The sequence below is a fragment of the Pongo pygmaeus genome, chromosome 11 (assembly GCF_028885625.2).
Source record: "Pongo pygmaeus isolate AG05252 chromosome 11, NHGRI_mPonPyg2-v2.0_pri, whole genome shotgun sequence".
NCBI lineage: Eukaryota > Metazoa > Chordata > Mammalia > Primates > Hominidae > Pongo > Pongo pygmaeus.
In genome coordinates, this window is record NC_072384.2 from 135,272,956 (window position 1) to 135,345,044 (window position 72,089).

General features: G+C 43.2%; 1 long non-coding RNA gene across 1 annotated transcript; it reads left to right on the top strand.

The window, feature by feature from the left end:
• The first annotated feature begins 9,618 nt into the window (after window positions 1-9,618).
• LOC129031300 (uncharacterized) lies at window positions 9,619-44,748 on the top strand. The gene is made up of 3 exons (XR_008501004.1): window positions 9,619-9,719; window positions 22,597-22,696; window positions 44,619-44,748. It is a non-coding gene; the product is annotated as an uncharacterized LOC129031300 (long non-coding RNA).
• The last annotated feature ends 27,341 nt before the right edge of the window (window positions 44,749-72,089 follow it).

Below are 72,089 nucleotides of genomic sequence, written 5' to 3' on the forward strand. Positions count from 1 at the left end.
AGAGAGCCCAACGGTGGTCCCCAGGTCTGGAACCAGCTCATAAGGAAACATCCATCCTCGTGTCTCAGGATTCATGCTGTTTAGATGCATTCTATTAAGTAATAAAATGGAAATGTTGTGACTTGGCGTTGAACTTTGTGGACTTGGAGCCAGTGCTGTGATTTTCTCGTGTATTATGGATCTTTGGATCTTCAGGGAAGTGAGGTGTGGGAAAGATTTGGTATTGAAATAACTTAGCTTTTGAGGCTCTCAAGGAAATATGCTAGTTCCAGTGATGTCATAAGAAACATGGAGGTTACAGAGTGAAATGCATTTACATGTATTTGATGACTTTTTACGGGGGATAATGGGGTAGGTTTTATAGAATAGTAGCAAGTCTGCATCCTTTTTACTGAGAAGAATTGCACCACATAACTTGTGCTATCATGTGCTGGGGGTTACCCTGTGTGACTCTCCCTGGAAGGTCTGTGAGATACTGTGAGGATACTGGAACAGAGGGGACTCTTTTCCTCCTCCTGCATAGATGTTAATCAGGCAGTCATACTGGCAGGCATGGCCAACTTGAAAGCTTTCTTCAGAACCGTCAAGAGGCATTCACTGATCCCTTATGGATGTGAGGTGTGTTGGTAAGGACTGGAGAGGCTGCCCCATGAAGGAGTGGATAGATCTCTCCTGAAACATTATTTAGCTCCGCATGCAAGCAGTGCAGGGAAAGCAACAGTCCTGCTTGATCCAACCCCCAGGTATGAAGTCCACTGGCCTCTCAGAGAGAAAGAACCAGGAGGAAGAGATGGTTGGCTCGAACCTCTCTCCCCTCTTCTCTCTGTCAGCACCCTACCCCCACCACACAGTTGGCACATGCAGAGGTAGGTGAAATGAACAAACCCATCTCCCAGATCATAGCCCCAAGGTCAGCAAGTTAAAGGTCAAGCAGACAGTATGGAGTCTCTCTCCTTAAAAGGCTTTCCTTTGAGTAGATTGGCTGGATTCCCAGACTCTCTCTCTACTGGGCTGTTCTAAGCTCCCTTTGTCTTCTCCTCATGTGGCTAAGGTTAGAGGTTCATATAAGAACTTTCCTGGCCTTTGGGTGTCCTGAGACAGACACCCAGGACCAACTTTGTGTTGGCCTCAGGGTGAAATGGACTCTATGACTTCATCTTTAGGATCAAAGTTGGTTCATCATGTGCTCCAACCCTTCTGAGCTGCAGAGACTATACTGGAACTTAGTGCATGAGGCTGGAGCTTCAACAGTGATATGATGTTCCCCTGAAATTGTTCTCTGGACATGTACCTCTCTCGGAGACCTTAAGGAGAGGAAAGAGAAAGTAAGGTTGAAATTTGGGTCTTTCTGGGTCCACTGGCCCAATATTATCTCATAATCTCATCTCCGTCCCCACAAGCACCAACCTAGATCCTTATCTCGGATCCCTTATCTCGGAGGACAATGCTCTGTCCAAGCCCAGAGTGGAAAAATGCTGAGCCCATCTCACTGTCAACTTTCTAAGCAGGAGGAGGGGAGAGCTGTCCTGGGAAAACTGCTCTAAAGCTGTGCCAGGCACCGCCTTTTGGAAGCTCTAAGATTTTGTCATAAAAAGCAGTATGGAAGAGAGGATTTCATTAAGACAAAGCAAAATATATTCCAAGCTCACTTTCAAAAAACAAAAACAAAAACCGTAAGACTCCTTTTGAGAAGCTTTATAGGAACTTTTCATGTCATTGAGTTCATCTAATCTAGATACTAAATTGCTTTCTGTTCACTCATCATTCTTAGCATTCCTCATGAGGACAAACATAAAATAAAACAAAACAAAGCAAAACCAACAGCTAAACACGGCTAGGAAGTCAGTCAAATATGTCACACCACACGAGGCAGCATTCATGCCCCGCATATATCAGGGAGGATGCACTGAGAATCATTGCTCAGTTGTTCCCTGGGAGATACAGATACCAGTGGGCTGGGGGAGATCCCTGAACATGGGTGAGACCTTGACCCCAGCCAGTACCCAGGCTTTTGACATCCTAACGAGAAGGAATTCAAGGATAAGTCAGAAAATAGTGCAAGTATGGAGATTTATCACAAAGGGAAAAGTACACACTTTAAAAAGGGAGGTGTGGGTGTACTTCAGAGTTAAGTAAACGGAGTTTTGGGCTGCTACCTTTATGGATTTCTTTAATCAAGGGGTGGAATATTCATGAAAGTTCTTGGAAAAAGGTGAAGAGTTCTTGGAAAAAGGTGAAGATTTCTTGGAACTGTGGTGCCACCCATTTTTACACCAAATATGGGTGTTCTCGGAACCATCATGGTGCTGGTGGGTGTGTGGTCAGTATGTTAATGAGCACATAATGAGATCCTAGGATAAACCTAGGTCAAATCCAGTGCCATGTTGGTTCCAGTCATTCTTATCCAGCTTGGTCCACACCCTGGTTTTTCAGGGTCTTATCAGCCCATGGGCTCTAGTCATGTGAAACTCCTGCCTGAAATGTTTTATTCTCTTGTGACCAACCTATATTATTCCTATCTCAAAACAATGACCTCAGAATAACACCTGAGTTATTAGGCTAGAATATGACCCACACTGAGGTCTCAGGGTGATCTGCTATGAACACCAGAGTCCTCCTGGATGAGTTAGTGGATGTCGGGACAATTTTAGAGAAGAAAGCAGCACAATCCTTTCTTTGCACAGCCTCCCAGCACTGACCACTTATTGTTTCATCACAGGGCCAGGTTGCAGGTGAACCCTCTCATTATTTATATTTCCTCTACAATAAAGAGTGCCAGCAACCCGAGATTCCGTTCATTAATCTAAGCAGGTAAAAGCCAGCAGGAGTGCAGCTGGAAATGGTTTCAGAAAAATGAGGCAGAGATTGCCTTCCTTCAATATCTTATGGTAGGATGATCACCGAGCCTCTATCAGTCCTCAAAACAGGGACAAATGACACCTATTACTTCCCTGATAAAGTTTTGATGCGTGTACTCATGGGTAAAAAGCTAGGGAAATGACTAGGAAGACCATCTTCCAGTCCCCAAATAAAATAAGACTAAATAACAGAGAGGTTCAATCTCCTTCAGGGAGATTGGCAAAAAGGATGGAGCTGTCAAAACGAAGAAGGGCCACTGCTTTTTCTATTGCCATCATTTTAGTGCCTCTGCACCTTCTAAACTTGTATTTGCTCACCACCGAGGTTGAAGTTGGGATAAAAGTCGGGGGGAAGGGAAGGCAAACATTTGCTTGAGTAAGAGATCATTGTTTCCATAGCTGTTTGCTATGTTTTCTTCCTGAGCCAAACACCACACACCTGTCTCCTAAAGAAAAGACAGAGCCTGTTTAACCAGCAGCATAAGCAGGTGTTCTCTCGCTGTTCTAAATGGACTGCTTATTCTTGCAAGCAGAAACATGCTGCCCTAAACAAATGCCATCCAGTGCTTCTAAATCTGTATATCTGAAACACCTAGGGGGGCTTGCTATAAATACAAATTCCCAGATTGTACCTCCCAAGATTCTAATCCAGTTGGTCTGGGCAGGGGCCCAGGAATCTGAATGTCGAGTAGGCACTTCTGCTCCTCCCTGGGAGTGCTGGGAGCTAGGCATAGCAGTTATTCTGCATTCCCGTACCTCACATTAGCATTTTAGAGTAGAAAAAAGGAACTTGGAGATCATCTAACTCAGCCTCTTTGTTTTACACAGAAATAACGTTGAATCTGAAAGAAAGAACCTGATTCGACCAGTCAGGGCTGAGACTGGTGGAAAATCTCTGGTCCAGGCTGCCTGCCTCTTGCTGAATTGAGAACTTTGGGATATGTTTCTGTAAAGGGCTAGAAGCAAATAACCTTGGGGGCAGGGGAGGCTTATTAGGAGTCATCTATAGAAAGAAGTCTTTGTTCGGAAAAGATGGCTTTGAAAAAGCAAATGTTAGTGTAAGATGCTGTATTAGAGGAAGGGCCCGGGAAAATCCGGCCTGGGGCACAGGGGCACAAGAACCGGTCTTTGTTCAGCCATCTGCAGTCTGCGTCTGAGTGCCCAGGGAAGAGGCAGGAACTCAAATGGCTAACAGCTTTTGAACTCCAAATAAAAGACAAACAAAGCCATTCTTAAACCAAAGGACTGTGGTCTTGAAACAATTCTTAAAGAGAAAGGCCCTGTTGATGTGTATTCCTCCCAAATGGAACTTAATTAGGCCACACATGCTCATGCACTTTGGAGACACCAGAAAACCCAATCCTTTCTGTATTCCTAGATCCAGGAGGAGCATGGGTAGCTTACAGCTGCCTCAGTAGCACTATATGGATTGTCAGAGATATTATGTAAATAATTATGGAGTTACCTCTGATAACATGTATGCCCATAATGGAACCACTTCTGGGTACCCTGCGCACACCCTTCACCCCAATTCTTATTGAACCACAGGACCCACAGCAGAACAGATGTTGCTGAGAACCCTGGCCATGGGCCTATCAGGCAGGGATGTGCATATTGTGGGTGTGCTTAGTGTGGATAATGGAGATTCCTGGCAAATTTTAGACCTGGGTAACAGCGAATATAATTATTTCTAAAATTCTGGGTGTTTTGATTTTCATTCTCTTAAAACTTGCATCATGAAATGGGGGCCCTCTGAAGAATTCTCAACAAAAGGAAAATAGGAAGAAGCAGGGCCTCCCTGGGCACTTGCTCCGCAGTTTGAGTGATTTGTAGACCAACTGTGATGCGTTGAGCTCATCATTTTATTCATTTAGAAATGTCTGCAGTGCACGTATCCATGGGTTTCTAACCACACAGCCCATTAAGCAGAGCTGACAAAATTGAGGCCCTGTGATATTCTCACAGGTACTGATAGAGCTGGGGCAAGGACCCAGGAGACCTCCCACACAGCAACCTTTCTACACCAAGACACAGCCTTGATGACTCATCCTCTGTTGATATGAATTTCCAAATTATTAGCTCTTTCCTGAGTGACCAGTGACATCTCATCTTTCCTGGGTTTGCATGGAGTCTTCTGGAAGATTTGGGGTCAGTCTCTACAGCGGCTGCATCTTAATGTGATCCCCCCATGAGTCAAGCCTTGTGTGACCCTTCCCCTTGAGTGGAACCTGAGACTTGATTCTAGCCAATGGTGTATGTCAGAGGTGATGGGATGCCCCTCACTAAAGGTAATGTTACATGCAAGGTGGTAGAAAGTGACCCTCCTGATTGTGTTATGCTGTAGGACAGGGGTCCCCAACCATGGGGCCATGGACCAGTACCCGTTAGGAACCAGGTTGCACAGCAGCAGGTGAGCGGCTGGTGAGCGAGTGAAGCTTCATCTGTATTTACAGCCGCTCCTCATTGCTCACTTACCACCTGAGCTCCACCTCCTGTCAGATTAGCAGCAGCATTAGATTCTCACAGGAGCACAAAACCCACTGGGAACTGCACATGTGAGGGATCTAGGTTGTGTGCTCCTTATGAGAATCTAATGCCTGATGATCTGTCACTGTCTCCCATCACCCCCAGATGGGACTATCTAGTTGTAGGAAAACAAGCTTAAGGCTCCCACTGATTCTGCATTATGGTGAGTTGCAGAATTATTTCATTATATATTACAATGTAATAATAATAGAACATGCACAATAAATGTAATGTGCTTGAATCATCCTGAGACTGCCCCCCACTCCACCCCTGGTCCATGGAAAAATTGTCTTCCATGAAATCAGTCCCTTGTTGCTGCTGTAGAAGATGCTCTCACAGCTGACTGGAGTGAGATTACTTGAAGACATAAGCTGCTATCCTGCAAGAACACTACGTGGCAAGGAACTGCAGACAGCCTTTAGGTGCTGAGAACAGCTGCAGCTACAGCCAGCTAGAAAACAGGACTCAGTGTAGAGCCACAAGGGACTGAATTCTGCCAACAACCACACGAGCTTGGAAGAGGCATGCAGCTTGTCTGATATCTGACCACAACCTTGTAAGAACCTGAGGTCCCAACTAAGCCATGCCCAGTCTGCTGACCCACAGAAGTCACAAGAGGATAAATGCATGGTCGATTCTCATTATACACCGTAGTTATGTTCTGTGAAGTCACCGTGAACACTGAATTAGCAAATACCATTGCTGCGATGGGGAATGCAGGGTTAGGTTCCTATGAGTCTCTGGTCACAACATTTTTTGGTCACCCAATCAATGCGTAACCTTGTTTTATGTGTGTTTCTATTGACAGGCACCTGATTTAATATATATTGTTGATTCATAACATTGAACAACTCATGGCCAACAACGCCACAACTCATGCCTGTGTGAAGCTTCTCTAACACACGGATTTCCTCCAGGAAGCACATCACAGCCTTCTCATGCTTGGGAACACCAGACGGCTCTTCCATGCTGTGCTTGGGACCATCTTAAACAGTGAAATCACCATCAAAAACACAAATCGGTGACAAACCATGGCACTAAATAGACTGTGAAAAGGACAGTTGTTTACAGCGTGCAAGCTGGAGCAAGAAGGCAGAGCGTTGCTTTGTTCAACTGTGGGAGGTGCGCCTTGGGTGACTCAAATGTTTCAAAGCTCTGTGCACATCCACCAATGAGCACAAAAGCACCTCAGGTATAGATTTTGAGGTTACTAATCAATTTCAGCAGGGGGAGAATTCACAAATACGGAATCTGTAAATGATGAGGATGGGCTGTTTTGTTGTTTTCAGCTGCTGAGTTTGTGATCACTTGTTAGGCAGCCATCGTCAACTAACTCAGTCTCTCACTGCCGTCACTCTGCCTGCCGGCGAACCCCAGCCAAGCTCCCTCTCAGAAATAAAATTCTATTTCCGATGAACATGCTGTTTCACACTCTGACTTTCTTTGCCTTCAGTCTTCCTTTGAATGTGACTCCTGTTCTGCACGTATGAGGACGTTAAACAAATACCGTTCTTCTGACACAACCTTTCTGTTACTTGAGTGTTTTATAGTACATTCCTAGAACTCCTATGTATTAGAAAAGCACAAGGAGGTGGAAGGCTTTGCTGCACTTCATAAAGATATGGTCTCTGTAGCAGACACAACTCATTCCCTCAGCCTGGCTTAAACATGAGGTCAAATCTCCTTTATTCCTTGTTTTAAATCATCACATGGTTTAAGCTTTTTTCTTATCCCGCAAGATCATTTTTCTTGCTTTTACAAGAATCCCACTTCCTTTCCCTGATGGATCAAAGAATTCCAGAGCTCACTCACCATGACTCACCCATGCCCCAGCCAAGTTCACAGGGTCGAGAGAAAACCAGGAAAGTCACTCTGTCCTCTGGCCAGCCCAGGCCTTGGCTGCATTGCTGTGGTCATTGCCCTGCTGCACAATTTCTCAACCCCAGGGTCACCGGCCTCCAGCTCCTTTCCTTTGCTCTCTTCTATACCATTACAGAAAATTGGTTGAATATCTCCATGTGACTGAAGCAGGGACTGTCCCCTCTCGCATCTGTCCCTCAGTGCAGGCACCCTCGCCCTTTGGACACAATCCTGAATATCAGACCAGCCAGATGTGTCCCACATTCATTGGCAGAATTGAAGCTGAGAGACCCCAGATCCTGCTCTGTACAGCCTGGGCTTAGTGCTGTCTCCAGTAACTGAGCTGAGTAGGTTGACACCTGTGCATAAAGCCATTGATTCTCCCAAGGCTTGCACAGAAGATTTAGTGGGCAGGTTGCTAGCACCTTCTACTCTCCACTCAACGTTGTCTCAGAGACCATCATCTAACCCTCCACATTAGTGCACCCCTCACCTTCCACGTGTGGAATCTGCCCCTCCCTCAATCAGTCCTCAAAACCAGCCTGCCCTCAAGACAGGGTAAAAAACCCTCCCAGTTGCATATACAGATCCTCCTCCTTTTACAACGGGGTTATGTCTTAATAAACCCATTGTAAGTTGAGAATATCATAAGTTGAAAATGCACTCAATACACCTCACCTACCCAAAATTATAGCTTAGCCTAGCCTACTTTAAACATGCCTTAGCCAACAGTTGGGCAAAATCATCTCACACAAAGCCTATCTTATAATAAAGTGTTGAATATCTCATGTAATTTATTGACTTCTGTTCTAAAAGTCAAAAACAGAATGGTTGTATGGGTAGCATTGCAAAGTTGAAAAATCACAAGTCAAACCATGGTAAGTTGGGACCCTCTGTGTTAAAAAATACTATCACAAAGGAGCTCAGAGTAGGACACAAACATCCTTATGTTGAAATGCACCACTGCAGCACAGGACTTAGATAAATGAAGAGAAAGAACAACATTACATTTATGACATAGGGAGAAAAATCTGATTGTCCACACACAATTAGCGATGTTTCCCCATCCCAGGGGCTCAGAGTGATTTGCCTATTTCCCCATGTTGCTAGGTTAATAATCATCATCTGCTTCAATGCAGCAAAATAGGAGGAGAATTAACGAACCGTTTCACAGCAAGCACTCACTGCGTCTCAGCATAGGCTTACAGAGTAGCCTCAAAAATAAATTACACAGACCTGCTTTATGCTTGCAGAATGGAGAAAAGAGCTAACAAAGCCATAATTTTCCCTTCTTTTAAGCCTCTGCACAAAATATATAGTTTTCCACTTTGGTTGATTCCCCTAGGATTTTGTATTGGTGGTGATTGATTTTCTTCTTTTATCATTATCAATTGATGCTGTGTTTTCAGATCAGTGAACATTAGAGATGTTACAATCTCATTTATAGAAAGCTATAAAAAGTTAAATTTGGAGAATGAGGGACAATACATAAAAAGCATTCTGAAGCATACTAGCACTTTGGCCTATAAAATGAAGATAATTGTAATAATTTATCACATAATTCTGCTTAAGATTTAATTATGTTGTGACTTTGAGATTTCTTCTTTCAGAATTTATAACTGCAATGAATCTTAAAACAATAAAGGAGTTGGAGAAGAATAAAGCGGAAGAAAATCCTTGATGTAAAAAAGATACAAGCACAGGATTCTTCAAAGAAAAAAGAAGAATGAGACAAATCTATGTGCCAATGATTACTCTCAACTCAGCCATTAGCTTATTTGCATTATTTTAATATATATCACCTGATCATAATATTCTATTTGGCTTCAAAATTCTTCCTCCCTCCATGGCAGAAGTGATTGGACATTATTCTCATGTGACTTCTTTATCCTAGATTTCTCCTTAACAGCTACATTCCAAACTAATATTAAGAACCGTCACATGATACCATTTACAAATAATAGGAAACATGCATGGAATTAAAAAGGGATAAAGTAGCATTCTCCAAAATATTTTCTGGGCATTCTTATTTGTGCTTCACCTATTCTGAAAAGTGTTTGAGGCTTCTCACTACTATATATGTATTAAAGTAGAATTTTTAAAAGCAAGAGAAGAAAATTGTGGGAACAATGGAAAACGAGGATAGGAAAAGTAAGATGAGGTCAGTGCACTTGTATTATTCAACTAGTACTGCAAAAGTGCTGCATAATGGACAAAGACAAAATCTCCGTGGCTGACAACTGCAGCACTCCCTTTGCACTCATAAGCCTACGAGTCAGCTGGGGGCCTCTCTCACTGCAGACCCTGCTGGCTCTGCTCCACGAGTCTCTTACCCTCCTGGGACCAGAGAGGCCAGTTGGGGCATGTTCTTTTCATAGTGAAGGCAGACCACAGGCTGGCAAATGGAAATGCATGATGCTTCCTAAAGCCTAGGCTCAGACCTGGCAACTATCAATTCCACTTTCCTCATCTTATGTAAGTAGAAACTCTAAAGCAAATCTGCACAAGGAATGGGATTCTGGGAAATGTAGTTCCCAGCCTTAGATGCCTATAGTGATGGTGGTAAAGGTGAGGGTGATGGTGGTGGGTAGTAGCGGTGATGATGGTGGTAACAGTGGTGGTAATGATGGTGATGATGGTGACAGTGGTAGTGACAGTGGTGGTTATAGTGGTGATGCTGTTGGTGGTGATGGTGGTGGTGGTGGTGGGTGATAATGGTTATGGTGGTGGCGGTGGTGGGTGGTGATGGTGGTGACGGTGGTAGTGACAGTGGTGGTTTTGGTGGTGACGGTGGTAGTGGTGATTCTGTTGGTGGTGAAGGTGAATGGTGGTGGTAATGGTAGTGATGTGATGGTGATGGTGGTGGTGGTGATTATGTTGGTGGTGAAGGTGAATGGTGGTGGTAATGGTAGTGATGTGATGGTGATGGTGGTGGTGGTGGTGGTGGTTGTGGTGGTGGTGGTTATGGTGTTGATGGTGGTGGTAATGGTGGTGATGGTACTGGTAGCAGTGATGTGATGGTGGTGGAGGTGCAGCGGTGGTGGTAACAAGCTGAAAATAGATAATTAAGCGCAGTATGAAAATGTTCAGTCCCTGAGCACCTTTCTAGACATAAGCTTGAAACAACTTCTATACTTTCTAGAATTCAATTCAAAGGGAAACATGATCACAGAGGCTGTAAGATTCACTTAGGGATGGGTCATTTATAATTCATTGTGGAGCAGGTTCTTTTTGCGTGAAGTTTTATCTTCATCAATTTCAATCATTTCTGTTTTTTATCTGATGATTCCACTGTTTTCTCTGTTTTCTTTTTCTGTCACCCTTATGTCCCATCATATCTCTCATTTTTTTCATCTTTTTATGTTTGGGAAAAATTTTCCTGACTCTCTTTATTTTTTAATCTCAAATAGTTGTTCTTTTCCATTTCTTTCTTTTTCAGAATATTTTGTTCTTGGTTTATGTACTAAAAATTTTACATCTCTCTATTAATTGGAATATTATTCTTAGATATTTTCTGTATCCCAAATTACCATATTTTTTCTGTTTATATTTTTTTCTGTTTCTTTGTTCAGGTCTTTCTTGTTTGAGCTAGAAATCAAAAGGTATCTGAGACAAATGTCAATCAATTTAGAGGTTTATTTTGCCAAAGTTGAGGATGCACCCAGGAAAAAAAACACAAGTTACAGTAGGATCTGTGGCCTGTGCTTTATCCGAAGAGTTTCATGAACATTGATATTTAAAGGCAAAAGAGCAGACAGGAGTGAAAGGAGGAAAGAAAAAAAAAAAGGAGGGCAGGCAATGAGGCAAGCAGTTACATTCTTGTGAGGCTCTGATTAGTGCTCACTGCATCGACATTTTACATAAAAAGAGAGTAGGGGGAAAAGTCAATAATGCATTCCTCTCAAGCTCAGCAAATCTACATTTTACCTAAGATAAAGTTAGCTTGTGAAATTACAGCTCTCTGTTTGGGAACAAAGAAAGGCAGGTTTTGTTTGTTTCTGTTGTGTGTGTTTTGTTTTGTTTTGTGTCAATCAATTTGCAGGCTGAACTTTTTGCCTCTGGCATAGTGACTTTGGGGTCTTAAGATTTTATTTTTCTTGCACGGACTTTAGGTCTCCTCCTCTGCCTGGTGATTCTTGGTCTTCTGTTCGGGATTGAGAAAACAGGATGGGTATGTGGTGTTGGTTCTCTCTGTGGCTGAGTCTCTATGGTATGGTAGGGTGTGTGCAATTATTTTAGAAAATAGGCTACAGTGGTTTCTCTTGGAACATCTACAGGCCACCTCTTCTATGGATCAAGGAGTATATATTCTTTGTGAACTTGTGACTTATCAGGACTTTAATAAACCCCCTGCATACCCAGTTAACATATTCTAGGAAGTCGCTTCACCACATATTTCATTAGCCAACACATTTCCCTCTAACTAGCAGTGTCCACATTTTCCATTAAATAATCCATGACTTCTCATACTATTTGCCTTTGCCAGCTTCATCATATATTCAAAATCCTTCTCTAATAATAGGGCTATATGAACTAAAAACCAACACAGCTTTACAGCATTCTTAATATTTGGAAAAGTCATTTCCCCTCATAATACTTTCTTTCAAAACATTTAAAATTTATTCTCAACACTTTTTTCTTCCACATGAACTTTGGATTTATTTTAACACGTTTTCCCAAAAATAGTATAGAGACTTTGTTTGGTATTATTTTAATTATGTAAGTTGGGAAATTTAATCATACAAAATAGTCTTATCATCCAAGACATGTTATGTAAATATTGGTATTACTTATTTTTTGGTGTGTAATAATAGTATCTATAATTATTTTTATGCTTTCCAAGTGGTTATAGACATTATAAAGACCTGATTTTTTATATATTACTTTCAGAATCAGCCACTGAATTCTATCAACAATCCATATGTTATTTTGATTGACAGTCTGGGGTGTTTATATACAATCATACTGGCTGCAAATAGTAATACTTCTATCTTCTTCATATCAAATGTATATTACTTGTTTTTGTCTTCTGTCCAGAGCCTCCAAAGTAACATTGTAATGTGTTGATAGGAATGAGAAATGAAGACCTTCACTAAGTTTATTTTTCTACAGTTTTTCTATTCCTTGACTACACTGGGCAGAGGTATTTATTGTCTTTGCAAATAAATCATTTTTTGTTTCACTTATTAATCCTATCACCTTATAATTCATTAATTTCTGATTTCATCTATATTGTGTTCTTTCTAATTCCCTACATTGAATGATAACATATATTTATTTTCTTCTTAATTTGGAAATGAAAGAATTTAGGGTTAATAATTAACCTCTCCAGATACCTTGGAAAGCCTTAGTTATCTAGTATCTTCCTTTTTAATAATTTTCTAAATAATCTGAAATAATATTTGATATCCTATTAGTTATCTGAGAGGGCTTTTATTTTATTTGTTATATCTTAACTAATTGGGTTATTCTTTCTAAATGTTTATTATAAATCTTGAATTTTAGAAAATTATGTTCACAAATAGCAAGTTTTGCTTTGAGGATTTTATAGAGGCAAATATATGCAACTTTTGTAAATGTTCCATGGACATTCAAAAATTAGTAGCTCTATTAGTACGAGCTTTATCTTTATCTTTTCTAAGTCTTACGTTATCATTGTGATAGGCTGAACAGTGGCCTCTCAAGATATACAGGTCCTAATCCCTCAAACCTTTGGATATTACTTTATAGGACAAGACTTTGCAGATGTGATTGACAGTCTTGAGATGGGAAGATTATCCTGAATCAACTTAAAGGAAAAAAAAAAATGAGGCAAAATTAATAAAAGTAGAGAGTTTATTTGGGCCAAATTTGAGGACTGCAACCCAGGAGCATAGATCCAAATTGCCCTGAATCTACATTCTAATTAATAGCAGTTACAAGTGGGATTTTAAAGAAAAGAAGGAGAGGCAGTTCCTAAGCTGTTTACCAAGGATTTACATTAAAATAACCTAGTCTATTGAATGGCTATACATTGTCGTATCACTAATTCCAGGAACAGGATATATGGGTGAGACAGCTGGTCTGAAATGCTTTTAAACAATTGCCCCCAGCATAGGTGTGGAAGGGCTGGGTGAGACTGAAGCCCTATGCTCAAGTCTCTCTGAGCCTGCTAAGTTCTGCCCACATCGTTCAGACTGCTCTCAGCTATTTTTCTTTTCTCACCTGGATTGTCCAGGTATGCCCTAAATGCAAATCACAAGTATCCTTACAAGAGGGAGGCAGCGAGAGATTTGATACAGAAGAAGGCCTTGTGACCACTGAAGCTGGATGCTGTGCCGCTGGCTTTGAAGGTGGAGGGAGGGGCCAGGAGACAGGGAATGTAAGGAATGCAGCTCCAAGCTAGAAAAGGCAAGAAAGGGCAAGAAAACAGGTCTTCTCTAGAGCCTCTGGAGGCGGTGAGGCCCTACTGACATCTCCATGTCGGCCCAGTGAAACTGATTACAGCCTTCTGACCTGCATAACTGTGAGACAGTCAATATGTGTTGTTTTAAACCATCACATTTCTGACAGTTTGTTATGGCAGCCATATGCAACTAATTCTCTTTTCATTGTTTCCTGATCTACCATAGATTAGTGGTACTGATAAACTCTCCCTAATAGTTGTATTTTGATCATTTCTTCTTGACTTTTAAAATATGAATATACAATGCCAGTACTGTGTTTCTCAGCATATGAAGGCTAAGGACCATTTTTACTGCTAATACCTTTCATAACACAACATGACTTTTATTGCCACTTTAAGGCTCCTTGAGTTGATGCCTACATTTTCTTAATATTGAAATAATCGTTTTCTCTGTCATGTGAACTTTCCTGTCTATCTTTCCCCAGTCTTTTATTTTAAATTGTAAAAGAGCTCTCCTTAATATTTATTTCTTGTATCATATCCTTCTATTTTTGCTTCATATTATAAGACTTTGCTTTGATATAGCAGAATTTAAACTGCCAACATTTATCATCATAACGAAAATGCTTGACCCTTATGCCTCTCATCTTGCTTTGTTAGGCTTTCCATTTTACACTTTACTGTAGCTTTCTTTTATATTCATGTTATTTGTACGATGGTATTTTAAAAAATTATACCAATGAATACTTTTAATTTTTAAATAACTATTTAAATGTGTTCTCTAATTATCTAAGTCAAGAATAAAGCAATTATTTTGGCACCTTTTTACATAAGTCTTAAAATTTATTACACTTTATCTCTTCCTATGCACTTGATTATTTCCTAGTCTTTGTTAATTTACTTTCACATTATAGACTTGATCGACATATATTATCATTGCTATTTTTAATAAAGTAAAAATTATTTGAGATTTTTTTTCTCTTTTTAGGCCATATGTAACTCATTTATTCATCCAATAAATATTTATTGAGGATCTATACTATGAGCCAGATGCTGAGCTAAGAAGTGGCGGAGCCTTAGTGATCAAGACCACACAGCCTCTGCCTAGGCCTCATGGGCTGTGGTGCTGTGTGGTCTCTGTGTTCGATCCATTTCAGTTCTCACCTACCCTGTGTTCAGGCCACCCTGAACTGGGCTTTGTTCTTTAGAATCACCATACCTACCATGTTACCAAGCCACCATGCCCTAAAGCCACCATGCCACTATGCCCTTATACCACCATGCTACCCCATTACCACACCACCATGTCACCACACCACCATGCCACCCATGCCATCATGTCACCATGCTACCATGCCATCATGCCATCATTCCACCATGTCACTATGCCACACATCAGCTCACCACCATGCCACCATACCACCATGACATCATGCCACCACCACGTTGCAATGTCCCCATGTCACCTCACCACACCACCATGCCACCACATCATCATGCCACCATGTTACCATGCCACATCATGCCATATCACCATGTCACACACCATCATGCCACCATATCACATCATTATGCCACTGTGCCATGAGACCACCATGTCACCATGTCACAACATCACCATGACACCATATCACCACGCCACCATATCACCACATCATGCCACAATGCTATCATGTCACATCACCATATCACCATGCCACATCACCATGCCACCATCTCACCATGATATGGTGAGATGTTACTTACTGTACCACTGTGTCATGATGCAACCTGTCATACTCAACTATGTTATCAAGTTACCACACCACCATCTCACCCTGTCACCATGCCACCATGCACCATGCCACTATGTTACCTGTCCCCTGGTAGGTGTTTGCCTGTTTATTTCCCTCTTGTCCCTTGGACTGTGGGCTTCACAAGGGCATGGACCTTTCTGGTTTTGTTCAAAATTTTGCTTACTAGCACAATGCCTTGGCACCTTGCAACCATTCAATAAATGTTTATTAACTAAAGGGGTGACTAAGTAAGGTGCTGTTTTTTGGTAATTAATTCTTTATATTGACTGATTTTATGTTGGCTAGAATATCTCTTAACTAATTATAAAAGAGAATGTGAATGGTCATTTTCTAATCCCCAATGTAACCAAGGATGACCTTGTGTTGTAAAAGTGTGGCTGGGTATGATAGTCTTTGTACCTAATTTTGACTCAACTTTTACCTCTTAGAAGTGTGTGAATTTGGGGGCATCATCCCCTGGCTTTTGCAGAAGAAATGTCTGATGTCAGATTAATTTTTGTTTGTTTTTAAATAATCTGCCCTCTTTTCTCTTTTGTCTAAATATATGTGAATTTTTATCTTTTTCCTTTAAAAAATCCCATGCAGTGTGTTGGTCTTGCCTAGTATATGGTGAGTGTTCCTCCCCCTGTGGATTAAATGTTTGTTCTATCCAGAGAAGTTTTGATGAATTACAACCTCCCTTGAACTACCCTGTCGACATGTAGGTGGCCAAGTGACCTTCCCCCACCCACCACCATGTTGAGAACTAGAGCTCAAAGATATAGAGGAGGAATAAAGGTAGATGAAAGTAGGAACACCACTGATAGCTTCAAAGATAGTCCTTGTGCAGTGAGAGGGTGTCCGCTTTGTTTTCTGATTAATGTGGACTCAAACAAGGATCACCCAGGGGGTCAAAGTCTTTTCCCCCCTTCTCTGGGACCTGCTATGCTGATCTCATGCAGTGGACTTGGGGGAATTCCCTGTGTTCCTCAATTAAACCCAAACTCTGCTAAAATATACAAATAGTCATCCTAAACTCTAGGCCAACATTGGCCCTAATTTTCCAAGCTGTTAGATATTTTTATTTTCCGGATTTTTTTTTTTTTTTTTTTTTGAGACGGAGTTTCGCTCTTGTCGCCCAGGCTGGAGTGCAATGGCATGATTTCAGTTCCTGCTCACTGCAGCCTCTGCCTCCTGGGTTCAAGCGATTCTCCTGCCTCAGCCTCCCAAGTAGCTGGGATTACAGGTGGCCACCACCATCCCCAGCTAATTTTTGTATTTTTCGGAAGAGATGGGTTTCACCATATTGGCCAGGCTGGTCTCGAACTCCTGACCTCAGGTGATCCTCCCACCTCAGCCTCTTAAAGTGCTGGGATTACAGGCATGAGCCACCATGCCCGGCCTGTTTTTGGGATATTTTAATGGCAAGTGATAGAGTATGAATCCGGCCTGCTCAGGTAGCTCTAGGTCAGCCATGAAATCTGCGTACTGATAAAGATCCTGGAGAGGCTTCCTCAAATCCCCAGGCCATGGCATTGCCAGCACAACACTTCCATCTCCTGACTTAGCCCAGCACTGCCAAGCAGACCTCACGGGTGTCCTTCTGCCACCTTCGTGCTTCCTCCATCCTGGTCTCCCTGTCTGTTTACATTGGTGTTTTTCTTGGCCCAGGCCAGGGTCTCTTTATCTCATGGCCTCTGTGGTCCAGTTAGTTAGGAGAGAGTTTTGAGCAGGTGCAATTAGTGTGGAGTCTCTGGGGCCTGCACTCACACACGTGGGATCCTGACAAGCCCTGAGTCCTGGAACAGCCGCACCCTGCAGCAGCACCCACGGAGCAGTCTTTAGGCCCTGATGCTCCTTTCAAACAATCAGAAGCTTCTGTGGGCCAGAGCCGTCCATAGGGCCTTTGAGAGCCTGGGGAGGTAGAAGGGACAGTGAGGCATCCATAGCAGTGTCTGCAGGGAAAGGGGGGTTTACCTGTCCCCTGGCACAGCTAGATGTGTAGCCCACGCTTTGACTATAGGATGCTCTGATGTGTCCACACTTCATAAAGCACAGGGCAGCTCTGTGTTGTTGCCCAGAAGAAAATGAAAACCCCCCACTTTCACTAGGGGTCTGTGAGTTGATTTGAAATGCAAATATGAATTCTCTGCATTGCTGCCTCTAGGCAGCAGGACAGCCAGCAGCAAGCTGCAGACATCGCACCATCCTGCAGCTTGCTGTCTGCAGCAGGAAGCCCCACATACAGCCTGACAGGCAGGCCAAGCCATTTGGCCATTCACCAGCGCTGCAAGCTCAGGCAGGTTGCTTAACCTGTCTCAGTTCCTGCTTCTGAGAAGTAAAGCTAATGGGGTCTATGTCATGAGATTACTGGAAGATTAAGTAAAATAGCAAGCATCAGGCAGCTGACATAGAAACTGTGCCTGAGAGGTGGATGGATGGCTCCCTAGCCCCTCTCTTTGTCTTCTGGGCTGAGCCCCTCCTGATCCCCACAGGGCAAAGGCTGGCTGATTTTCAGTAGTTTAAGCTGGTGTGCAGCAGCTAAACTCCGCATTTCTAGACCGTTTAAACAGGAAATCTGAGATGAGGGAGTGTTTGAATTGGCTCATGCAAAAAACAATATTTGCTGGAGGTTAGCTGCTGCATTATGAATTTTTAACCTCCCATAAATCAAACTGTAAAAATGGACAAAGGCTGAGTTTCCTGTGCCAGGACCAAAATAGACACCGCCTGCGTCTCTTAGACAATTCCGATTATGTTTCCACAACCAAATCATGCTGAGATGAATAGCTGGAATATTTATATTTAGGTCCTAACGTATAATGTAAAATAAATGAAAACAGTCTATCTTTTTGGCACTGAAATTGTGCCACCATATCCATTTACAAAGACGATAACTCAAAGACCAGGCTGTGCAAAGACCATCATGTGCCTGGGGCGGGATTTTGCTTCTCTGCTCCCATTGCTTTTCCCTACAACTGTCGTCACCAGATACCCAATACTAAATGATTAATAGAAAATCCCCAGCGGGATCAGTCCACAGCAAGGTTTAAAGTGAATCCTTTTGTGAATGCTTTATACTGACAAATACAAATGCTTTAAAAGATCCAGGAGATGGAATCTTGTAACTGCAGAGGACGGTATTTTAACTAAAGGAAGCTTTTATTAATTTGACAAACATATCTTTCTCTGGCAACTCCTATGAGCTACAAACTTAGACGAATATCACAACAACTAAGAGATTTTTATTCTTTCAATTTAGTGGTAAAGGGAGATATTAAAGCACCTGATTTACTATGAGGCGGAAAGAAACATGAGCTCAAGAGTGTTACAAGCAAATGTTACAGACTTCTAGAAGGAAAGACGGCACCAAAAAAGTGAAGTTGGAGCTGAACTTTAAAGGATGATAAAGATTTTAGTATGGAAAATAGAGCTCCAGAGGCCAAGAGAAATGTGGCTACACTGAGATGAAACTAGCAATAGGGTGTGGAGTGAAAGTATGCGATGCAAAAAATAAACTGAAAGCAAGTATGGGCCAGGCACGGTGGCTCACGCCTGTAATCCCAGCACGTTGGGAGACCCACGTGGGAGGATCACTTGAGGCCAGGAGTTTGAGACCAGCCTGGCCCACATGGCAAAGCCCTGTCTCTACTAAAAACACAAAAATTAGCCAAGAATGATGGCACACACCTGTAGTCCCAGGTACTTGGGAGGTTGAGGCAGGAGGATCGCTTGAACCCAGGAGGCAAAGGTTGCAGTGAGCCTAGATCATACCACTGCACTCCAGCCTGGGTGACAGAGCAAGACTCAGTCGCCAAAAAAAATAAAGCAAAGTATGAAGCAATTTGGAATAAGGAAGATAGAACCTTATAGGAGACTGGAGGTTTTTAAAGGCGTCTAACAAAAGGGCTGATATGATATCAGCAGTGTGAATGAATCCATTCATTCACTTAACAAATATTTACTGAGCTCCTCAGTGAAGGATGAAGTGGTAGGTAACAAAACCAATAGGATCCTGCCCCCGTGGACCCACAGTTTCATGGGGTGACAAGCATTAACAAGTAAACCTGTAAGTAAATGTATTAGGTTGATGCAAAAGTAATTGTAGTTTCTGCATTACTTTTAATGCAATTACGTTTGTGTCAACCTAATATAATTACAGGCAGAAGAGAGAACTAGGTAAGAAGGGTGCTTAGGGTGATGTCCAAGGATAGCAGGGAGCCCTGACTAATACTGGGGGTTGGAGAGAGGAGAGAAGGCATTGCTGAGGACCTGGAATCCACACTGGGTCCTGGGGGGTCAATGGAGTTGGAAAGCAGGGCTATGCTGGGGCCAGGGCTGCAGCAGAGATTGGGAGCATTCCAAGTACAGGACTAGGAACAAAGGCCTTTTGGCAAATGAAGAGATAGGCATTTTCAAGAAAACAAAAGAGAAGAGAGTGGCATAAGATAACTCCAGGGGGATGGGACATCTGCAGGGCCTGGCAAGGCACATTCAGGATTTTATTTTTATTTATTTATTTATTTGAGATGGAGTCTCACTTTGTCACCCAGGCTGGAATGCAGTGGTGCGATCTTGACTCACTGCAACCTCCACCTCCCAGGTTCAAGTGATTCTCCTGCCTCAGCCTCCCGAGTAGCTGGGACTACAGGCACGTGCCACCACACCCGGCTAATTTTTTGTATTTTTAGTAGAGATGGGGTTTCACCGGGTTAACCAGGATGGTGTCGATCCCCTCAACTTGCGATCTGCCCGCCTCGGCCTCCCAAAGTGCTAGGATTACAGACGTGAGCCACCATGCCAGGCCCAATTTTTGTATTTTTAGTAGAGATGGGGTTTCGCCATCTTGGCCAGGCTGGTCTTGAACTCCTGACCTTATGATCCACACACCTTGGCCTCATAAAAGCGCTGGGATTACAGGCATGAGCCACTGCACCCAGCCACATTCAGGATTTTAATCAGGAAGTGCAAGGGGAAGCCACTGTCTGAAGTGATAAGATCTGGTTGGTTGAGTAACGTCCCTCCGGCTGCTATATGGAAGGTGGATCTCAGAGGAGTGAGTCTGAAAGACATTGTGGTGATCCTGAGGACTATCCTCTGATTTTTTTTATCTTGCCCAAATTTCTGTCTCAAGGGTCTGGGGAGTCATGTTCTACAAATCATAAATTCTCATCAGATGGGTTTAATTTAACCCTATATAGGATGACTTACTTTTCAACCTGACTCTGGCATAACATTATGAGACAAGGAAGAAAATCAAAATATTTTACCCCAAAACATGTTTCTTTGCCATATCTTGAAATGGCCCTGCAAAGCTGTCCTTTGTGGGGGAAAATTTGCATCTATAAAGAATCTCTATTAACCTAGCTGGTTCTTTTTCTTCAAGACCCTCCCAATCCTAAAGAGATTAACTAAAAGTCTAGCACCTTCTAAAGATCTGAATAGGAAACATTTGTCATCTGTTATCTCTAAAGGGCAGCCACCATAAGACTTCAAAAGAACCTTGGTCTTCACAATCTTTTATCTTAACCTGAACATTTCCTTTCTGTGATCCCAGGTCTTTAGATAAACTCAACCAATTGTCAACCAGAAAATGTTTAAATTCACCTATAGTCTGGAAGCCCCTGCTTTGAGTTGTTCCGCCCTTCTGGATCAAACCAATGTATTTCTTTAATGTATTTGATTGATGTCTCATGCTGCCCTAAAATGTATAAAACCAAGCTGTGCCCTGACCACCTTGGGCACATGTTCTCAGGACCTCCTGAGGGCTGTGTCAGGGGCCATGGTCACTCATATTTGGCTCAGAATAAATCTCTTCAAATATTTTACAGAGTTTGACTCTTTTCATTGACAATGTGAAGGAGATATGTGGCAGTTTGCACAGAGCAGTCCTGGTGAACCAAGAGGCAAGAGGGCAATTTAAGACCTTCTTCAAAGGTACAGCAGACAGATCTTGCTGATGGGTTGGGGGTTGGGAGCAGTAGAGGAGGGAAAAGTCAAGGAGACTCCATGTTCTGACTTCAGCCACTGATCAGAAGGTGGTAGTTTCCCAGAGACGGAAAAGCCTAAAGTAATGTTAATGCGTAGGCTGCAGGTGAGAGGTCAAGAAATCAGCTTGAGATTTGGAAACACTGAATGCCTATAAGACACCCAATGCAGAGGTCAAGTGGGCCATTCACAATATGAGTCAGAAGCTCAGAAAAATGAAAACAACCACAGATCATCTAGGAGGAGGGCAGAGTAGAGGCAACAACTAGAAAGGGCAGTTTCCATCTTGGCTTCCTGTGCCTGGGATCTGCCCCAGCTGACCTTTCAAGGAAGTCTCTGGTGGTCACCTGCCTACCTTATCACAAAGCTCTCCAAAACTCATCAACCTTAATTTCAGGTTCAGGTTCAGGTTCACCCAAGAAGAAAAACAGTAGGTTTTTGTCTTATATCCTTTTGCAATCACTTACCCTTCTCCAAATCTGGGCCCCAAGCAATCATGAGTTTACTTTTTGTTGTGATAGCTTAGCTTTGCCTGTTCTCCTCCTTGGTTCTTTGAATGTGCCTATAATAATCTCCAACAGGTTTCTCTGATATTATGACAAGTTCTAGACACATCCTGCATTTTCCTTGACTGCAGAATCTGTATTAATTCTTCTCAAGAGCCCTGGTTCCTTTTTGTGGGAAATTATATGTAGAGACCACAATCCGGGTTCAAAGGGTGCTAATTAATAGTGATTCATTGTTACTAGGCCTTTTATAAAGCTAGGAAATTTCTGACTGGGCATGTTGGCTCACGCCTGTAATCCCAGCACTTTGGGAGGCTGAGACAGGCAGATCACCCGAGGTCAGGAGTTTGAGACCAGCCTTGCCAACATGGTGAAACCCTGTCTCTACTAAAAATACAAAAATTAGCTGGATGTGGTGGTGCACGCCTGTAATCTCAGCTACTTGGGAGGCTGAGGCAGGATAATCGCTTGAACCTGGGAGGCAGAGGTTGCAGTGAGCTGAGATCACACTACTGCCCTTCAGCCTGGGCAATAGAGTGAGACTCTGTCTCAAAAGAAAAAAAAAAGTCTAGGGAATTTCTAAAAATTAAGATAAAACACTTCTTAATTCACACTGCTAGCTTCTAATCCAGATTCTGGATATAGGCTTTTTACTAAAATTGATTAACCTTACTTCTATTCTTTTTTCTCCCATACAGAAAATTCTGGTTCTCAATGACACCAGCATCATTACTGATTTGCTTTCTACTCACACACAAATAGCCTCCAAATAAGAATGCCAACACTATCACCAAAAAGGTAATTGCTGAAAACTGTTTAAGATCTTTAGCAGGTTTTTGGTGGGAAGGGCTTGGGGGTTTGGGAGGTTGGTTTGGCTTTTTTTTGTTTGTTTGGTTGGTTGTTTTTTTTTGGTCCTGACATTATATCCCACTTGGAATGTATACTGTAATTACCATATTTGGAAATCACTTTAAATAGTTTCTCTTTGTGTGGTATGACATCAAATGCATACATCATGAAATTTGCTCTATTTTGCCTTCTATTTTTATGAATGGTTTTAATGGTGGTTTTGTTTTGCAACTATGTAAAAATATTTACATGTCCCAAATCAAATTCCAAAACAAGACATATTCAAAGAATTTTAGCTTCTCTACCTGCTGTCCCTTTCCTCTAGTCAAATTCCAAAACAAGACATATTCAAAGAATTTAGCTTCTCTACCTGCTATCCCTTTCCTCTGAGATAGCGTTTTTTTAAGATTTATACCAGCACTGTTTTTACACATGCACATGTGCACACACACACACATACACATATTCCTTGTATTAGTTCATTTTCCTACTGCTATAAAGAAATACCAAAGACTGGGTCATTTATAAAGGAAAACAGGTTTAACAGACTCAGTTCCACATGGCTGGGGAAGCCTCACAATCATGGCAGAAGGTGAAGGAGAAGCAAAGACACGTGTTACATGATGGCCATCAAGAGAGAAGTGCAGCATGAAATGGGGGAAAGCCCCTTATAAAACCATCAGATTTTGTGAGAACTCACTCACTATCACAAGAACAGTTTGGAGGTAACAACTCCCATGATTCAATTACCTCCCACCAGGTCCCTTTCACAACAAGATGAGATTTGAGTGGAAACACAGCCAAACAATATCATTCTGCCCCTGGCCGCTCCCAAATCTTATGTTCTTACAATTCAAAATGTAATCATGCCCTTCCAATAGTCCCCCAAAGTCTTAACTCACTCCAGCATTAACTCAAAAGTCCAAGTCAAAAGTCTCATCTGAGACAAAGCAAGTCCCTTCAACCTATGAACCTGTAAAATCAAAAGCAATTTAGTTACTTCCTAGATGCAATGGGGGTACAGGCATTGGGTAAATATACCCATTCCAAATGGGAAAAATTGGCCAAAACAAAGAGTCTGCAAGCCCCATGCAAGTCCAAAATCCAATAGTGCAGTCATTAAACCTTACAGTTCCAAAATGATCTCGTTTGACTCCATGTCTCACATCCAGGGCACACTGATGCAAAAGGTGGGCTCCCACAGCCTTTGGCAGCTCTGCCCCTGTGGCTTTACAGGGTACAGTCCCTCTCCTGGCTGCTTTCACAGACTGGCATTGAATGTCTGTGGCTTTTCCAGGTGCATGGTGCAATCTGTCAGTGGATCTACCATTCTGGGGTCTGGAGGACAGTGGCCCTCTTCTCACAGCTCCCCTAGGCAGTACCCCAGTGGGAACTCTTTGTGGGGGCTCCAACCCCACATTTCCCTTCTGCGCTGCCCCAGCAGAGGTTCTCCATGAGGGCCTTGCCTTTGCAGGAAACTTCTGCCTGGACAGCTAGGTGTTTCCATACACCCTCTGAAATCTAAGTGGAGGTTCCCAAACCTCAGTTCTTGACCTCTGTGACCCTAAAGGCTCAACACCACATAGAAGCTGCCAAGATTTGGGGCTTGTACCCTCTGAAGCCACAGCTGAAGTGTCTAGGATGCAGGACATCAAGTCCTGAGGCTTCACACAGCAGGGAGGCCCTGGATACAGCCCAGGAAACCATTTTTTCCTCCTAGGCCTCCAGGCCTGTGATGGAAGGGGCTGCTGCAAAGGTATCTGACATGCTCTGGAGACATTTTCCCCATTGTCTTGGTGATTAGCATTTGGCTCCTCACTACTTATGCAAACTTCTGCTGCCAGCTTGAATTTCTCCCCAGAAAATGAGTTTTTCTTTCCTAGTGCATCATCAGGCCGCAAATTTTTCAAACTCTTATGCTCTGCTTCCTCTTGAATGCTTTGCTGCTTAGAAATTTCTCCAACCAGATACCCTAAATTATTTCCCTTAAGTTCAAAGTTCCACAGATCTCTAGGGCAGGGCAAAATGCCATCAGTCTCCCTGCATAGCAACAGTGACCTTTGCTCTAGTTCCCAACAAGTTCCTCATCTCCATCTGAGATCACCTCAGCCTGGGTTTTATTGTTCATATCACTATGAGCATTTTGGTCAAAACCATTCAACAAGTCTCTAGGAAATTCCAAACTTTCCCACATCTTCCTGTCTTCTTCTGAACCCTCCAAACTGTTGCAACCTCTGCTTGTTACCCAGTTCCAAAGTCGCTTCCACATTTTCAGAAATCTTAATAGCAGTACTTCACTCTACCAGTACCAATTTACTGCATTGGTCCATTTTCATACTGCTTTGAAGAAATACCCAAGACTGGATAATTTATAATGTGTAAAGGAAAAGAGGTTTGTTTAATGGACTCACAATTCCATATGGCTAGGGAGGCATCACAATCATGGCAGAAGGCAAAGGAGGAGCAAAGCCACATCTTACCTGGAGGCAGGCAAGAGAGAAGTGCAGCATGAAGCAGAGGAAAAGCCCCTTATAAAACCATCAGAGCCTGTGAGAACTCACTATCACAAGAACAGTATGGTGGTAACTGCCCCCATGATTCAATTAACTCCTACTAGGTCCCTCCTATGACACATGGAGATTATGGGAACTACAGTTCACAGTGAGATTTGGGTGGGGACACAGCCAAGCCATATCATTCCTATTACCTTTCTGAGATATATGGAAGCATATTGTATGTAAACATATTGTTCTCTTTGTTCTCATCGCCTAATATGACTGCACTGTGGCCTCTGATCATCTTCCTTCCTTTTACACCCTAATGCTCCATTACATGGAAGCACCACTGTTATTCAACCAGTCATCCATCCATGAAAATTTGTCATTTGTAATCTTCCATTATTATAAATAGGGTTGCAATAAATAGCCTTGATCATTTGTCTTTTTGTATTTCTGCTAGCACCACTCATTTTTAGGGCACTTACTACGTTCCAGGCCTTAATAATATACTAGCAGGAAGACATAAATCCCTGCTGCTATGATCGAAATGTTTGTCTACCCCCACTCCTAAATGTGTATGTTGAAATCCTAACAACATGATAAAATGATGGTATTAGAAAGTGGGGCCTTTTGGAGGTGAGGAGGTCATAAAGGTGGATCCCTCATGACTGGAATTAGCATCCTTATAAAAGAGACCCCAGGGAGCCACCTCACCCTGTCTGCCGTATGAGAACACAGCCAGAAGGCATCATCTGTGAACCAGGAAGCAGGTGCTCACCAGATACAGAATCTGCCAGAACCTCGATCCTCCAGAACCGTGAGGACTAATTTTCTGTTGTTTATAAACACCTAGACTGTGGTATTTTGTCATAGCAGCCCAGATGGACTAAGACACCTGCCCTTAAGAAGTCGTCATTCTGTTGGGGTTGGGGGAAGAAGGACATTACAGAGAATCTGTTGGAATGTGGTAGGGGCTCTGAGGAAAAGTAAAGCTGGGTAAAGGGGATAGGAGTGATGGGATGGGGGTGGGCGTTCTAGCCTATTCAGATAAGTCCCCTCAGATAATAGGGCAGTTCAGCAGAAACCTGGAGGAAGTGAGGGAGTGAGCCACAAAGGCTCCAGGAAGAGGAATAGCAAATGCAAAGAGAAGCACACCTGAAATAGGAACAAATCACAGGCCAGTGCGACTGCAGCAAAGTGAGTGAGGGGATGTGGCAGGAGAGCAGATCAGAGGCATGGCTGTGGCCTGGATCATGAGGCTCATGGAAGGGTATGGTGCATTTCAGAAGGCCCAGGCACGGGTAAGGCAGGCAACTGTCTGGGAGCCCCAGCACCCACACCCAAGCACCCAAGCCCAGCACCACACTCCCAACCAGCTCCCCAGGACTTTGAAACTTGAAGCCCATTCCCGTCATCTGTGGCACTGGCCCTGCCTGCTCAGGCCTGGGTAGCAGAGTGCACAATACCTGGAATGTCTGGGCAGGCCACCATGGGACAGAGCACAGAGGACACCCATACAGCAGCTGAGAATGACCGCAGGCCCTCTGGACCTATTCCCCGGCTGCTCCCAAAGCTGTCTGCTCCTTCAGTGTCCAGCTATGCCATCTACCCTGGAAGATTCCCCCTTGGCTTGATGACCTGGTTGCAGCATTTACCTTGGCACACACCTTGTATTGTTTTAGGTGATTAAAAGTAATTCCCACCAACTGCACATGCCATAAGCCTGGGTAAGAAATGCCCCACCTGGTGCACTCCCAGGCCCCAAGCCCTATGCTAATTGGCTATTCAAGGCATTCTCTGGTACCCACCCACTCACTATGCCTCAGTTCTCACCTGTAGGTTAGCGAATATGTCATGGGACACCAGGTAAGCGTGACTGTGTTGAGGAGTTAAGATGAGGAGAAAAATTGAAGTCAGGATAGGCATACAGCGGGTTCTCCGACTTTTGAATCCTTTTGGCCCTGGTTTCCTCATTTAAAGGGATGAGGATAAAAGACCGGTTCCTGTACCATAGGATACATATGTGGGTTAAACGTTAACTGTCACACATGTAGTGGAGTGATGCCTAATATACACTATGTGCAGAAAATATGTTACACGATGACAGTGATTTTTATTATCATTACTGTACATGGTGTCTTAGTTCTTTTGGACTGCTATAGAAAAATATCATAAACTGGGTAGCTGATAAACAACAGAAATGTATTTTGGATAGCTCTGGAGGCTGGGAAGACCAAGATTAGGGCACCAGCAGGTTCCGTGTCTGGCAAGGGCCCATTTTCTGGTTCCAAGACAGCACCTCACTGTGTCCTCATGGGGTGGAAGTGCTGAGGGATCTCTCCAGGGCCTCTTTGAGAAGGGCACTAATCCCGTTTGTGAGGGCTCCAGTCCCATGACCTAATCACCTTCCAGAGGCCCCACCTCCTAATACCATCACCTGGGGGTTAGGTTTCAACGCTTCAAAAAGTCAAACTATACCAGTAACTAGAAGAATTTCATAAAATTCTGGAAAGTCTGTCACGTTCTGATACTGCTGCTTCTATCCTTCTGGGGGTCATGCGTAAAATGCCTCAGCCATTCTGAGAGCCAGTGAGGTGATCTGCAGAAGCAGAGAGGAAGAGCAGAGCTGGGCGCAGTTTCTCCTCCACTTTGGAAGAGAACGCTGATGGACAAGGGAGTGGTGGTGATGCTCTCAAGAGGTGTTGTGAGGGAAAGGGAGAGATGGAGTGCAGACAGAGGGTGAGGCAGTGCCAAAGGACAGATTTGAGGGTTCCTTTTAAAGACTAGATGTGCCAGCCAGGTGCGGTGGCTCATGCCTGTAATCCCAGCACTTTGGGAGGCTGAGGCAGGTGGATCACCTGAGGCGGCTGAGGAGTTCGAGACCATCCTGGCCAACATGGTGAAACCCCCTGTCTACTAAAAATACAAAAATTAGCCAGGTGTGGTCGTGTGTGCCTGTACTCCTAGCTACTGGGGAGGCTGAGGCATGAGAATCGCTTGAACCCAGGAGGCAGAGGTTGCAGTGAGTTGAGATCGCACCACTGCACTCCAGCCTGGGTGGCAGGGTGGGACTCTGTCTCAAAATAAAAATAAAACAAACAAACAAAAAAACACAAAAAACAAAAAACAAACAAAAAAAAGAAACCTAAACTAGATGTGTCTGTTAAGGCCACATTAACAAAAGCAAAACCTCTGCAGGTATTTCAAACAAAGAGAATGCAATGTGGGGCTCTTACTGCATAGGTGGCAGAGGAGGTGAGGAGCCAGCAGGGCAAGCTGAGTAAGCTGGGGTTGGCATGTCTGACAGTCACAGCCACTTTGCAGGAGGGAGGCTGGGCAGTGGTGATGTTTGGGGCCAGGAAGCTGGGGCTGGAGATGGAGTGTGGTGGGCTGCCTTTGGGAGCTGCTGCCAGAGACCCAGCAGTGAGCAGAGAGGTGATGCGGACCAGCACCCCCTTCTCCCGCTCATCCCTAATCTTCCTCTGGGGCCTACCATTGGCCAAACCTGCCCAGGAGCCTGGGGTGAGTGGGCCTGAGGAATAGAAGAGCCAGAATTGTGGATGGACAGCTCTGTGGGAGATTTGACATCCTGTGGGGTAGGATGAAGGAGGTGAGAATCAGAGCCATGAGGTGGGGGGACGGGGGTCAGAGACGTGGCTGGGGTGGGTCTGGCTGGAGGAGCAGGAAGCCTGTTCTAGCAGTTGGAGCAAAGCTGGCATTGACAGGGAGAAGGTGCTTCACCCTCAAGGGAGCTCAGAACAGGCCCTGGGAACACTGGCCTGGGGTCCTGGGTATGCTGGCAAGGGTCCTGCAGAGGTTTCCTCGCTACCACTCCCACAGGAGGGATACTGATATGGTTTGGCTGTGTCCCTACCCAAATCTCATCTTGAATTGTAGCTCCCATAATTCCCATGTGCTGTGAGAGGGACCCGGTGGGAGGTGATTGAATCATGGGGACAGTTTCCCCCATACTGGTCTCATGGTAGTGAATAAGTCTCATGAGATCTGATGGTTTTATAAGGGGAAACCCCTTTTGCTTGGCTCTCATTCTCTCTCTTGTCTGCTGCCATGTAAGACATGACTTTCACCTTCCACCGTGATTGAGGCCTCCCCAGCTGTGTGGAACTGTGAGTCCATTAAACCGCATTTTCTCTATAAATTATCCAGTCTCGCGTATGTCTTTATCAGCAGCATGAAAACAAACTAATAATACAGATGCTCAGCCACCTCATCTCCCGGAGGAGAAACTGAAGCCTGAGACACCAAGCTCACAGCCCCAAAAGTGGCCAAATCAGGATGGAATCCAGCTGCAGACGATTCCAACGATCAAGCCCCTTGGAGCCACACATCCTCATACACACACACCCTCCCACCTTCTCACTCACGTGCACTCACAGCCCCTGGCCCCCTGGCACACTCACACTCATACATGTTCACACCCCTCGCACACTCAGCACATCTCCTCTGTCACACTCATGCCACAGTCGCCCACCTACCCCGGGGGTCAGAGTGGCCCTTGGCACAGCCCGGCTGTGGGAAAGGGCCCAGTGCTCTAGGGCTCTCCTGGAGGAAGCTTTCATTGAAGACCAGACCTGGGGCGCGCGGCCATGTCCCCACTGTTTGTGAGGTTACTGCAGGGGTTTCCGATTTGCCCCTTTGCACAAGGACAGGCCCAGTGCCCAGCACATGGTACTTAGTAAACAGATGATGGAGGAATGAATGGGTAAAGCCAGGCGTGTCTGTGAGGGAGCCAAAGCCCCGAGGTAGAGGAGAAGGGAGGACAGACATGAACTTGCAGGGTGGGTGGTATGTGCAAAGAGGTGGTGGAATGTTTATTATCCTGAGACCTGGGGTGGAAAGTCCTTTGAGACAGACGCTGGTGTTTGTTCAGGATCCTCTCTACGTGGGTGGGTGGGGGCAGCTGTCCCCTGAGGGCTGCATGTGGGCAGGCACCCTGCTTCAGAGGAGGGAAAGCTGCCCCACCTGAGAGTGAGGCAGAGAAAGGAGGAACAGCAGGGAAGAGGAGGGGAAGTGGGGAGAGGGAGGGGAGGCAGGCAAGGGGCTGGGACCAGACAGGGAAGATGACTTCAGGGAACGAGCTCTCCAGGCACCTGACAGCATCAAGCTGTCTCTGTTCAGCTTCTGCACCATTGCCATGCAAGACCCTTCCAGAAAAGTCTTCTCCATTCATGAATGGACATCCTAACTGACCTCAGCTTGGGTGGTGCGAGGGGGATGGACAGTGAGAGAGATAAAGGAGGAGCTGAATTTCATGCTGGGACCACGATGCATAAACAGTCGTGTTTGCATCACTCCACAAAGGCAGACATATTCAGGGAGGGCGTTCTCAGTAGAGGAAGAATAATGGCAGCTCATAAAATATCATGGAAACTGACAGTAGTGTCTTCCAGGCAAATTTAATAAGCCTGTTCCTAAAATAAACTTAATTCAAAAGGAACACAGGCAGCAGAATGTGAATTATCTTTTAACTTTCTTATTATTTTTCTGGCGCTTCGTTCTTTTTACTCAAGATGCTCTAGTACTAGCTTGTTTTGCCTTTACAAGGAGCAAGGGACTCCAGACTGTCAGCATCTAGCTGAAAAACTGCTTCTGCTTGGGTAGTCCTCAGTCCTCCCAGAGTGTACACAGCACAGCAGGGAGTTTCAGTCGCTGCAGATGCCCAGGGCTTCAGCCCTGGAGATTCAGGATCAGTTTACCTGGGTTGGGAGAGCTGTACTTTTAAAAAGCTTCAAGGTCCTTCAAATGGGCACTCAGAACCAAGAACCATGCTGTTTGGTGCTGAAGCTAATGCCACTCCACCCAAAGCCTCAAAGGTTGCTTAGATACCCACACACTTCTGCTGAAACAAGCTTCCAGAAAGGAATGCACAGACAAATGTCGTTAACAAGGCAGGCCAAATGTTTTGAGTTCAGAAGTATTTTTTTTTTTGAGACAGAGTCTTGCTCTGTCGCCCAGGCTGGAGTGCAATGGCACGATCTCAGCTCACTGCAACCTCCGCCTCCCAGGTTCAAGCAATTCTCTTGCCTCAGCCTCCTGAGTAGCTGGGATTACAGGCACGCACCACCATGCCTGGCTACATTTTGCATTTTTAATAGAGACAGGGTTTCACCATGTTGGTCAGGCTGGTCTCAAACTCCTGACCTTGTGATCCACCCACCTCGGCCTCAAAGTGCTGGGATTACAGGCGTGAGCCATCACACCCAGCCAGAGTTCAGAAGTATTTTAACCCAGTAATTGAATTTTCTTTTTACAAATGTAATGATCTTTAAGGTAGATGGTGTGGTAGCAGGGAGTACTGGGAGGTTTGGCTTAATAATATGGAATATCAAAATGAGGGTAGAAACTAAATAAGGGTGTGTTTATGCTTACATTAATTATTCGTAAGTGTATCTATATAGTTTTAAATAACTCAAGTTGTTTTCCTTTTCTTGTTCAAATACCACGAAATCCAAAAGCTATGAATTCTCTGAAATATGAACTGATGCTTAGAATGTTACACCTTCCCTTCCCCTTCCAAAGTGTCGTTACTACTTTGATAGAAGCTGTAGGCATAGGCTTCATAAGTATAATCATATCACTTTTATTCATAGCCAAGAAAAATTGATCTTCTTATTGAGAGTATATGCCACTAAGAATCCAGCTTCTGCAGAGGGAGCAGGGGGAAGGTTTTCTGCTTAGCCCCAAATTGCTTTGGCTGTGACTGGATTTCAGTGTGAAAAATTGGGGCAGCCTGTTCAGGGTGAGATAGGAGGAAGGGAACGTGGAGCCACTAGTTGCTGAGCAGCCATGAGACAGTCAGCACACATGCCATGCCTCATTTTCCCATCTACAACCAGGGCTGATTGCAGTATGTGGCATCCAAATGCTGACCATTCTACAGCTTCCACCCTGGGGTCTCAACAACACTGGGGACCTGAGAACAACATAGAGGTGAGCCTGGTACAAAGCTTCAGCCACACACCTACTCATCTATGCTGTCATACTCACTTGGCCCTAGCCAGAACCACAGATGACATCATCCCTGGTAAATTAGCATTATTTCCACCATTTCTCGCCTCTGACTGCCCTCTTGCCTTCTCTTCTAGGAAGTTACGTATCTGAAAGTGGTAATTAATGCAAGTGAGAGATCTGGTCACTTAAATGTGTGTGGCACCTCTCCCCTCTTCTCTTCCTCCGGCTCTAGCTATGTGAGATGTGCCTGCTTCCCCTTTGCCTTGCACCATAATTGTAAGTTTCCTGAGGCCTCAGTAGAAGACACTATGCTTCCCGTACAGCCTGCAGAACCATGAGCCAATTAAACTTCTTTTCTTTATAAATTACCCAGTCTATTTCTTTTTTTTTTTTTGTGAGACGGAGTCTTGCTCTGTCCCCCAGGCTGGAGTGCAGTGGTGCCATCTCGGCTCACTGCAAGCTCTGCCTCCTGGGTTCACGCCATTCTCCTGTCTCAGCCTCCTGAGCAGCTGGGACTACAGGCGCCCACCACCATGCCTGGCTAATTTTTCGTATTTTTAGTAGAGACGAAGTTTCACCGTGTTAGCCAGGATCAGTCTCAGATATTTCTTTATAGCATGCAAGAATGGACTAATATACATGCTTACTTTCAAAAACTTAAATATATAAAAAGTATAAGAAAAAAATTAAAAGGATGGATACTCCCAAAGTAAGAAGATCATCTTTCTTTACATGTTGATGCACTTTCTTGCAGCCTTTGGTCTAAACAGGCCTCTCAAACATCCCTGGGTCCTCCTTGTACATGGGTGCTCAGGAGGTACCAGCACTATTTCCCCAAATTCTCCTGGCTCATTTACTCTCACTCTCCCATTCTCCCCAGTTGATTTTGGGCATCCACAAGGGGCTCTCACACAGGGGAAGAAGTGACTTTCACACCAGTCATCTTGTGATTTCTAGGGCACAAGCAACACTCCTCAGCACCACGGCCACTGCCATCCAAGAGGACATCACCCCCCTTCACCAAAGAGCCCCTATAACAGCCCCAAACCTGCAAGGGCCAAGCAGAACTGTGCTTTCTTCAGGCCCTACTCAATCATGGCCCAAGTCTATACTTCTGGAGGAGAGGGAAAAAACGTCCCTTGTCCCAATTTATTTTGAATTTTGTCATCTGTCTTTGGAAAAATAGTCTCATAAATTTTACCTTGTACTCCTCCCTCCCCAGTTCCCCCTTCACAGGCCTTGCCAGTTCCTCAGGCCAGGAGACACATACTTGAGAGGTGGGGCGAGGGGGCGGGGGGGCAAGGATGCCACCAGCTCCACAGTCAATCTCTTTTCTTCTTTTTAAATATATTCTTAATTGACAAATAATAATTATATATATTTATAGGGTACAATGTAATATTTTGATTATATATACATTATGGAATGAATTAATCAAGCTAATTAACATATCACTTCACATACTTATTTTGTTGTTGTGAAACATTTAAAATCTGTTCTTGGCTGGGCACAGTGGCTCATGCCTGTAATTCCAGCACTTCGGGAGGCCAAGGCGGGAGGATCACTTAAACCCAGGAATTCAAGACCAGCCTGGGCAACACAGTGAAACCCCACCTCTACAAAAGAATACAAAAATTAGCCAGGTGTGGTGGTGTGCACTTGTAGTCCCAACTACTCAGGAGGCTGAGGTGAGAGGATTGCTTGAGCCCAGGAGGTTGAAGGTGCAGTGAGCTGAGATCACACCACTGCATTCCAGCCTGGGTAACAGAGTGAGACCCTGTCTTCAAAAAAAAAAAAAAAAAATCTTTTAACAATTTTGAAATGTACATTACATTATTAACTGTAGTCACCATGCTATGCAATGGATCTCAAAAGCTTATCTCTTGCTGAAACTTTGTGCCCTTTGACCAGCATCTCCATACCCACCCACGCCCAGCCCCTGGTGACCACCATTCTACTCTCTACCTCTGTGAGTTTGGCTTTTTCAGATTCCACATATTAAGTGAGATCATGCAGTATTTGTCTTTCTGTGCCTGGCTTATATCACTTAACATAATGTCCTCCCGGTTCATCCATGTTGTCACAAATGACACCATTTGTGAATAGTATTCCATGATGTATATATACCACATTTAGTGGTACCTCAAGATACATTTAGTTTGTTTTCATATCTCAGCTATTGTGAATGATACTGCAATGAACATAAGAGTGCAGATATCTCTTCAACATATTGATTTCACTGTCTTTGGATGCATACCCAGTAGTGGGACTGGACAGCCAATCTTGATGTAGTCTTAGAACCAGGCTGTGCATGTGAATGTGTGTGTATATGTTTATATGTGTGCACGCATGTGCCTGTATGTTTGTTCACATTACATAATTGTAAGCTTTCCATCAGCACAATTTTATATTATTTTTGCTTCATGTCATTTAAGAATATACTATGAGTATCTTTACATGTTAAATTTTGGGAAACCTCTTACATTTGCTGCACATATATGATTTGCTTCTCCTTACTGGGCATTTGAGTACCTTGCATATTTTCCCATTTTAAATGATCTTGCAGGGAATGTCTTTTTGATATCAACCTTTGTTATTTGCCTTGGAGTGAAATTACTCGGTCAGATGGCATTTACATTTTAAGCCCTAACTCTGCTTATAGAATAAAAGGCATGAGCACAATAGAGAATTTCCAAAAGCAAAGCAAGTGCAGTTGTCCTCTGGGGGCTGGGGACAGTCACTCTGGAACCACAGCAGGTGGGTGGCTGTCTGCTACACTTATCCATCTAGGTGCATATATATATATCTTAGACATATTTTTGTTAGAAACAGCCCCACAGCTTTAGCCTGCAGCTCCCACCTCTTCCCCCGAGACATTTCTCTTAAGAGTGATGGGAATACATTCTATGAAGCTGCTGTTAGGCGAGACAGCTCCCAGTAATACCAGCCATCAAGTGATTCCGAAAGGAGCCATGAGGGGCTGTATGGGTGAATGCTTGGCATTGCAACAGTGCACAGCAGACCACCAGTCTATTATCCACCGAATCTTGAGATTCAGCCGAGGATGCATTCAGTCGCTAAAACTGTCACGGCAGCCACTCGCTGCTAGCTCTCAGGCAAGAAAATGTGTATTCCTTCAGAAATTCAGGGAAAGCCATTGTCTCTATAAAACAGAAAGTCCAAAGCAATTGCGCAGCTGCATGATGTTCAGCACATTACATGGATTCTTCTCGCATCTGCCTCTTCCTTAAGTTGTGTAAAAATGATTATGCAATTCTAAATTTGGAAACTTACCTTATTGTATGCACCAGGGACTCAACAGAAATTTTTATATCATATTCAAGAATATCAAGTGGTACCAGGACACTGATTTGGCTAGCATAAATGTTACAATTGCTAAATACATGGAGTCAGACTACCAAAGGATTCATTTGTTTCAATCAATAAATATTCATTGAACACTGAGTCTCTGTGAGACCCTGTGCCAGAACCAGGGAAATGCAGCAGAGCAAGACCAGCCTGGTTCTGCCCCAGGCATTAAGCTTCCCACCACGTACACTGGGGCACTTCATCAACAGCTGGGTTATGGCTCGCCTTGGTCATGAGCATAAAGACCATTGCTACTAATCTTTATAGTAAAGCCCTGCAGAGATGGGAGTGAGAGCCCGTCTCTTTGACGTTCCAACGCACATCTCTACATTCCCCTGACAGTGAGCTTTCAATTTGCCCTTGTGCTGTCCTGTCTCATGTTTCCCTTTGATCTAGAATGCCGAACTGCACCTCTTCTATTGGCATACATCATACAGCCAATCCTTCCACACCTCGCCTGCCTATAACGCTTTTAATGGGGAGTCTTGCCCAAGGCTCCAAGCAGAAACAGCCACGCTCTCCTTTATTGTGCATTGTGCATGCCTCTGTGATGGTGTTACTATGCCAGGACCTCTAGGCCATAATTTTACACGTATTAATCTATTAATAGCTCCTTCTCCAGATGTGAGCTAATTGGGGACTGGGACATATAGTACTTATGGGTTGAATGAATGAATGAATAAGTGAATGCAAAGCTGATGCATACAGATTTTAGCCACAAAGAAAAATTTCCCCAGCCATTATTAATAGAATATGAGCTTGGAGTTCTTTTTCCAGCCTTAAGAACAGCAGGGCTGGGCGTGGTGGCTCACGCCTGTAATCCCAGCACTTTGGGAAGTCGAGGTGGGAGGATCACATGAGGCCAGGAGTTCGAGATCAGCCTGGCCAACATAGTGAAACCCTATCTCTACTAAAAATACAAAAATTATCTGGATGTGGTGGCAGGTGCCTGTAATCCCAGCTACTTGGGAGGCTGAGGCGGAGAATTGTTTGAACCTGGGAGGTGGAGGTTGCAGTGAGCTGAGATCGCGCCATTGCACTCCAGCCTGGGTGACAGAGTGAGACTCCACCTCAATTAAAAAAAAAAAAAAAAAAAGAACAGCAGGATTGGGATGTAGGATGGCTGGAGGCAGAGGTATAACCTACGTCCATGAAGCTAAGAATGACCACTGGCTTGTAAAGAGCTTAGATACATAACCCTGGACTCACTGCCCCTTGACTATTGACAGATATGACCCAGAAAAGTAGTGCCACAAAGCACGAGACAGAAAATCAACCACTGTCCCAAGTCTATAAAAATAGACTCATTCAATGTAACCCTGGGAGACTTGGTTGAACTTCACCAAAACCCGAGTTCCACAGCCTGTGGCAGGTGGAAGCCCTCACCATGATGCCTGGGTCTCCATAGCCTCCCTCCTCTCCCTTCTGTGCTCCCGCCACATCGTGGGCTGTCACTAGTGGATGCTGAGACACAGAACTCTCCCCTTCAGTAGGGTCCACAGGAAATCCACTCACATCAAGAGTTTTGTGATTTTTGTTAAACTTGCACTGAATATTTTGTCAAAGAAAATAGTCATATCACTCACCACACAAATACACTCACACCAGCTTGCCTGTGTTGACACTGCTTCCTTCTATTTTCTGACTCCTTTCCTTCTAGTACAGCCAAAATATTCCCCACTTGATTCTGGCCCTATAGTTTAGTCCATACCCAGTTCCTTTAAGAAATTAGCTTCTACCTCCACTCACCGTACCAATGAAATCCCTCTGAACAAATACAGGGCCCTCTCATTAAGGACTTCTGGTGATTTTGACATTCTCTCTCCCACTTCATCAAGCAGTTGTTAGAATTTACTGTTTGCCTCCCCCAACCTCCCAATCCACAGGACTCTTCTTTAGATATTAGCATAAATCAGCATGATTTTGGGGAAACAAATTGTATTTCCATGTTTACATGGTCACTGCTTTCTGAGCAAAATGTGCTGGCAACCTGGGTTAAAGGATGTTTGAATGGCAACAAACCTTGAAAGTTAAAGATAGTAACTTCTGGAGAGATTGGCAGCAGCATCTCCCCTAGCGACGGGTGTTTATATTCCAATGGTTGATGGACCTAGAGACCTTCTTGTTCTCTCTCCAGAGAGCCTTTGTTTACATTTCAGAGCAAAAACTCTTTCTCTTTCTCTACCTGGGGTGAGAAGAGGAGGACCAGCTATGTCAGTAGCTTTCAGCAGCTTTTACGTAAGCTCCAGAATTTATACTCCTCTCCAGTGGCCCAAATTCCTACATCTGGATCTCGGTTTGTCACTCTGAGGGAGATGGATGCATGGGGAATGGCGCAATGATGGCTATGTGAGCAATTAAAAATCTATCTCTGATCTAGAAACCTGACGTTTCCCAACAGAACAAACAAGCAAATAGTGAAGTTATACAAGTAAAAGTTATAAAATGGATCTCTCAACATGAACTTTGTTATTTCTTAGATAAATAGATTGGAACGAAGTAGAGGACTGTGAAAAGAAAAAAGCAGGGAAGAAATGATTAACATCTCTGTGAATATATTTCATGGTGATGTGTCATGTATTTCATCAAACCTAACATAGCAAAAATTATAAGATGCACTACTATTTTGTGCACCACTACAAAAGAAAGAAAAAGGCTGCCAATTAAACTATAATGCAATGATTTCTAGTACCTTAGAACTTTTATTTTATTGAAAGAATTATTTTAGATTAAAATATAGATAAATCTGTCATATAAGTGACATAATTTAGTCAAGGTATTCCTAAAGCTTTTTCACATTTAAAGTCTGAAACTTGTGGATTTCTTTTCAAATTTCAGGTGAACATTAGTGTCATTGATGTTCATGTTGCTGACACAGCATTTTTTTAATGCTGGAAGTGATTACAATTGCACCTCACAAATTAGTCCTCAATGTCAATAATATCCTAATTGTTGTTGGGCCAACAGAGACTGTAGGAAGCTGTCAACTGTAGTATGCATCCAAATTTCAAAGATATTGGAATGTGAAAAAATGTGTCTTTTGAATAATTAAAAATATGATATATGAGATAGACTTTTTGACTTTAAAAAGAAGGAAAGGGGAGAAGACACAAAAGTAGCAGTTGACTGAAGTTATTTTAATAAAAACGTAAGAAAAACATGTCTATTAATCACCATTAATGATCACAATAAACAATTTTTAAGGTGACTTGAGTCAATTTCTGAATTTCCCTTTCTTTCAAAATTCCCAGTAAATGATTTACAATGAAAAGACTCAGGTATATGAAAAATACATGGGCTGAAAAACAGGAACAGTACATATCTGTGAACCTAGAGACCTCTTGACTTTGAGGATGTCAGATGATCCTTGAGTTATGAGGGGGTTCATCCTGATAAACCCATCATAAGCTGAAAATATCCTAAGTCAAAAATACACTTAACGCACCTAACCTAACAACAAACACTATCACCTCACCCAGCCTCCCTTAAACGTGCTCAGGACGCTTACATTAGCCGACTGACGGTAGGGCAAAATCATCTCACACAAAGCCCATTTTACAATAAAGTATTGAATATTTTATGTAATTTCTTGAATACTGTACTGAAAGTGAAAAGTAGAATACTTGTATGGGCTTCTACCAAATGTGTAACACTTTCATATCACGGTAAAGTTGAAAAATCATTCGGCTAAACCCTCATTAAGTTGGGGACCGTCTGTATGGATAGAAGTGGGCTGGAGGTATCCCAGCCACTCTGATTCCACACATGTGAGAGTGCAGCACTCCTGGACAGTATTGGACAGAATGTACTCAAATCTGCAAAGACACAGCAGCAGGAGCTGAGCACGAGGGCAAGATGGTGTCTGATCAACAGGGATGACCTACTGACCACAGCAAGGGCTCCAGGGTCCTCACACCAAGCAGACTGGTGTTGGCTCCCAGGATCGCTGAGGCAGAAGTGGTGATGCTCCAGTGAATGGAGCCTGCACCCCACACAGGGAAAAGAAACTTCTCTGGGGAGCCCAGTTCTACCCTTCATGGCCTAGGACCTGACACACTGACTCTGTCTGATGCACTCACCAGTGGATCTCCAGAGCTCACTCAGAAACTGGCACACAGCAGGTACTTGGGGGTTGGCTGGATTCCTTTATTTTACACATATTTGAGAGCCCAGAAAGGAACAAACAGTGGTTGAATCACCGGGCATATGGGAATAAACCAATGTCAGAGTCTCCAAGGAGGTTTACATTCTAATAGAGGCCATAAAGAGATCAATATATCCCAGGTCAGGAGGAGATGAGCCCAGAAAGGACAGGAAAGCAGGTAAGGGAGGTAGGGCTTGGGGGATAGGGGAGCGTGGCTGCCGCTGAAGTAAAATGGTTGGGAATGAGGCTCACAGAAGTTGCTGGGGCAGCAGAGAAATGAATAAAACAATGGAATGAGTCCCATGGACACCTGCGGGAACAGCATTGCAGAAAGAGGGAAGAGCAAGCCAAGGCTCTGAAAAAATTAGCAAATGGATGCAACAGTGAATTTACGGGACTAACCTCCCTATCCATCCAAACCCAAGCTTCCCGACTTCTATTTCACCTGAGACTAAAGATTTGCCCACATCATCTCTGAAAGAAATGTCCTCAAGTTCCCATTCTGAGCAAACACCACCCTCCCTGGCTAAGAATGATGGGCAAGTGGGGCAGGTGGAGGGTGAGGTTGAAGTACAAAAAATGTATAGAAAGGTGAAGGGTATATAAAAAGATGAAGGAGTTCAAGAGAAGAGCACAATTATGGTGAATTAGAACCAATGTCCCCTAAGAAGTGGACTTGCTCCAAGGAGCAGGAGAGAATTATTTCCAAAGTGTTTTTTTCATACACAGTTTTACTTTCAACATGATGAGAGAGACAAGGCAGTTCTAGAGAGAGAACATCATCCTGAGGTCAGCGAAAATTACTTTCGGTAGAAAAGCTATTACCAAATTTTAAAACATAATAAAAGAGTTTAATAAGGTGCCTAGTTACAAAATAAATCTATAAAAATCAATAGCTTTGTTTTACACCAATAATAACCTGACACAAAATGTAATGGGAGGAAAGTTCCATGCACCATCATGATGATAAATATGAAATACACAGGACAATCTTCATGAGGTATGTCAACGTCCTAGATGAACACTTCAAAATTTACTTACAGAGAGAAAACATCATGTTCATTAAAGGGAACAATTGATGTTGTGGTTTTCATTTTCTCTGTTGTAATTTTCATTACCTTTGTATTAATTTGCTCTGATGTCTGTATTCCCCACTATGCTGTAAACTTAATGATGGCAAAGACTCAGTTCCATTCTTTGCTGGGTACATATCCAAGTACGTAGCCAAGTCTTGGGATGCAGGAGGTGCTCAATAAATATTACTTGGATTAATGAGTGAAGATGGAGATGATCACAAAACTAAATTGTCTTAAAGTGACCTCCAGAAAAATCCAAGATTCTGCCCTGAATCAAAAGAATGGTTCCAAATCACGGTAATTCTTGGACAATCATGAATTTAATTCTGCCAACATAACATTCCTGGAGCCTCAGCAAAGAGTGTACATCCCAACACATTTAGGCATAGTAAAAGTGAAAAAGATGCTTCCAAGAAAATTACCATCTTGGTAATTTTCCCAGCAGTCCTGGGGGTCAGTGAGGCTCCTTGAAATGTTCCAGAGACTTCTGGGAGAGCGGTAATTCCTGCAGAACTTCCAACATTTATTACATTGACAATATCATGGAAGGAAACGCTTGTTTGGAACCAAACCTAACCTGATAGCTGCAGCCCTTTGGCCTTCTTAGAGGTGGAAATCAGACAGCATAATCCACATAGAGGTGAAACTCAGTTTCCATTCCACCCCTTCTTCTTGACACTGGGAAGGAAAGGAGAAGGAGCTACTCTTGAAATGGATACCCCATGGTTTAGTAGAAGACACTGATGACTTTTCAGTCTGCAAGAAGAGGTCTAGAACCCAGTATTGGGGGCAAAAAAACAGAGACCACATAATCCTTCCGCATATGGAAAGGATTTGCTTTGAGGAAGGAGATGCCATGAGCAGAACGGGAAGTCAGAGAGCAAACAAAATGGCAGCAGGACCCTGGAGCCCATGCTGGTGAGAATTGTCAAGGGATTGTTGGAACAAGAAGTCCCAGTGCTCCCTTAAGTCCAGGTCTGTAAACAGATAGTTATATGAATCGAGGAAAAGGAGCCAAGTTCCACATGTAGATTGGTACAAAGACTAGGAATTGGCTGTGGGAGGGAAGAGCTCAGTGAGGCTTTGAGTTCTGCCAGAAGTCAAACTCGGCTTGCAACAATCACAGGGAGATTGGCAGGAGGTAGGGAGGGCCGAGGGGGCAGGTGGATTACTTGGTGAAACTTGCAAGGAAGAGCCAAGAAGGCTCGTCTGAGCCAAGGCCATCCTAGCAGCAAGTCCCTGTTAGCCACACAGAAGGGGACAGCCTTGCTATTCCTTGCAGGACAAATCACCCTTGGAGAGCTACAGCCTGAAACATTTACCACCTAGAGCTTCTCTGTAAGTTACCAGGAGACAAGTGAGAGTATACATACAGCAGATGAAGGCTGATGGAAAGAATTTGGGGTGTTTGGGCTAAAAAGAGAAGTCCATGGGGGAACAAAAAGGCCATCTTCAAAACATGGATGGACTGTACTTATTATTGTTATGATTCTGGAGGGCAAATTGGGGTTAAAAGATGGAAGCGTGAGGCCGGACGCAGTGGGTCACACCTGCAATCCTAGCACTTTGGGAGGCCAAGGCGGGCAGATCAACTTGAAGTTTGAGACCAGCCTAGCCAACATGATGAAACCCTGGCTCTACTAAAACTACAAAAATTAAAATTAGCAGTGGTGGACATCTGTAATCCCAGCTACTTGAGAGGCTGAGGCAGCATAATCACTTGAACCTGGGAGGTAGAGGTTGCAGTGAGCCAAGATTGCACCACTGCATTCCAGCCTGGGGGGCAGAGAAAGACTGCATCTCAAAAAACAAAACAAAACAAAACGTGGAAATAGCAGGAAGAAATAACTTGCCTCAATGCAAGGAAAATATTTCTGGCAATTCGAGAAGACTAAGTATGAGGGTGCCTTTCCGTGCACACCAGTTCCTCTCTCACGGGGTAAGGTGGGTCCACAGGGCAGAGGAGAAAAGAGCCCGGCTCCAGGGTTTGAGGAGGGATTTGGGGAATCACTGGGGCAAGAGGAGGTGCTTCCATGGGATCCCCTGATAGAAGTCCCAGCATGAACACCAGCCCCAGATGCCTCCGTGGGAAGTGGGAAGTGGAGCTTCTCACAGGCAGGACACAGCTCCTCACAGCAGCAGTGATCAAGTGCTTTGGGGAGCATTTCTAGGGTAAGAACAGACAGTCTTTAGCAAACTCGGGGACAGTCAGACAAGCGCCCCTACTGACTGTCAGGTGGGCTCTTCCCAAGGGAAGAGGTGGCCAGAGCATCTGCTTTCTGGAGTCATGTCACAGAATGGAGGAAACATGGGGTACTCCCCTATGCAGAACGGTTCTCCGAGCTCTCAGCCCTGTCTACGGGGCATTTGTGCTGAGAGCCCATAGGATTGGCTGGGAGGGCGTGGGAGCAAAAAGCCTGAGTGCACCACTAGAGAGTTGGGAAGAGACATATCGTGACTGGCTTGGGAAAGGTCTTCTCCCTTCCTGTGCAGCAAGGGCCCAGGGAAGTGGCATCTAAATCAGTGACTGTGTTGACGGCCATTACAATGAGAAGATTGGCATCGGCCACCATGATCAGAGGCTCAAGGCAGCCCCCATTGCTCACAGTGGCCCCCCAGGTGCTGGCTGACTACCCGGGCGCCACCGCAGTCAGCACAGGATCAGGAGCAGGAAGCCCGGAGTCTCCCATTTCAGAGAGCAGTTTTCATGGTCACGGGCAGCACCAGAGTGACCCAGCCTGGGCCTAAAGAAGAAATCGACTCTGGAGAGAGCGAGGGCTCCCAGATATCTCTGAGGACACCCTCTGGACGCTGTTGCTTTGGCCTTTTGGTGTTGCTAATGCCCTTGGCTTTATTTTTCCCATCCCCTGCAGTGTGTAGGTTAATACAGATTCCCTGCATTTCCCATAACCCCGCCCCAAAGGCTTGGTTACATAACTTTTGAGGTTCGTAAAGTGCTCCAAGCATTGTGCTTCAGGGTGAAACCAGCTCTCCAATGTTCCAAGGCAAGAAGCATTGACCAGCTAAATAGGATTTGGAAGTTCCAAAGAGCAGGCTGGGTAACACATTTAGAGCAGTCTTAGAGCAGTGCCATAGACAATTTTCTGGATCCTTGGATACAATAGCATAGGGAAAATGTGGTTTATGTGGCCAAGCATTGCTTAGATGGGTATAAAAAGAATATTGGCTTAAAATTGGCTGTTTTACACCAATAACAACCTGACACAATATGTAATGGGAGGAAAATTCCATATACCATCATAATGATAAATATGAAATACACAGGACAGTCTTCACGAGGTATGTTCACATGAAGAGAAATCTTCACATGAATCTTCACATGAAGAGGAATTCTATAGCAAAAATATCTCATCAACATGAGGCTGACTTGAGGCTCTTTTAACATGATTGAGTCAAAAGAGTCCAAAAGAAAAGAAATGAACAATGTAATTTGCTCTTATTGCTCCTACTATTATACTTAAAGTGACATGTTTATTTCTATTTTAATAAAAGATAGAAGCTAAAATTCTCTTAAGTGTGAAACAGCTGGGTTTAGAGCGGGTTTGATTAATTAGGCAAGTAAATGCCTCACAAAAACACCCTACCATTTGGCTGAAAGATAGTCTCTGCTCGGGAGAGGGCTGAGGCTGCAATAATGAAAAATACCATTTTGCTGAAAACAGAGCACGTCAGTGGAGAGCAGATTGAATCCCATAATCAAATTTGTCATTTTAAAGTAGGCTAGATTTCTCTCTTAGCACAGGCATTAATTGGACATAAGACAGCAATCGCACTGTGTTTTCAATCTATAGTAAAAATTATCTTTGCTTCCCCAAGGCTCGCAGCTTTGATAAGAAGGCAGGAGTTTTTGGAGAAAAGCGTAGTGTTCCTCTGTCTGTAGACCCTGAGACACTGATTCACAGCAAGACTCACCGTGACAAGGTTTGTATTCTTTTTTTTTTTTTTATTTTTTTTATTTTTTCTTTTTCTTTTATTATTATTATTATTATTATACTTTAGGTTTTATGGTACATGTGCGCAATGTGCAGGTAAGTTACATATGTATACATGTGCCATGCTGGTGCGCTGCACCCACCAACTCGTCATCTAGCATTAGGTATATCTCCCAATGCTATCCCTCCCCCCTTCCCCCACCCCACAACAGTCCCCAAAGTGTGATGTTCCCCTTCCTGTGTCCATGTGTTCTCATTGTTCAATTCCCACCTATGAGTGAGAATATGCGGTGTTTGGTTTTTTGTTCTTGCGATAGTTTACTGAGAATGATGATTTCCAATTTCATCCATGTCCCTACAAAGGACGTGAACTCCTCATTTTTTATGGCTGCATAGTATTCCATGGTGTATATGTGCCACATTTTCTTAATCCAGTCTATCATTGTTGGACATTTGGGTTGGTTCCAAGTCTTTGCTATTGTGAATAATGCCACAATAAACATACGTGTGCATGTGTCTTTATAGCAGCATGATTTATAGTCCTTTGGGTATATACCCAGTAATGGGATGGCTGGGTCGAATGGAATTTCTAGTTCTAGATCCCTGAGGAATCGCCACACTGACTTCCACAAGGGTTGAACTAGTTTACATTCCCACCAACAGTGTAAAAGTGTTCCTATTTCTCCACATCCTCTCCAGCACCTGTTGTTTCCTGACTTTTTAATGATTGCCATTCTAACTGGTGTGAGATGGTATCTCATTGTGGTTTTGATTTGCATTTCTCTGATGGCCAGTGATGGTGAGCATTTTTTCATGTGTTTTTTGGCTGCATAAATGTCTTCTTTTGAGAAGTGTCTGTTCATGTCCTTTGCCCACTTTTTGATGGGGTTGTTTGTTTTTTTCTTGTAAATTTGTTGGAGTTCATTGTAGATTCTGCATATTAGCCCTTTGTCAGATGAGTAGGTTGCGAAAATTTTCTCCCATTTTGTAGGCTGCCTGTTCACTCTGATGGTAGTTTCTTTTGCTGTGCAGAAGCTCTTGAGTTTACTTAGATCCCATTTGTCAATTTTGGCTTTTGTTGCCGTTGCTTTTGGTGTTTTAGACATGAAGTCCTTGCCCATGCCTATGTCCTGAATGGTAATACCTAGGTTTTCTTCTAGGGTTTTTATGGTTTTAGGTCTAACATTTAAGTCTTTAATCCATCTTGAATTGATTTTTGTATAAGGTGTAAGGAAGGGATCCAGTTTCAGCATTCTACATATGGCTAGCCAGTTTTCCCAGCACCATTTATTAAATAGGGAATCCTTTCCCCATTTCTTGTTTTTGTCAGGTTTGTCAAAGATCAGATACTTGTAGATATGTGGCATTATTTCTGACGGCTCTGTTCTGTTCCATTGATCTATATCTCTGTTTTGGTACCAGTACCATGCTGTTTTGGTTACTGTAGCCTTGTAGTATAGTTTGAAGTCAGGTAGTGTGATGCCTCCAGCTTTGTTCTTTTGGCTTAGGATTGACTTGGCGATGCGGGCTCTTTTTTGGTTCCATATGAACTTTACAGTAGTTTTTTCCAATTCTGTGAAGAAAGTCATTGGTAGCTTGATGGGGATGGCATTGAATCTGTAAATTACCTTGGGAAGGATGGCCATTTTCATGATATTGATTCTTCCTACCCATGAGCATGGAATGTTCTTCCATTTGTTTGTATCCTCTTTTATTTCCTTGAGCAGTGGTTTGTAGTTCTCCTTGAAGAGGTCTTTCACATCCCTTGTAAGTTGGATTCCTAGGTATTTTATTCTCTTTGAAGCAATTGTGAATGGGAGTTCACTCATGATTTGGCTCTCTGTTTGTCTGTTATTGATGTATAAGAATGCTTGTGATTTTTGCACATTGATTTTGTATCCTGAGACTTTGCTGAAGTTGCTTATCAGCTTAAGGAGATTTTGGGCTGAGACAATGGGGTTTTCTAGATATACTATCATGTCATCTGCAAACAGGGACAATTTGACTTCCTCTTTTCCTAATTGAATACCCTTTATTTCCTTCTCCTGCCTAATTGCCCTGGCCAGAACTTCCAACACTATGTTGAATAGGAGTGGTGAGAGAGGGCATCCCTGTCTTGTGCCAGTTTTCAAAGGGAATGCTTCCAGTTTTTGCCCATTCAGTATGATATTGGCTGTGGGTTTGTCATAAATAGCTCTTATTATTTTGAGATATGTCCCATCAATTCCTAATTTATTGAGAGTTTTTAGCATGAAGGGTTGTTGAATTTTGTCAAAGGCCTTTTCTGCATCTATTGAGATAATCATGTGGTTTTTGTCTTTGGTTCTGTTTATATGCTGGATTACATTTATTGATTTGTGTATATTGAACCAGCCTTGCATCCCAGGGATGAAGCCCACTTGATCATGGTGGATAAGCTTTTTGATGTGCTGCTGGATTCTGTTTGCCAGTATTTTATTGAGGATTTTTGCATCAATGTTCATCAAGGATATTGGTCTAAAATTCTCTTTTTTTGTTGTGTCTCTGCCAGGCTTTGGTATCAGGATGATGCTGGCCTCATAAAATGAGTTAGGGAGGATTCCCTCTTTTTCTATTGATTGGAATAGTTTCAGAAGGAATGGTACCAGCTCCTCCTTGTACCTCTGGTAGAATTCGGCTGTGAATCCATCTGGACCTGGACTTTTTTTGGTTGGTAAGCTATTGATTATTGCCACAATTTCAGCTCCTGTTATTGGTCTATTCAGAGATTCAACTTCTTCCTGGTTTAGTCTTGGGAGGGTGTATGTGTTGAGGAATTTATCCATTTCTTCTAGATTTTCTAGTTTATTTGCATAGAGGTGTTTGTAATATTCTCTGATGGTAGTTTGTATTTCTGTGGGATCGGTGGTGATATCCCCTTTATCATTTTTTATTGCATCTATTTGATTCTTCTCTCTTTTTTTCTTTATTAATCTTGCTAGCGGTCTATCAATTTTGTTGATCCTTTCAAAAAACCAGCTCCTGGATTCATTTATTTTTTGAAGGGTTTTTTGTGTCTCTATTTCCTTCAGTTCTGCTCTGATTTTAGTTATTTCTTGCCTTCTGCTAGCTTTTGAATGTGTTTGCTCTTGCTTTTCTAGTTCTTTTAATTGTGATGTTAGGGTGTCAATTTTGGATCTTTCCTGCTTTCTCTTGTGGGCATTTAGTGCTATAAATTTCCCTCTACACACTGCTTTGAATGCATCCCAGAGATTCTGGTATGTTGTGTCTTGGTTCTCGTTGGTTTCAAAGAACATCTTTATTTCTGCCTTCATTTCGTTATGTACCCAGTAGTCATTCAGGAGCAGGTTGTTCAGTTTCCACGTAGTTGAGCGGTTTTGAATGAGATTCTTAATCCTGAGTTCTAGCTTGATTGCACTGTGATCTGAGAGACAGTTTGTTACAATTTCTGTTCTTTTACATTTATTGAGGAGAGCTTTACTTCCAAGTATATGGTCAATTTTGGAATAGGTGTGGTGTGGTGCTGAAAAAAATGTATATTCTGTTGATTTGGGGTGGAGAGTTCTGTAGATGTCTATTAGGTCCACTTGGTGCAGAGCTGAGTTCAATTCCTGGGTATCCTTGTTGACTTTCTGTCTCGTTGATCTGTCTAATGTTGATAGTGGGGTGTTAAAGTCTCCCATTATTAATGTGTGGGAGTCTAAGTCTCTTTGTAGGTCACTCAGGACTTGCTTTATGAATCTGGGTGCTCCTGTATTGGGTGCATATATATTTAGGATAGTTAGCTCTTCTTGTTGAATTAATCCCTTTACCATTATGTAATGGCCTTCTTTGTCTCTTTTGATCTTTGTTGGTTTAAAGTCTGTTTTATCAGAGACTAGGATGGCAACCCCTGCCTTTTTTTGTTTTCCATTTGCTTGGTAGATCTTCCTCCATCCTTTTATTTTGAGCCTATGTGTGTCTCTGCATGTGAGATGGGTTTCCTGAATACAGCACACTGATGGGTCTTGAGTCTTTATCCAGTTTGCCAGTCTGTGTCTTTTAATTGGAGCATTTAGTCCATTTACATTTAAAGTTAATATTGTTATGTGTGAATTTGATCCTGTCATTATGATGTTAGCTGGATATTTTGCTCGTTAGTTGATGCAGTCTCTTCCTAGTCTCGATGTTCTTTACATTTCGGTATGATTTTGCAGTGGTTGGTACCGGTTGTGCCTTTCCATGTTTAGCGCTTCCTTCAGAAGCTCTTTTAGGGCAGGCCTGGTGGTGACAAAATCTCTCAGCATTTGCTTGTCTGTAAAGTATTTTATTTCTCCTTCATTTATGAAGCTTAGTTTGGCAGGATATGAAATTCTGGGTTGAAAATTCTTTTCTTTAAGAATGTTGAATATTGGCCCCCACTCTCTTCTGGCTTGTAGGGTTTCTGCCGAGAGATCCGCTGTTAGTCTGATGGGCTTCCCTTTGATGGTAACCCGACCTTTCTCTCTGGCTGCCCTTAACATTTTTTCCTTCATTTCAACTTTGGTGAATCTGACAATTATGTGTCTTGGAGTTGCTCTTCTCGAGGAGTATCTTTGTGGCGTTCTCTGTATTTCCTGAATCTGAATGTTGGCCTGCCTTGCTAGATTGGGGAAGTTCTCCTGTATAATATCCTGCAGAGTGTTTTCCAACTTGTTTCCATTCTCCCCGTCACTTTCAGGTACACCAATCAGACGTAGATTTGGTCTTTTCACATAGTCCCACATTTCTTGGAGGCTTTGCTCGTTTCTTTTTATTCTTTTTTCTCTAAACTTCCCTTCTCGCTTCATTTCATTCATTTCATCTTCCAGGGCTGATACCCTTTCTTCCATTTGATCGCATCGGCTCCTGAGGCTTCTGCATTCTTCACGTAGTTCTCGAGCCTTGGTTTTCAGCTCCATCAGCTCCTTTAAGCACTTCTCTGTATTGGTTATTCTAGTTATACATTCTTCTAAATTTTTTTCAAAGTTTTCAACTTCTTTGCCTTTGGTTTGAATATCCTCCCGTAGCTCGGAGTAATTTGATCGTCTGAAGCCTTCTTCTCTCAGCTCGTCAAAGTCATTCTCCGTCCAGCTTTGTTCCGTTGCTGGTGAGGAACTGCGTTCCTTTGGAGGAGGAGAGGTACTCTGGTTTTTAGAGTTTCCAGTTTTTCTGCTCTGTTTTTTCCCCATCTTTGTGGTTTTATCTACTTTTGTTCTTTGATGATGGTGATGTACAGATGGGTTTTTGGTGTGGATGTCCTTTCTGTTAGTTTTCCTTCTAACAGACAGAACCCTCAGCTGCAGGTCTGTTGGAGTACCTGGCCGGCCGTGTGAGGTGTCAGTCTGCCCCTGCTGGGGGGTGCCTCCCAGTTAGGCTGCTCGAGGGTCAGGGGTCAGGGACCCACTTGAGGAGGCAGTCAGCCCGTTCTCAGATCTCCAGCTGCGTGCTGGGAGAACCACTGCTCTCCTCACAGCTGTCAGACAGGGACATTTAAGTCTGCAGAGGTTACTGCTGTCTTTTTGTTTGTCTGTGTCCTGCCCCCAGAGGTGGAGCCTACAGAGGCAGGCAGGCCTCCTTGAGCTGTGGTGGGCTCCACCCAGTTCAAGCTTCCAGGCTGCTTTGTTTACCTAAGTGAGCCTGGGCAATGGCGGGCGCCCCTCCCCCAGCCTCGCTGCCGACTTGCTGTTTGATCTCAGACTGCTGTGCTAGCAATCAGGGAGACTCCGTGGGCGTAGGACCCTCTGAGCCAGGTGCGGGCTATACTCTCCTGGGGCACCGTTTCCTAAGCCCGTCGGAAAAGCACAGTATTCGGGTGGGAGTGGCCCGATTTTCCAGTTGCCGTCTGTCACCCCTGGAAGGGGAACTCCCTGACCCCTTGCACTTCCCGAGTGAGGCAATGCCTCGCCCCTGCTTCGGCTGGCGCACGGTGCGCTCACCCACTGACCTGCGCCCACTGTCTGGCACTCCCTAGTGAGATGAACACGGTACCTCAGATGGAAATGCAGAAATCACCCGTCTTCTGCGTCGCTCACGCTGGGAGCTGTAGACCGGAGCTGTTCCTATTCGGCCATCTTGGCTCCTCCTCAAGGTTTGTATTCTTAAAAACCAGAGATAAGCTGTGATTTTGCAAAGGACAAAAACCAACTCTAACTGAAGTGGAAAAGGAAAATTATTAGCTTATGGACCTAAAGAACAGAGTGAAGACAGCAATAGCTACACTGCATTCAAACAACCTCCCTATCACACACACATAGCACACACATGCACACATGAACACACTCTCTCTCTCTGGGTTGGCCTAATCCCTCTGGCCAGCTGGCCCTATAAGTCTACCATACACCATAGAGCACTTTCTCCTACAGCCTTACTATCTCACCCAGACAAGACAGACTTCTCCCACTTTTTAAAATCCAGGGAAGGACTCTAATTGGGTAGCTGAGGTCACAAGTCCATGGCTGAATCAACTAGCAAGGCCAGGTGTACGAATACCCTAATTGGCTGCCCCACCAGAACCATATGTTTCAAGTGGGAGAAAGAGAAGTCCTCTAAAAAAGGGGGTGCAATCTTCTGAGAAGACAAAACATTACTACACCATGCTGGCAAAGTTCCGATTCTGCCTTGTTTCCCAGAGCACAGACACAAAAGGCACAGGGAACCAAGGTGATCCGCTTCCGACCTGTGCTGTCCAATATGGTGGGCACCAACCACGCAGCTGCGAGCCCTTGAAATGTGCGTGAGATGTGCCGTAATGCAAAATACACCCTGAATTTTGAAGACATACTAAAAAAAAAAGTGTAAACATGGTGAAACCTCGTCTCTACTACAAGATACAAAAATTAGCCGGATGTGGTGGCATGCGCCTGTAATCCCAGGTACTCGGGAGGCTGAGGCAGGATAATTGCTTGAAAGTGGGATGCGGAGGTTGCAGTGAGCCGAGATCATGCCATTGCACTCCAGCCTGGGCTACAGAGTGAGACTCTGTCAAAAATAAAAATAAAAATAAACCTCATTTGTGACAGTTTATTTTAATTACATATTGAAATGACAGTATTTTGGATCTATTACATTAAATAAGATATTCAAACTTTTTACTTCTTTAATGTGGCTATTAGAACTTTTATGATTACATAGGTTATTACCTTAGGTGGCTTGCATTGTATTTCTATGGGGATGGCTTAGAAATTGAGAGTCACAGAGGCCTTGGGTCCTGCCTCATCAAATTAAGCCAAGTGCATCCAGCAAATGCCAGCTATACAAAAAGGAAAGTAGGATAGAATTAACTTCCATTTTTACACAGCATGTCATTAGGGTGCTTAGTGTGTCTGGTTAGATGATATCAACGTTTTTTTCTTTATACTTGCCAGAGTCCTTGCTTTGGTGTCTCCCAGCCATGCCCTTAAAAGATTTCTATCAAAGATCATCATCCATTTCTTTCAGGAGGCACCAAGCAATAACCAATGCACACAGTTATAAATCTTTGTCTGGGTACCAAAGCCATATATAAATCCATAAGCTGTCAAGTCTTCCCGTCATCCCATGAAGCAAGTTGAGCAGGCTGAAGTGATTCAGGGTAAAACGTGCACTTTGTCAATGTCATTGTATCACAAAGAGTCCAGATCCTAGATGCAGCTTCCTCCAGTCTGCAGCCTCTCCATGCCCTAGTGGTCTCATGAATCTGAACAGCTTTCCTGTTTGATGCTAGCTTATTTTCTAGTGTGACCCATTTTTCTGCAAAAAGCCAATTTAGGCTGGTAAAGGGAATAAAGGTCTGGGTTGGAAATTCATTGCCTTTCACTCAGAAAGCTTTCGATGGGAAACAAATTTAGATAGGACAGCCTTGCTTCTTTGTATATGGAAAGCATAAAGGACTTTGCGTATTTCATCAACTTCCCCTCCCAGCGTCCCGGAGAGGAGGAAGGCAGGTCTCTGCATCTGGCTGACAGGAAGATTTAGAGATGTCTATTTTAGTCAAAGCCTTCCCCTAAAAGCTTGTGACCTAAAAGAAGCCCTCCAACCTTCTTGCCTGCTGGGCTCTGTCTCAGTTATAAAACAAGGCATCCAAGGACACTTAAGAAAATATTTCCAAATGCAAACTACAGGGTGCCGTGCTTAAATCTCTCCAAGAGCTGCCCACACCAATGAAGTGCAAAGGTTTGCCATGGCCTCTAAAACCCTACAGAATCTAACCACAGCCTGGGCCTCCAGCTCTTCTCCTGCTGCCTCCTTCACCTCTCACAGCTCTTCAGCCATATAAACCCTGCCCTGCTTTAAGAAGAGGCAGCTGGTCCTGCCACAGGTCCTTTCCTGGGGCAGGGTCCTGTGTCTGGAACACTCATCCCAATAATCCTTGCCTCTGCCTCCTTAGAAAGATCTTCCTAGATCAGTCTGAGCAGTTTTCCATTTCATGCATCTGAGGAGTCAGAAGTTGTAGTTCAGGGCCATCAAGTTAGCCAAGACTGGAGAGGTCTAGATCCCAGAGAAAAGTCAAGCAGAGGCCGGGCACGGTGGCTTAAGCCTGTAATCCCAGCACTTTGGGAGGCCGAGGCGGGCAGATCACGAGGTCAGGAGATCGAGACCATCCTGGCTAACACAGTGAAACTCCATCTCTACTAAAAATACAAAAAATTAGCCAGGCATGGTGGTGGGCGCCTGTAGTCCCAGCTACTAGAGAGGCTGAGGCAGGAGAATCACTCGAACCCAGGAGGTGGAGGTTGCAGTGAGCCGAGATGGTGCCATTGCACTCCAGCCTGGGCCACAGAGAGAGACTCCGTCTCAAAAAAAAAAAAAAAAGTCAAGCAGAAAAGAGCTAGTCTAACAGTCTCAGCCCCTTCCCCGCAGGGACCTCAGCCTATTTGTAAAAGGCATGAACCTAGAGAAGCAGAAAAAAATTAGCTGTAAAAAGCCTGAGGAGCCACACAGGGCTTTTGGCACCATCATAGCACTGGAGAAATTCTTAAAAATGGAATTCAGGGTCTGACAAGGAAGAGCTGCCCTGATAACAGCCAGGCACTCACATGGGGGCCCTGAAGAACCTCGTCCTAATGCAGTGTTTCTCAAAGTGAGATCCATGGATCCCTGGGGGTTCCAGACACTCTTCCAGAACATTCAAGAGCTCAGACTATTTCCATAATAACCCTTGCCTTTCTCACTGAGTTGACATTTGCCCTAAAGATGCAAAAGTGATAGTAGATGCCTCACCCCAAATTAAGGCAATGGCACCAAAGCCATAGGAGTCACTGTATTCACCACCACTAGGCACTCACAGAAAAGGAACAAACAAGCAAAGTTAGTTTCCCCTAAGAATACCCTTGATGTTGCAGTAAAAATGATTAATTTTATTAAATCTTGACCTTTCAGCAAACATTGTTCTAATACTCTGTGTGACAAAATGAAGTACCTCTGATGAAAAATGAAATGTGATGGTCGCTTCTGGGAAAAGGAATTGTGTGATTTTTTTTTGAGTTGTTAGCTGCATTAGCCTCTTTTCATGGAATAACAATATTCCTTGAAGGAACAAGTAATAGATAGATAAATAGATCTATCTATATACTATCTATTTATCTACCTATAGATGATACCTATAGGTAGATAGATCTGTCTATCTAGCAAGATCTATCTATCTAGCAACTGATAGATAAGTTATGGTTAATCAGACTTGAAAGACATTCTAAAAAATGTAGAAAGTGAACCTGTCTCTTAAAGGAAAAAATACTGAAGTATAGCATATAAAATTTGAATTTAAGTGAAAATTAGAATTTTGGAAAAATTGAATCTGTCACCAGGAACTTGGTAGCATCCCAATAGTAAAAGGCTTCCCTGATAGGACTGATAATGATATTAATGAATATGCTGTTTTGATTTTGTATAATAAAATGTGTCAACACTTGCAAGATTTGTGTAAGTCAACGACAAATATTTTTTGAATGACCAATGCATGATGTTATAAAATCATGCATCCATAAAACTTTCATTCAAAGAGCAAGATAGGATAATGGCTTTCCAAGTAATAGAGTACGAAAAGTTTCTGGATATGGTTTCAAATTTCACATTGTGACCAATCTTTAAGAAACTACCACTTGTGGACTTTTGTTGTAGTATTAAAGAATAACCACAGTCATCTGACAAGGATATTAAAATACTCCACCCTTTTCCAATTACATATTGTGTGGAGCTGGATCTTCTTTACATGCCTTAATCAGAACAACAGATTGAAACAGACTGAACACAGAAGCAGATATGAGAATCTGTCTCTCATTAAGCCAGAAATCAGAGATTTGAAAAAATGCAAAACAATGTTACTCTTATGACTAAATTTTTTTTTGTTTTTGAAGACAGAGATACTTTTCATAAAATATATTATTTAGACTAACATGGAATAGGTTTATGAGTATTGATTATTTTGATTATTATTTATGATTATTTTGAGTAATGAGTAATAATATTTTGAGTAATATTTGAGTAATAATATTTGAGTAATATTTTGAGCAAATAATTATTATTTTGAGTAATAAGCAAGTGTAAAACTTTCTCAGTGTTTAATATGGCAAATACCAATATATGCAACCCACGTTAACAGAAGGTCTTTGGGGATCCCAGTAATTTTTAAGAGTATAAAGGAATCCTGAGACCAAAAGGTTTCAAAATTACTTATCTGGAACAATTGTCAAAATTGGCCATATGCCAGGCCTTAAGGCAAGTCATGAAAAATCTCAGTTTTGAAATTGTTCAGAGTATGTTCTCTCATCATAGTGTAATTAAGTTTGACATCAATAAAAATACTTTAGAAATCCCCAATACTTAGAAATTAATCCATTCACCTCTAAATATTCTATGTCAAGAAGATATCCCAATAGAATTTAGAAAATATTTTCTAGTAAATTACAATTAAAAATGACGTGCCAAAATTCATAATATCTAAATAAAAGTGTACTTAGAGAAAAACTTATAGCACTAAATGTATATATTAGAAGAGAAGCTGAAAATAAGTGATCTAAATATCTATTTAGAAGAAGTAAGAACAACAAAAGCAAATTAAGTCCAAGAAAGCAGGAAGGGGGATAATAAGGTCAGAAATAATGGCTTAAAACACAAATATTCAATGGAGAATCAGCATAAAAGTTGGTTCTTCTTTGAAAAAAACTAAAAATTAATAAATACTTAAATCACTCATCAAGAAAATTGGAGAAGGCATAAATTACCAAAATCAAAAATAAAAGGTGTCATTAAATAAATTTTAAGATGATATGAGAAAAGTATGAAGTTTAGAAATCATAACTTACCAAAACTGATAGAAATAGAAAACATGAATAGTTCTATACCTACTAAAGAAATTGAATCTCTAAGTCAAAAGGTCCCTATAAGGAAAACTCCAGACTTGAATTCATTCAAATATTTTAAGAGGAAATGACATTAATCTTAAACATTTTCTTGTTCATAGAATATAAACATCTCTTCAATTCATTTGATGAGGAAGAAAAGCTTTGATAAAGAAACTTGACAAGAATTTTACAAGGAAGAAAAATTACCAGCCAATTTCTCCTATCAATGTAGACGAAAAATTCTAAACAAAATGTGAGCAAATTGAATTCCATTTTATGTAAATAGGATAATACATTATGATGAAATCAAGTTTATCTAACAATGCAAGATTGGTTTGCTATTCAAAAATCAATGAAATATGAATACATATGTAGAGAGACTAAATGTTAAGAAACTCCGGTTTCCAGTCCAACATGTGAAGAGCTTGGAAATCTTCATATTTAAAAAAAACTGAACAAATTGAAAATCAGCAATTCTTACATCCATCAGAGAATTGAGGTCCCAGGGCAATCTGCTGCCTTGAAAATGAAAGAAGCAGGCAGACAGACAGATACAGAGAATTTCAGCTTAAAAGGAGCAGACGGCCTCAGCTGGACGAGTTCGAGTTTAAAACTCCAGGATGGGCCAGTCTTGGAGATGCCACATAGCTGGGAGTTTCACCTCCAGAAGCCCTACTGTTACTCAAAAGGTGTCCCGAGCCAAACCCCAAGAGAGGGTTCTTAGATCTTGCACAAGAAAGAATTCAAGGCAAGTCCATAGAGTAAAGTGAAAACAAGTTTGTTAGAAAAGTAAAGAAACAAAAGAATGGCTACTCCATAGGCAGAGCAGACCCAAAGGCTGCTAGTTGCCCATTTTTGTGGTTACTTATTGATTATATGCTAAACAGGTGGTGGATTATTCATGCCTTTCCTTTTTAGACCATATAGGGCAAATTCCTGACATAGCCACGGCATCTGTAAGCTGTCATGGCGCTGGTGGGAGCGTAGCAGTGAGGACGACCAGGTCGCTCTCGTCGCCATCTTGGTTTTGATGGGTTTTGGCTGGCTTCTTTACTGCAACCTGTCTTGTCGGCAATGTCGTTATGACCTGTATTTTGTGCCTACCTCCTATCTCATTCTGTGACTTAGAATGTCTGTCTGGGAATGCAGCCCAGTAGGCCTCAGCCTTATTTTACCCAGCCCCTATTCAAGATGGAGTTGCTCTGGTTCAAACGTGCCTCTGACACCGCCAGTTACTCACTGTGAAGGTCCCTCATACTCCCCGCCCTGGGAGGGAGATAGCAACCATTTTAAGATATGGCCGGAGCATTTTGCTCTCCTTAACTGCTGCCCTCATGGAGAAAGCATTTTGTTAGAGCCTAACTTGGGATTTTATCCGGGCCTAACTGGCCTAAGAGAAGGGAAATACTCAATTCAGGCTCACTAAAGACTGAGCCCTAATCACAGGGCTACAGGACGCTTCCCCTCCCCCACACCTCATTGCCTTCTCAATAGAGCTCCTGTGTAATAATGGAGGATCAAGAACTGCAAGCCTTAGGCCCTATTTTAAAATTTTAAAAGTCTCTAGGAAAACCCAAAGACAACAGGGGAGACAAAAACAAGAGCACTAGAGGAAATTTTAGCCTCTGACATTGCAGCCACAGTAAACAGTGTTGACAAAAAGAATCAAACTATAAAATATTTTAAGAGATTTATTCTGAGCCAAATATGAGTGACCATGGCCTGTGACACAGCCTTCAGGAGGTCCTGAGAACATGTGCCCAAGGTGGTTGGGGCACAGCTTGGTTTTATATATTTAAGGGAGGCATGAGACATCAATCAAATGCATTTAAGAAATACATTAGTCTAGTTCAGAAAGGTGGGACAACTCAAAGCGGGGGGAGCAGGGCTTCCAGGCTATAGGTAAATTTAAACATTTTCTGGTTGACAATTGGTTGAGTTTATCTGAAGACCTGGAATCAGCAGAAAGGAAATGTTCAGGTTAAGATAAAGGATTGTAGAGATCAAGTTTTACTGCGCAGAGGAAGCTTTAAGGTAGCCAACTTCAGAGCGAGCATGTTGTAAAATGTTTATTATCGGACCTAAAAGGGCACCAGGCTCTTAGTTGATTATCTCCTGGATCTGGAAAGGAAAGAAGGAAAAAAAAGGGGAAAGGAGATTCTCTATAGAATGTGGATTTTACCCACAAGGGACGACTTTGCAGGACGATTTCAAGACATAGCAGAGAAATATGTTTTGGGATAAAATATTTTGATTTTCTTCCTTGTTGTGCCAGAGTCAGATTGGAAAGTAAGTCACAATATACAGGGTTAAATCAAACACATCTGATGAGAATTTATGGTTTGTAGGGCATGACTCCCTAGACCCCTTAGATAGGAATTTAAGCAAGACAAAAAAAAATCAGAGCTTAGTCTTCAATAGTAAACACAGCCCAATGCCTAATCAGATAAACTTAAACTTCACACTCACATCCTATCCACCTCAGTTCCTATTACTCAATACATCGTATTGGGCTTTCAACAAAAAAATTACAAAGTGTGCTAAAAGCCAAAACACACAGTCTGAAGAGACAAAGCAAGATCAGAACCCACTTTTGCAAAAATCATGAGAGTGAGAAAAACCTGACACAGGGAAATTATGGCAGTGAAAGAGATCTGACTGAACTGATTCCATCTTGCCTTTAACCTCCAAACTGCTCGTGTTCATTTCTGGGCATAGGCCAGACTAACTTTGGGAGAAATTTAGTGTACAGTTTAACTTTGAAACAAAGATAATAACAGCCCCTCCCTGAAAAAAAAATACCCCTTCTTGTCTAGGGACCAAACTGCCTTTGTAAAACTAACAAATTAGCCACAAGATCAGAAATTATGGCTCAAGAGTCACACATCCAGAGCCCAAAATATTCCTAACCTCCCCAATTGCTCCTATAGATAACACTACTACTGTGAAAGCTAAGATTGGTGTTTAAGGTATTCTTCAGGCCCTGCATTCTGGTGGACCAGCTAGCACCACCCAGACCAATACACTGTCTCGTCTGGTCTTGTGAACCCCATCCAGGAACTGACTCAGTGCAAGAGGACAGCTTTGTCCCCTGTGATTTCATTCCTGACCCAACCAGTCAGCATTCCCCATTCCCTTGTCCCCGTCCACCAAACAATCTTTAAAAATTCTAGACTCTGAACGTTCAGGAAGGCTGATTTGAGTAATAATAAAACTATTCTCCAATTTAGCTAGCTGTGTATGTATTAAACTCTTTCTCTACTGCAGTTTCCCTGTCTTGATAAATTGACTCTATCTGGACAGTGAGGAAGAACTCATTGGATGGTTACAGAACGAAACTCAGATACGGCAGAGATTTTGAAATTATCAGAAAGGTAATTAAAATAACTACAGTAGGCCAGGTTCAGTGGCTCATGGCTGTAATCCCAGCACTTTGTGAGGCCAAGGTGGGTGGATCACTTGAGCCCAGGAGTTCAAGACCAGTCTGGGCAACATGGAGAAAACCCGTCTCTACGAAAAATTAAAAACTTAACCAGGTGTATTTGAAACCAGCCTGACCAACATGGTAAAACCCTGTCTCTACTAAAAATACAAAAATTAGCTGGGCATGGTGGCATGCGCCTGTAATTCCAGCTACTCAGGAGACTGAGGCAGGAAAATCACTTGAACCCGGGAGGCAGAGGTTGCAGTGAGCCGAGACTGCACCACTGCACTCCAGCCTGGGCAACAGAGTGAGACTCCATCTCAAAAAACAAACAGAAAACAAACAAACAAAAAACTTAACCAGGTGTAGTGGTGTGCCCCTGTAATTCCAGCTACTCAGGAGGCTGAGGTAGGAGGATCCCTAGAGCCTGGGAGACAGATGTTGCAGTGAGCTGAGATTGCACCACTGCACTCCAGCCTAGGTGACAGAGTAAGACCCTGTCTCAAAAATGAATAAAATAAAGACTAGTTAATATGCTAAGAATTTTAATGGAAAAAGTGAACAATAGGCAATAGAGCCAATGGTTCATATAGGCAGAGAGATGGAAATTCAAAAAGGGAAGAGTTAAAAAGAAATGCTAGAAATCAGAAGCACTGTAACAGAAATGAAGAATCTTCTTGATGGGCTCATCAGTAGATTGGACACGTTCAAGGAAAGAATCAATGAGCCTGAAGGTAAGTCAATAGGAGCTTCCACAACTGAAATGTGGAGAGAAAGAAGAATGAGAAAGATGGAACAGAATATTCAAGAACTATGGAATAATTACAAAAAGTGTACATTATTATATATAATAACACTACCATTTTTGACAATATCAAAAAACATTATATATCAAAAAATAAATCAAACAAAAGATTGTAAGTCCTCTACCTACAAAACCACAAAACATCATTGAGAGAAAGTAAATAAGATATAAATAAATGAAAGAATATACAATGTTCATAGATTGCAAGACTCAAAATTGAAAGATGTTCATTCTTTCCAAATTTACTCAGTACAATTCTGATTAAACACTTTGGAAAGTTTTTTTTCTATGAAAACTGAAAAAATGATTCTATAATTTTTGTGAAATGCAACAGTACAAGTGCAGCAAAGGCAAACTCAAAAAACAAAGTTGGAAGTCTCAAATGACTGTATATCAAGACATTATGAAGTCATAGAAACTAAGACACGACTAGAGACAAATAGATGAATAAAACAAAACAAGATTACAACAGTCCACAAAATGTCACTTTATTTATGGAAAAGGTTACATATTATAGCAGTGAGGAAAAGTTGATCTTTTCACTAAAGTCAACTGGGTATCTTTATTTTTAAAAATGAATTTTGACTCCTTCCTTATATTTTAAACAAAAATCAATTCCATTTGGATTATAGGCAAAAATGTGAAAGGTAAAAAATTATAAGTTTCTAGAAGAGAATTTAAGAGAATGTCTTCATGGTCTTGGGCAGCAAAAGTTCCTTTTTTAGGGAACAATAAGTCCTAAACATAACAGGAAAATAATAAAAATTAGACTATATTAAAATTAAGAACTTGTGTTCAACAAAGACAAAATTAAAGGAGTGAAAAAGCAAACCACAGAATGGAGAAAACATGTAATAAATGTGTCTGACAGATAAATCTGTTATACACAGGGAAGTCTTCAAATCAATTTAAAAAAGAAAAAGCAGACAACTAATAGAAAACTGGACAAAAAACTGAATTTAACTTCACAGAAGATATAAAGTGTTCAGTAAACACATAAAAAGATGCTTAACATCCTCAATTGTCAGAAAAAAATGCAAATTAAAGCAATGCGATAGCAGTACATCCCATCACAATGAAAACAATTGTTTCCGATGTGGAGGTATTATGAATAATACTGTTATGACTATATTTGTACATATCTTCCAGTGCGTATTTGTACAAAATCCACTGGTTGTATACCTAAAAGAAGAAATGCTGGATCACGGTATGCATCTATTCAACCTTAATAGAGAGCCCTAAAGAAATCTCCAAAGAGGTTAAGCCACTGTCCACTCCCAGCCTACAGGGAAGAGCAGTTGGTAGCAAGAACATGAAGCAACTGGAGCTCTCACGTTCTGCTGGTGGGAGTACACAGTGGCATAGCCTCTTCGGGAGTTTAAGGGTATCTGTGAATGTTAAATATATGCATACACTGTGGTTTAGTATTTCTTCTTTTAGGTATATAACCAACAGATTTTATACCAATATGTGTCAAACGATATACAAATCTATTCATAGCAATATTATTCATAATAGTCCCACATCAGAAACAGTCTTAATATCCAGCCATAGGAGAATGGATATATAAACTGTGGGCCTGTTCATAGGAAGAAATTCTCTATAATAATCAATACAAGTGAACCGCAGCTATATGAATGAAGCTCACACATATACTATTAGAAGAAAGAAGTTGGCCGGGCGTGGTGGCTCACGCCTGTAATCCCAACACTTTGGGAGGCTGAGGTGGGCGGATCACAAGGTCAAGAGATTGAGACCATCCTGGCCAACATGGTGGAATCCCGTCTCTACTAAAAATAAAAAATTAGCTGGGCATAGTGGTGCCTGCCTGTAATCTCAGCTACTTGGGAGGCTGAGGCAGGAGAATCACTTGAACCCGAGAGGCGGAGGTTGCAGTGAGCCAAGTTTGTGCCACTACACTCCAGCCTGTGCGACAGAGTGAGATGTCTCAAAAAAAAAAAAAAAAAAAAAAAAAAAGAAAGAAAAAGAAAGAAATCAGATATAAAAAAGTACACACTGTATGATCCCACGTATCTAAAATTCTAACACAGGTAGAACCAATCTATGGTGATGGAAGTAGGAACAGTGGCTGGTGTGGAGAGGTAGAGGCTTGAACGGCGACACAGTGTGGGGGACCTGGGGGTGGATATTGTTGGGTAGCTTGATCTGTGTGCTGGTTGCCCTGGTGTGGCCACTTTGTAAAAGTTGATCAGGCTAGACTCTTAAGATGTGTGCACTTTTCTGTAGGTGTATTAGATTTCAGTGAAAAAGCTTGCTTTAATGAACAACTGCAGGGAGGAGTGCGAGTCACCTTTACCTGGAGGCAGAGGAGCAGGAGAATGTTCTTTAGAATGTTCTTTTTTTTTTTTTTTTTTTAGATGATGTCTTGCTCTGTTGCCCAGGCTGGAGTGTAGTGGCTCGATCTCGGCTAACTGCAACCTCCGCCTCCCGGGTTCAAGCAATCCTTTTCCCTCAGCCACTTGAGTAGCTGGGACTACAGACATGCACCACCATGCCTGGCTAATTTTTAGTGGAGATGGGGTTTCACCATGTTGGCCAGCTGGTCTCAAACTCCTGGCCTCAAGTGATCCATCCACCTCTGCCTCCCAAAGTGCTGGGATTACAGGCATGAGCCACCACTCCCAGCTAGCAGGACAATGTTCTAAAGAGACTACATACAGTCTCTATTTCCCTCCTTCTGAGGAAACAAACAAAAAAAGCATTTTCCTCTTGTGAGCAGACAGGTTTGCCTTTTTGTTCAGCCTTGTGTTATTCACAGATCCCAGAGCAGTGACTGACATGTGGTGACTCAGGAGTCAGTACATCTTTGGTGAATGAGAAGCGAAAATGTTTTTCTTCTCCACTGAGATTCTCTTTTCAATGGCTCTCTGTGAGGGCCAGGATCTATTTTCCATCTCTTGAATCTGGCTGGTCCTGTGACCTGCTTGGGCTAGCTGAAACGGCAGAAGCAATGCTGTGCCCACTCCAGGCGTGGGCCTCCAAAGGCCTTGCACGCTTTCTCTCTGCTGTTGTGGCTGCTCAGTGAACAAATCCAGCTAGCCTGTTGGGGAATGAGACACCACGTGACAGGAGACTGAAGCACCCCGGCAGAGAGCCAGCCAAGCTCAGCACAGCCCTTTGACTGCCCTGAGCTCACTGCAGACATGCAAGGGAGCCCAGGCAGGACCAGAACCACACAGCCGACCTGTAGATGCATAAGCAGTAATACAGGGTTGCTATTCTAAACTACTTAGTGGAATAGTTTGATACTCAGAAATAGTTAACTGATTAAACAACCTCTGGGGCAGCTTTCGCATAAAGTACAATAAAAATGGAGCCCCTTTGGTTTGCAGTGCAACCTGCAGACCTCGGATGCAGTGGCCCTGGAAGGTGCTGTGGGTGTGTCAGCTGGCCAACCCCACTTCCAGCCTCTCTCCCTTGTCTACCTTTTCTATAGAAGCTACATATGCTTCACTGATGGTCCAGCTTCCCTGGCTACTGGGTGTGGCCAGCCATAGGACACTGCTCTGGTCAGTTAGATATAGGCAGACAACCTGCTAGTGACAGCTCTCTTCTCTCTTCCTAACTGTGTCGGTGATGCCTGGAGGTGCCACAACTGTTTCTAAGGCAAACCTGAGAGATTCCCTTACAGTATCATGGAAGACAGTTGCCAGATTTAGCACAAAAGAATAAATGAATAAATAACGATTAACTGAAAGAAATGCCGGACATTCAGATACCTTTAAATTTGAGATAAACAGAGTTTTGTTTTGTTTTGTTTTGTTTTGTTTTGTTTTGTTTTGAAGACAGAGTCTCACTCTGTTGCCCAGGCTGGAATGTAGTGGTGTGATCTTGGCTCATTGCAACCTCCACCTCTTGGGTTCCAGCTATTCTCATGCCTCAGCCTCCTAAGTAGCTGGAACTACAAGTACACCACTGTGCCTGGCTAATTTTTGTATTTTTAGTAGAGATGGGGTTTCACCATGTTGGCCAGGTTAGTCTCAAACTCCTGGCCTCAAACAATCTGCCCACCTCAGCCTCCCAAAGGGTTGGGATTACAGGCATGAACCACCATGCCCGGCCCCCAGAGAATAACTTTTTTAGTATAAGTATATCCCAAATATACCATTTTCTCCAACTCCACCATGGAGTCACACATCAGCCCCTGAGTACCTGGGGTACCCATTCAGAGGCTTCCTGTACATGACTGAACCCCCATTTGCTTACTCTTCTGAGGTAGGAAGGGCTTCCCGCCACTCCGGCTGAATGCAATGCTAGCATATTTTCAAACTGACGGCAGAGGACCCCACACTAGTCCAAAGGCTTGATGGACAGCCCTATCCTTTCAGTGTAGGTATTGATTGCTCTGCTGTCTTGTATCTTACAGTGTTGCCAGTGGAAAATCTGAGAACAGTTGCATTTTCTTTTAAGTATTATTTCTTTCCCTTTGGAAACTTGTAAGATTTTCTACTGATTCTTGCTGGGCAGTGACATGGTCAGCCTAGGTCCATTGGGCATCTCTTTCATGAGTCCTCAGTGGAACTCGGGCAACTGGTTTTACCTATATACTCAAGTGATTTACAACTTGGAGAGTTATTTCGAGCATCTGCTTAGTGAATTCCTCTCCTACACTGTGCACTGTTACCCTATCATTTTTCTATCAGTTTTTTGTTTTTTGTTTTTTGTTTTTTTTTTGAGACAGAGTTTTGTTCTTGTCACCCAGGCTAGAGTGCAATGGCACGATCTCTGCTCACTGCAACCTCTGCCTCCTGGGTTCAAGCTATCCTCCTGCCTCAGCCTCCCTAGTAGCTGGGATTACAGGCGCCCACCACCACACCTGGCTAATTTTTGTATTTTTAGTAGAGATAGGGTTTCACCATGTTGACCAGGCTGGTGTCGAACTCCTGACCTTACATGATCCATCCGCCTTGCTCTCCCAAAGTGCTGGGATTACAGGTGTGAGCCACCATGGCAATCCTATCAGCTTTTATGGTTCTAACATTCAAATTTCTTATTTTGTTCCCTCATACAATTTTCATCTGCAAATGTTTCTCTGGGCTTCAAGACACATGTCTTCCACTTAATCTTCCAGGCCACTAATTTGTGTTTAAGTAGAGGATGCCATCCCTTTGAAGATATGTGCTTAACTTTTTTTAATTCAAAAATAATTCTTCAGTTCCAGTCCATGCTGTAATTGGATTCTGAAGTGCTCTTACTGATTTTTGGTTCAAGCCGCGTCTGCTTCCAGCAGCTGGCCTGTTTCTGTGCAAGCTGACTGAGTATTCTTCCTCTCCTTGCCTGTTGGGATGCCTTAGATGCCTTGTTTTCCTGCCTTGCCTCCTTGCAGCTCTCTTCACCCTTGGAGCCATGCTTGGCTGGGCTACCTTGTTGGTGGCAGCCCTCAGGTGGTGGGGGCCCAGCAGTCACTGCTCCCATGGGCCCTGTTGTGTAGCTTAGGATGCTCAGTTCCCTGCCTGCAGCTGGGAAGCAGCACCCAGGTCCGAACTTTTCCCATTGCAAGGCTGTTGCTCTCTCATCTCTCAGAGGTGGGACACTAGGATCACCTGATCAACTTCCCTGAGGCTCCTCTGAGGGAGACAAGTGAGTCCTTCAGGACAGAGCACACTGGCTGGTTCCACCCTTCCAGCCTGGTCCCTAGGTCTCCATGAGCTCCCTGTAGGCACTGTGGAGTTCAAGCCTCACCCCAGAGCTCTGCCTCAGGCACCCAGGCCCTCCCTAGCCTGGAAAAGACCAAACTTCAGCCTCTTACATCCTTAGGCTTTCTCATGCCTTGTAGCCCAGCTTTGGCCGAGCTCGGCAAAGGCGGTTAATAGTGCATTCCAGAGACTGTGAGAAAAAGACCATGGGCAATCTTTCTTCCCTATCATTTTCCCACAGATGCCCAGGCCTTGTACCTTAGACACCTTTTATTTCTAAAGTTTTAAACTTTGTATAATTTTGTATTACATTTTTAATCAAAAAATAATTTTTCTTTTTTTGAGACAGAGTCTCACTCCGTCGCCCAGGCTGGAGTGGTGAGATCACAGCTCACTGCAGCCTCGACCTCCTGGTCTCAAGCAATCCTCCCACCTCAGCCACCTGAGCAGCTGAGACTGCAGGCATGTGCCACTATGCTCAGCTAATCTTTTATTTTTTGTTGTGATGAGGGTCTCACTCTGTTGCTCAGGCTGGTCTTGAACTCCTGGGCTCAAGCAATTCTCCCGCCTTGGCCTCCCAAATGCTGGGATTACATGCGTGAGCCTGGCCTAAGATAAATATTTTTAATATCAAAAAGAGCTTTGCTTAAAGCATAATAAAAAGAGAAACAAATGTATCTGACTTCATTAGATCAGGATTTTTAAATTTCTGTTTGAGGGAAGGGAAAACGTCCCTTTTACCCTGGATGGTGTGCTAAGGAATCAAATGACAAACACAGGTTGATAGGAAAAAGTACATACAGCTTTATTAGCGTACATGGGGAAGAATCACAGAGTGACTGTCCCACTTGCAATGGTACATCTGATGCTTATATACCCCTCTTCTTAGGGGAGAGGGAGATGGGAAGGGGCAGATGATTTTAGGGGGGTAGTAGATTATTTTTAGGGGAATTCAATGAGCTTGAAGACATACAGTGCCCTGGGACAAAGTCTGTTGGGCCCACAGAGCAGACAACCGTTTGTGACAATAATTTGTGCCTAGCTGCATAGACAGACTTCAGTCTTTCTTCCTGAGATATGAGTTTAGTTAATGAAAACTCAGGCAGGGACTAAAAATCATTGTTCCTCCTTTGGCAGGTCTGGACTTTAGACAAACAAGGGAACTTCAAAGAATAAGTCCATCCTGTGCTTTGGGAGAGACATAGGATTGAGAGACAGGGGAAGGGCTAAGAGGACGTCAGAGAGACCTTGAGGCCTCTTCTTCACTTCAGAATGTCAAAATGTCGTATTTTGGGGTATCAGTTTCTGAGACTCAACATTTCTTACTTCTAAGACTGTGTTTAGCCAAAGAGTGGAAACCACTTGTGTCCAGTAGCCATGGACAGTTGAGTAAACTATGGTATCCCAAATGGAATACCATGACTATGAAGATATAAAAAAGGGTGAAAATCTGTGTGCACTGATGTGGAGAGACCGCCTGGTTTTAATGGTAAGGGGAAAAGCATGATGCAGAAAAGCATCTAGGGCTCTGCAAACTTTTCCTGTAAAGGGTCAGGTAGCAACTATTTTAGGCTTGCAGGCCACATGTGTTCTCTGTTGCAGCTGCTCAACTCTGCCATGTTAGCAAGAAAGTCGCTATGGACAATACACAAACTCATGAGTGTAGCTGTGTTCCGGTTAAACTATATTTATTGCCAGGCCCAGTGGCTTATGCCTGTAATCCCACTTTGGGAGGCCAAGGCAGAAAAATTGCTTGAGCCCAGGACTGAAAGACCAGCCTAAGCAACATAGGGAGACCCCATCTCTACAAAAAATAAAAATAAATATCCAAGCATAGTGGCACCTGTGGTCCCAGCTACTCGGGAGGCTGAGGTAGGAGGATCATTTGAGCCCATAAGGTCAAGTCTGTAGTGAGCTATGATCATGCCACTGCACTCCAGCCTGGGTGACACAGTGAGATCCTGTCTCTACAAATAATAATAATAATAATAATAACCAAACAAAAAAAAACTTGTGTCTACAACAACAGGTAGAGGCTGGATTTGGCCCATGAGTTATTGTTTGCCAGCCCCTGGTGCAGCAGGCACACCCTAAGTTGATCTCCAGTACACTGAAGCTTTAGATCATCTACTGCCCTTGAGTTCACACAAAGCCTGACTTGCTTCTTAGTTAATAAGATATGGCCAAAAGGAAGGGATTTTGCAAATATAATTAAGATCCCAAATCAGGTGGTTTTGAGTTAATCAAATGATAGTCTATCTTGGGAAGCCCTAACCTAATTAGATGGAACTCCTTAAATAGGCTTCTCTTTAGGTTAGAGACTCTCTCTTCTGCTAGCTTTGAAGAAGCAGACTGCTATGGGTTTTATAGCTGCAAGGAAATAAAGTCTGCCAGCAACTCAAGGGAGCTTGCAAACAGATCCTTCCCCATTCTAGCCTCTGATGAAAACACAGCCCAGTCGATGTGTTAACTGCAGCCCTGTGAGACCCTGTGCAGAGAACCCAGCCAAGACACACTCAGATTCCTGGCCCAGAGAAATGGTGAGATAATAAACATGCATTCTTTTAAGCCATTAAATTTGTGGTAATTTGTTACACAGCCTAGAAAACCCATACACCTGTTTTATGAAATCTGCTGTCATTTATGTAAGAAAGGGAAAAAGAGGGCAAGACTTTTCAGAGTATGACTTTTTGTATTATTTAGATGTTTAAACCACATAAACATATTACCTATTCAAAAATTAAATTAAAAAATTTAATCTACTTTCCCATTTGGTAATAAAAGATCATTTTCCAAATTTGTACCTTTCGTATTTCAATTATTATTTATTTTCAGAGTACCCTTTACCTTGATTCTTTTACATGCTTCTTTTTCCTTCAGAACATCCTTCATTTTATCTCAAACCTCTATGTTCAAAAGGACCTTCTTTGTTTTTCTAAACTTGAGTTTACTTTGCTCAGTGTTGTTCTCTTGGCACCCAACGGAGGGACTGGCATGAGAGATGCCCCCAATAAATACTAACAGAATGAATGAATCATAGTGACCCTCATCTCGGTGTCTGCACATGCCAAACCCACTTGAACAACTCCTGCGCTTACAACCCCCCACCCCTGCAGTTCAGATTTCGTCCTCCACTTGGAAAGAAAACTTCTCTACAGAACAAGCTGTCTTGCCACCTCCTTACCTCCCACCTGCCATCAAGAGATGTTGATGAAACATTATTTCTTAAGGCCTTTTAAACATCTTTTGGGAATATGTTATGCAGAGAAGACATAGTGATGGCAACAGCAAAACATAGGCATCTGTTCTTCTCTGGCTCGTTTTCTGAAAACAACTTTCCATTTTCCTAACATGCCCTCTGCCAGCTGACCTGTTGTGGCCACAGCTTGCAGGGACAGAGTAAGGATATTAAGTCCCAGTCTCCCTGCCCCCTTCCCCTACTCCAGGCCCAGCCCTGCCAGTCAAGGCAGCCACCCTGCCCTGATCAATTCCCATTTTAGGAGGCACAAAGAATCTGCCATCAAGCTATCCACCAGGCTCACCATTTGCTTGGGCTGACATCCTGCAAGTGAACCCTCTGCTTTGCTCTGAAGACAGGAACCCCAAGGCACACTTGTCTCCCCATAATTAAGAACCTATATATATTTTTTCTTTCATTCTCTTCCATGGACTAGAGTCCAGCCTCCCTTCAGCCCATGATGGTCTCTGGAGCCAAAGAGAGGGTGGTAGGAGTGAAGGGTAGAGATAACAAAAGGCAAACAGCAGACTGAGTGAAACCGTCCAGAACCCAGAATCACGTCCCTGAGTGTGGATGAGAGTCTGGGGGAATGGGACAGGCTGCCCTTGGGATTTCCCTGAACTCTGAAGAGGAGCTCTCCTGGCCTAAACCAGAAGTGACATGAGCTCAGGTGTGGGGGTGGGCCTTGTGCATGCACACACACACATGCACACACATGTGTACACACAGATACAGTCTTTGTCCACAGTGAGGTGCCCTATGGTGCTAATCTGAGGTTGCTTGACCTGTCCTATCACTAGCAGGTGCATTGGAACCCCACACAGCCTGGGAGCAATCACCACTTGCTGAGACTACTCCCACAGCCTATTACCAAGCTCTGGGGCTCTGTTGCCAACTCCTAGGTAAAATTTCCTCTCATTCTGTGCTCATCCACCTGGTAGACAATAGCTCTCCAGCTCCCAGGCACCCTGTACTCTTCTATTGGCCAATCTGAGCACCACCTATGTTCCCAAGCCCACCGAGAGAACACAAAACACAGTCACTGGTTAGAGTTGGAGAGAGGGGAATATCAGTCACGAAAACGTAGAAGAATTTCCCAAGTGGCCACAAAAAATTTCCAATGGAACCTAAAGTACCAATAATGAAGAGAAAAATCTCACAATGTAGTGTTTTTTTGTTTTTAAAGCAGGTTATAAAACAGTATGGACTACAGTCCCACTTCTGTTTATCCACTTTGACAGTATTCTATGTTTCCTAACTCTACACACACTAAACTTTCTTCCTTTGTTCTCTTCCAGCCATGCGGGTCTCTGGAGCCAAAAGGAGGGTGGCAGGAGTGGAGGAGAGAGATAAGGAAAGGCAAAAGGCAGGCTGAGCAAAACAACCCAGAACGGTGTCCCTGAGTGTGGACAAGGGACTCAGGAACATTTTCTCCGCATTTCTACTCAAACTTCAAACTAAACAGGTCTTACGTTCATGTGGGGGCCTCCCCCCAGAAGTTACTCCTACATCAGAAAAGATGACCCCCTTCTTCCTGATGCTCGGAGCCATCAATACTCCTTTGTCTCTTACCTAGCACCCAATTCATCTGCAAATCCTGTTGGCACAACCTTAAATATGTAACCAGAACCTGATCAGGAGCCCCCATGGTCACCCACCTAATTAGGGGGGTGGTGTTGCAGGGCTCCTGCTGTCTCATACAGTGGCCAGAGTTAAGCTTTTCAAACACAGATGGTGTTTGTCCCATCTATCCGCCACCTTCTATCACCTCCCTGAGAATGGCATCCTGCTTTCCTCTGACTGTATCTCTCTGCCTTTGCTATGTAGAATGTGCCTCCACCCCAGGGCCTCTCTGCTTGATCTTTTCTTGGCCAAGAAACACCTCTCCCAACATGCCCTCTGGCTACAGGTCCTCACTTTTCTGGGGCCCCTGCAAGAGAGGGCTTTCTTAAGGCTGGAGGTGAAACAGCAAGTCCCAACATCACTAGCCCCTTCCCTTGCCCTGCACAGCCCTAGACCACCCATCCTCTTAGATATTCATTTGTTTGCTTTTGGTCACCCCCACCCCTCTACAGAATGGGTACTCTATAAGAGCAGGGATTTTCGTCTGTTTTGCACAATGTTGCATCCTCAGTGGACAGGCCAGTGTCTGGCACATTAAAGAGCACCTTCTGAATATTTGTTGAATGAATGAACAGGGAACATACTCATTAAATATATACCTATAGGAAGCAGGGTGTGGGCACTATTTTGAGGGGCAGGGGGCCAAGACTACTTGGCTTCTTTTGTCTGTTTTTCTGTTTCTATTTCTAAAAGCCTCCCACGGCTGTTGGGAAGTGGGAAGGGAACAGAAATTTCTCTAGGAAGGAATGGTGTCTGATTCTGGTCCATCCCTAACTCCTTTCCCCTTAACCAGGTAACTGCCATTCCCATTCCTTGAAGACCTTACATGGGAGAGCCTCTGAACTGAACACAGCTGGGAACAATGGAAGCAACTGTCCTAAAAGCTATAGAAGAAAGCAACGTGAGAACCCCTTCACATTTCACCCATCTGATACTCACTCAGTGTGCAGGGCCCAACCATGGAAAGGAGGAGTCCCCTCTGGGGAATGTCCCAGACAAAGGGAAGAGACTTGTAGAGGTGGTATTTGGTGGAATCTCCTGCAGAGTGGCTGAGTCCTGCCTGCCAGTGAGCCCCCTCTGAGAACACAATACTACCAATCCATGTCTTGGTGACTTCTTAAAATACAATGGCAAACCAAGAAAAGCCTTGAGCCTGAAAGACTAAAACTAACTGTAAACCAAAAATAAAATTCTAAGCCCCCCAACTGACTGAATGGACCCCCCTCAGCCAAGGGGATTCCAAAGAAACCTGAAAAAAAAGTTCAGACAATGACAAGGAGTAGGGT